This window comes from Oncorhynchus mykiss, chromosome 15 (assembly GCF_057628025.1).
Source record: "Oncorhynchus mykiss isolate SJ-2025 chromosome 15, ASM5762802v1, whole genome shotgun sequence".
Taxonomy (NCBI): Eukaryota; Metazoa; Chordata; class Actinopteri; order Salmoniformes; family Salmonidae; genus Oncorhynchus; species Oncorhynchus mykiss.
The window spans coordinates 20,792,300-20,864,388 of record NC_143036.1 but is presented as its reverse complement, the minus strand read 5'-3'; positions in this window follow the sequence as shown (position 1 = coordinate 20,864,388).

Genomic DNA, 72,089 nt, shown 5'->3' with positions numbered 1-72,089 from the left:
GCTTGCCTGCCCCTCTGTATCTGTGTGTGCTGAGGGAGCACAGACTGTGTCCACCTTGAGGCTGAATGGCAGCAGAGAGAATGGAAATTAGTCATTGGTTTTACGAGCAGGGCTGAAGGCTAGCTGACTTTGTGGCATGCTGGATGGGGTGTAACCAGGCAGGCAGGCATACAGCGTCCTGGAGATGTCAGCGATTGTGACTGCCGTTTGGATTTCTTGCCTTGCTAGTCCTCCTGTACACTTGCTGTAGCAATAGGTGTGTGTGTGGGTGTGTGTGTGTGTGTGTGTGTGTGTGTGTGTGCGTGCGTGCGTGTGTGTGTGCGTGCGTGCGTGAGTGAGTGTGCGAGTGTGAAGGTGCGAGCCTGCGTGTGTGTTTTTCATCTTGCTCTGCTTTTTATAAATGTGAGTGCTGTTCCACTCAAATTGCTGCCCCAGCATGTTTATCATCATGCAAATCTATTTGATTTACCATAGCTCGGAGCTAGAGAGGAGAGAGGGGAAAGGAGTGAAAAAGAGAGAGAGAAAAAGTGGGCCTGCCTGCAACAAGCAAAACCTGGCTTCCTCAGAGCTGGCCAATAACCTTCAGGTGAGGAAATATTTCCCCAAGCCATCAAGCCTAACTGACAACTGCCATTTACTGTTAGTTACTTCAGTGTAATTGATGTCAGTGTGTACAGCTTTCGCTTACTGAGACTCCCGCCCCACCAAACCCACCAGCTATGTTCAGTCCTATGGCTCAGGGGCTCGCAGTCACTTTCACTTTCTCACAGCCTCCATACCAGACACTTTTCTCTCTTGTTGTCTCACAGACACAGACATAAACATAAACACACATACAGATACACAAACAGAAACACACACACACACATCTCTCTTTCTCTCAGCTCAAAGGTACTGAACTCATATCCATTGGAACTTGGTGATGTTTTTTACTCTGAGCTACCGTACCTGAGCTTCTTCTTTTCATGCGGAGTTCAAACCAACTCATTGATCCATTTCTGAGCAGAGCTCCCGCGTCAACAACTCAGTCAATATAGCCCATCTGACAGCAAACATTATAACCCAGGTGAGAGTTTTCAACTTCTGCACATCACATCCAAATCAATACAATTATCTTTTTGTTCTTGAGCAGTATGCTATGTGTCTTTTTTGTTATAGAAACGCATTTTTATATTCCTAACACACCGCGGCAAATGTTCAATGACAAGACAATGTCTGGGGATTGGAAGAATTCGTCCCAGCAAACAAATACAGCGGATGCTATTTTTGCTCCTCCAAGATCAGATATTTGGGGCAAGGTGTTCGCGTAGTTTCCTAGTGCAGGGGGCCACTGGGGACTTGTGTTTTGTGCTTTGTCTTCCATTCAGGATAAATGAAAGCCTTTTGCCTTTCCCTCCAAGGAGACCTGTTCAGGCAGAGAGAGTTACTCCACTGTGAGCTATGCAACGGGGCCCTACGCCTCAAACACAGTAGTCAGAAACACCATTATGAAGAATATTTTAGAATACTATCTATTATTCTGTTATGTCTTTCTGTGTCACCTCTCATTGGGTGTGACTTCAGTTCTGTGAATTTCAGTGGATCAGATGTCAGATACAAGAGACATGTAGATAGATAGTGGATGAGCTATAGGTATAATGTGTGCTATCGCAAGTTAGAGGGAGAAAGCTTGGATAAAGTAGAGGCCTGTCACATATAGCTGAGGGCTATACCTGTCTATCTGTCTGTCTGTGGTCAGGGTAAAGCCAGTGATTGAATGTTTAAAGATGTGAATGAGGTTTGACCATTCTGACAAGGCGGTGTGATTGAGTGGGGGTGCCAGCCTGGCTCTGGGATGATGAATATGGCCCTCTCCTCACAGTCCCCGTGCTCTTGGCCCCTGAACAGAGGAATAAGTGTGTGTGTGTGTGTGTGTGTGTGTGTGTGTGTGTGTGTGTGTGTGTGTGTGTGTGTGTGTGTTTGTTTACAAGGTCCTCAATGTACATTGTTCAACTTCCATACCTGCATTCATTGAATATATTATTAAAGTAACTGTTCAGTTCAAATATTTTTTATTTGAACTCATATTCTTTTAACTCATAGCCAAAGAATGTTGTTGACTCATCCTATACTATTTGTGGCCAAAACAAACATTTGAGAAAATAAATGTTTTTGTAAATCCCAACTGCAAACTTATCTCAATCAGAACGTTTAAACAATGCTTGCTGTGACATTCTCTTTCATGGAATCATGGCTGTTTCGTGATATATTGCCCCCGTCCATACAGTAAAGTATGTGCAGACCAGCTGGTTGGAGTGTTTTACAGACATATTCAATCTCTGCCTGTTCCAGTCTGTTCTCCCCACTTGAGTCACAATGTCCACTATTGTTCCTGTACCCAAGAAAGTTGAAGGTAACTGAACTAAATGATTATAGCCCTGCAGCACTCACTTCTGTCATCATGAAGTGCTTTGAGAGGCTAGTTAAGGAACATATCACCTCCACCTTACCCGACACCCTAGACCCACTACAATTTGCATACCTCCCCAACAGATCCACGGATGATGCCATCGCACTGCACACTCCCCTATCCCATCTGTTCATCAACTAGATCTGAACCCCACCCAGTGCAACTGGCTCCTGGAATTCCTGACAGGCCGACCCCAGGTGGTGAAGGTAGGCAACAACACAACCACTATGCCCCACAATGATGTCTGCTCAGTCCCCTCCTGTACTCCCTGTTCACCAATGACTGCGTGGCCTGGCACGTCTACAACTTAATCATCAAGTTTGCAGACGACAACAGTGTAAGGCCTGATTAACAACAACGACTAGACAGCCTATAGGGAGAAGGTGAGGGCACTGATGGAGGCATCACCGGGGGCACACTGGCTGCCCTCCAGGACATCTACAGCTCCCGGTGTCACAGGAAGGCCTAGAAGATCATCAAGGACCTCAGCAAACTGAGCCACTGCCTTTTCACCCCACTAGCAACTACTACTGTGTACACCTTTTCTATTCATATACTGTCCATAATGTCTACACCTTCATATATGTATACATTTATAGTCCGGACTCTGACACTGCTCGTTCTAATATTTATATATTTCTTAATAATTGTATTTTAATTTTGGGGATTTGTGTGTTTTGTATTGTTAGGTATTACTGCACTGTTTAAGCAAGGAACAAAAGCATTTTTCTACACCCACGAAATGTGTTAAATGTGTACGCAACCAATATAATTTGATTTGATTTTCTATTTCCTCAGAGGATGAGCTGACCAATCAGTGGTCTACACGGATTAATATTTTTTTATGACCGATATACGCCCACACCATTCTGTTGTTCGTGTACGCCCACACCATTCCAACACAGAAAGCTAGTTTTTAACATTATCATTTGTTTATGGCCAACAGGAAGTGGTGCCACTGGTCTGGCAGTAGCAGAGCCGCTCTATGACTCAAGGTGAGGGGGGAAGCAGCTGTGGGAGCAGATGTGCCTCCAGACAGGAAAACACACTCTGTTTCTGTACTGCTGTAGTGGGCTTATGTCAGGCAGTATCAGGGGCAACCAGCACTCTCACACAGTAGACTTAGTACTCATACAAATCCACTGAGACAGACAGACAGACACAGTCCTATAGAGTATGTGTGTATTGACAGACAGACACAGTCATATACAGTATGCGTCTATACAGACAGACAGGCAGATGCCCACACAACTCAGCAGGATCCGTCCTTGCCTCTCTTGGATGACGCGATGTGGCCTATTACAGTGCGAGTTGAGTGGCGTGTGGGAACACAGAGAGGTGAAAACAGATCCCAGTGTAGCTGACGATCACTCAGGATATCTGTGGCTCCCAACCGATATTCAATCTCATGTGTTGCGCCAGAAGTTAACTTGGTAAGAAGAAAAAAGGTGTGGAAGATGTTTTTCTGCTTGTCATCACCTGCCAAGAACAAACTGGGGTTGGGTCTGCCCGTTAACCTGTCTGCTTCTCACCCTTGGAGTGGTAAATCAATGAGCAGGCCGACATTACTTTTAATCAAACCGGGCTTCCAAGGAATCTTCCCACACCAACGTGCACACCTGGGTATACCACTCTCTCTCGCGTTCTTTCATGATGCAGTGGAAAGCATGCGTCAGGCCCACCTGTGAGTCACCCCATATGGAGGAACAGTAGAGTAGACTCTGGTTGTGTCAGCACTCATCTAGACTTAGTAACCCTGTCTGGTCATACTGCTAGACTCTTTTCAGACAGACACTATGCATACACCTAAAGACAGTCTAAAACAGATTAATTTCCCTTTTTCCCCCTACCTGTGATTACTAGCCTGTTGTACTCTTAAGTCAGCGTCTGAAAAGGCACAGTGTTGGGGAATATTTAACTACATTTTGTTCAAATAGTAATTTATTTACATTTTGCAGTAGCTTGGTGGTAGTTTAACTTAATTTAAATCTTGGTAGGTAATTGCCTTTTTTACCATGTAGTGGTGTAGCTAACTACTGGAACTACACTTTTTTGGGATAAAATATGTGCCTAATTCTCAGTTTGTGCTTATTATGCTAATCACACATTCTCTTAATATCTGACTCCAGAGTGATCTGTTCTTGCAATTTGTAGTCTATGACATTTCAGATTTAGATGCGATCATTTTTCACAAAGTAACTTTAAGTAACTTTTTTCTAAGTAACTTTAAGTAAGCTATATTTTCTTAAGGGTTGCTTAAGTGTTGCTTAACTTCTTCCAGTGTGAAGTAATTGGTAGCTTGCTAAACTATATTTTTTACTATATAGGGAACACGGTCCCATTTTGGATATGGTTCCTTATGGTACTTTTACAATCTGGGCAAATTTGTTGGGAGGGACTGAACTCAAGCCACCGGTGTCGTCATCAAAGTACTGTTAACCATGTGTTGAAAAGCAGAGTAATCCTTTGAACTTCTTCAAGTGGAGGTGTACATTCAACTTAAAGAAGGAGAAATAGCATTAAAAAACCTCAACGTTTCAAAGTAATCAAATCCCATCACGCCAGTCCCTAAATCTTTGTCAAGGCAATGCAATTGTTATAATACATTTATTGAAACTTGGGCAAGGTTTTATTTAATCACACTAACTGTGGTGGGGAGATGAGAAAAACACACAATCTTTCATCACACAATCATCCTCGGAAATCCAATTTGGCCCTTGTTCTCTGCGGCTCTGTGTAGGCTACATGTGAGTGGTACATGGGGTGGGTGAAGGTGCAGATGGACTGTAGGTGTTTCAGTGTGTGTGTGTGTATTATACCCTTGTACATCTATGGATCTTTGGAAGTCAAATCAAATTGTATTTGTCATGTGCCGAATACAACAAGTGTAGACTTTTTGTGAAATGCTTACTACTTACAAGCCCTTAACCAATAATGCAGTTTTAAGAAATAATAAGTGTTAAGAAAGTATTTACTAAATAGACTGAAGAAAACAATAAATAAATACAAATGGAAAAAAAGAACAGTAACAATGCTATATACAAGGGGTACCGGTATAGAGTCAATGTGCGGGGGGACAGGTTAGTCGAGGTAATTGAGGTAATATTTACATTTAGGTAGAGGTAAAGTGACAATGCATAGATAATCAACGTTATATGTACGTTGTGTATTTGTAATTGTGTGTGTGTGATTGAAGGTCTTATCAATAGTATGAATAGTCTACAGGTATGCCTACAATCAACAGACCTATGTGTGCAGTGCATGTTTATAGCACAACCATATGAACCATATCAGCATGCCACCACAGTGGCCTTGCCTGCCTAATTTATTACAGCGTTGGAGCTGCTGACAGCTAGCACGTCTGGCTGCTGCCCTGGCAGTGGAAGGCTGTGTGATGATTGAAAAATGGTTGGGGCCGTGCTCTTGCCACTTCACCCTCAGATCTTTTTTGGGGTGCTGAGTGTTTTGCGTGGGGTTAATGGTGGCGCAGAGCAAATTAAACACAGGGATATGAACCCAGCGCCGGGCCCTCCCGCTGTGTGTGGGAGCTACTTAGTGTGTGGGTGTGTGTGTGTCCGTGCGCGTGGAAGAGAAAGAGAGAAATGTAATTTTAAATGTGTTACCACAGTGCCAGCGGGGGCACAGCCAAAAGTTCATAAATCAAGAGCACATGAAACTACAGTGACAGACTGCTTGACAGGGCTGCTTGGTCCGCTCAGGTGCCTGCCATTCAGTGGGCACCACCACACCCCTTGTTTGTGCACGTGTCTGTACAAGTGTGTGTGCACACGCTCACATACAGGCCTCGTACTCTTGACTTCACCTGCCAACCGAATAAAAAACTTGTCTGGACGTAAATCTAGTAAAAATGACCATATGTTTTGAATTAGCCAACATTTCAGTATGGCAGCAGTGGAAATCAAAACACTGTCACCCCAAAACACCCCAGGTAACAATGAAAGTACTGAGGTTTACCAAGTAGTTTGCAGATTGGGAACATGCCCTAAACTTCATTGTTTAAAGGTAACTAACTGGCTTCATTGGTTCCCTTCACTTTAGTTACAATTTGCCTGATGTTCCTATTCAGTATTCTCTGTATATTGACAGTCTATTGTGCATCCATTGATCCTCCTGGAATCACCCACAAATGATGCTAACAGTTACTTTATGCTTCCTTGTTGCAATTCAAAATACATGCGTGTTACTGCTAGTAGACTATTTCTTTAGCATATATAGGGACAATCAAAATAAACTGTTAGCAGAATCTCTTTCATTTCTCATAACCCATGTTAAGCTACCTGCTCACCCGTCCAACTCCTGCTCTCCGGACTTTCTACCCCTACCCCTCCCCCTTACCCTTGCTGCTCCCCCTATGGATATTCTACCACCCCTGCCCCCTCCCCCCCAATGGACATGTACAGTGGGGCAAAAAAGTATTTAGTCAGCCACCAATTGTGCAATGTCTCCCACTTAAAAAGATGAGAGAGGCCTGTAATTTTGGTTTGAAGAAATCAACTTTGGGAGCAATTATTAGGAAATTGAAAACATATCAGACCACTGATAATCTCCCTCGATCTGGGGCTCCATGCAAGATCTCACCCCGTGGGGTCAAAATGATCACAAGAACGGTGAGCAAAAATCCCAGAACCACACGGGGGGACCTAGTGAATGACCTGCAGAGAGCTGGGACCAAAGTAACAAAGCCTACCATCAGTAACACACTACGCCGCCAGGGACTCAAATCCTGCAGTGCCAGACGTGTCCCCCTGCTTGCCAGTACATGTCCATGCCAGTACATGTCCAGTCCCGTCTGAAGTTTGCTAGAGAGCATTTGGATGATCCAGAAGAAGATTGGGAGAATGTCATATGGTCAGATGAAACCAAAATATAACTTTTTGGTAAAAACTCAACTCGTCATGTTTGAAGGACAAAGAATGCTGAGTTGCATCCAAAGAACACCATACCTACTATGAAGCATGGGGGTGGAAACATCATGCTTTGGGGCTGTTTTTCTGCAAAGGGACCAGGACGACTGATCTGTGTAAAGGAAAGAATGAATGGGGCCATGTATCTTGAGATTTTGAGTGAAAACCTCCTTCCATCAGCAAGGGCATTGAAGATGAAACGTGGCTGGGTCTTTCAGCATGACAATGATCCCAAACACACCGCCCGGGCAACAAAGGAGTGGCTTCGTAAGAAGCATTTCAAGGTCCTGGAGTGGCCTAGCCAGTCTCTAGATCTCAACCCCATAGAAAATCTTTGGAGGGAGTTGAAAGTCCGTGTTGCCCAGCAACAGCCCCAAAACATCACTGCTCTAGAGGAGATCTGCATGGAGGAATGGGCCAAAATACCAGCAACAGTGTGTGAAAACCTTGTGAAGACTGTCATTGCCAACAAAGGGTATATAACAAAGTATTGAGATAAACTTTTGTTATTGACCAAATACTTATTCTCCACCATAATTTGCAAATAAATTCATTAAAAATCCTACAATGTGATTTTCTGGATTTTTTTTCTCAATTTGTCTGGCATAGTTGAAGTGTACCTTTGATGAAAATTACAGGCCTCTCTCATCTTTTTAAGTTGGAGAACTTGCACAATTGGTGGCTGACTAAATACTTTTTTGCCCCACTGTATCATTGCTACAGATGTAAATGTGTATGTATTATTGTTATTGTTATTATTATTGTCTCATTCACTTCTCTCTTTTTGACCTGCACTGTGGGAGCTCGGAGCTTAAGAATTTCAGAGTTCCCTGCGAATACATCTACGACCATGTGCATGTGTCTTATAAACGTTCAGTCTAATCAACCCCCAAAAAATCTAGGACACACTAGTGGCACCGGTACACCAGAGACTCAAAACCTCTCCCTCAATGGCAGTTGTCTGTCTGTGTGCCAAATGGCACCCTATTCCCAATGTAGTGCACTACCTTTGACCAATGCCAATGGGGTAGTGTCTATGGCACTATGTAGCGAATAGGGTGCCATTAGGGACAAAGATTCTGTCTTTATTCTAACCCCTCAGATAGAGACAGTCAGCTTGACCAATTGTCTCCCATATTTCTTTCTCTTTTTGAATTTGTATGTCTCTTTATCTCTGTTCTCCTCCCATGAGCATATTGGTTGTATCGTTGGGTTCCAAAGCTGTTGTGCTTTCGAACATCAACCTTCATCTGATCACCCTCTGAGGGATCTTCCGTTAGTTGTTCAGAGGGGAAGAGAACACCTCCGCCCACATGGGTCTCTGTTATTTGGTGCAAGTGTGTGTGTGTGTGTGCGTGCTTTGACTAATAAAAAATTATATTGTTTCTCACAGTATCAGGTTAGTCGGGAGACCATCTCATCTCATCTATATCGGTCTGGGTTTATCCCTGTTTGTTTGTAACTTTATTGACATATGTTAGCTAAAGTGTGTATCAACCAGCACCTTCATGGCAGGACTTACACCATTACTCACTCTCTTGCTGAATGCCAATGTAAAAACCTCCACCAATACTGACAACACAACAGTAGTAGGCCTGATAACCTACAACGATGAGGGAAGAGGTCAGAGACCTGGCAGTGTGGTGCCAGGACAACAACCTCTCCCTCATTGTGAGCAAGACAAAGGAGCTGATCATGGACTACAGGAAAAGGAGGGCCGAACAGGCCCCCATTAACATCGACGGGGCTGTAGTGGAGCGGGTCGGGAGTTTCAAGTTCCTTGGTATCCACATCACCAACGAACTATCATGGTTCAAACACACCAAGACAGTTGTGAAGGGGGCACGACAACACCTTTTCCCCCTCAGTAGACTGAAAAGATTTGGCATGGGTCCTCCGATCCTCAAAAAGTTATGCTGCTGCACCATCGAGAGCATCCTGACTGGTTGCATCACCACCTGGTATGGCAACTGCTCTGCATCCAACCAACCGTAAGGCGCTACAGAGGGTAGTGCGTATGGCCCAGTACATCAATGGGGCCAAGCTTCCTGCCATTCGGGACCTATATACCAGGCAGTGTCAGAGGAAAGCCCAAACAATTGTCAGAGACTCCAGTCACCCAAGTCATAGACTGTTCTCTCTGCTTCCGAACAGCAAGCGGTACCGGAGCGCCTAGGTCCAGGTCCAAAAGGCTCCTTAACAGCTTCTACCCCCAAGCCATAAGACTGCTGAACAATTAATCAAATGGCCACCTGGACTATTTACATTGACACCCCCCCCCCCCCCCCCCCCTTTACACTGCTGCTACTCACTGTTTATTATCTATGCATGGTCACTTTACCCCTACCTACATATAGAAATTACCTCGACTAACCTGTCCCCCCCGCACATTGACTCGGTACCGGTACCCCCCTGTATATGGCCTCGTTATTGTTATTTTAATGTGTTATTTATTACTTTAGCTTATTTAGTAAATATTTTCTTGACTCTATTTGTTGAACTACGTTGTTGGTTAAGGGCTTGTAAGTAAGCATTTCTGTTGTATTCTGCACATGTGACAAATAAAATTAGATTTGTATTGAAAGACCCTGATAGTGATATTAGAAGCTTAAACTGTAAAAAAAACATCCTATTGTTTTTACGGTAACTTACTGGCAACTGTAAATAAGTTACTGTAAAGAAACTTACTGGCAGCCAGTTACCTGTAAGTTAATATAAAAAAAAGTACAGTACGATACCGTAAATGCCAAAGAAACTTTGCTTTAGCAGTAAATTACTGTACGTTTACAGTAATGGACCGTTAAACCAAAGTTTCTTTGGCATTTACGGTATTGTACTGTACTTTTTTAAATATTAACTTACAGGTAACTGGCTGCCAGTAAATTACCGTAAAAACAACAGGATTCTTTTAGTGTACTGTATATGAAGGAGCATCAGGGTTATTTACACTGACACTTCAGATGGCCTTTCACACATAAAGGGCCCATACCATTGTCTTCTGTGGCCCATTCCGGCTGCATGATAGGTTGTATGGGTTGCATGTGAATGTAAATGCAGATATGTAAATATGGAAGGCACGCAAACCAGGGAGTACATGGTAGATTCTCACCTCCACCCTCAACCTCACACCCACCCCAACCCCACTCCCACGCCAAACATATTGACATTTTGTAGCGTTTGATGTCTCTGGCTCTTTGTTTTGGCTGCGTGCTGCTGGTGCAGGGAGGGGTATTGGGAAAAGGGGAGGAAGGGGGTGGAGTTGGGGTTATATTGCGGGTGGTGTTGGTTTTGGGGGGGTATGTTGGTAGATAGAAGAAGGTGTGTGTGTGTATGTGTGTAGGGTGGGGGTCCATCAATAAGGTGCTTCAGAATTTCAGACTTTGCTCCTCAGGCCCTCTGGCTCAAACCAGCTGGAGCTTTCCAAATTAGTCAAGTGCTTGATTATGCGCCTCTCGCGCCCCCACCCCCTATCCTCCCCTTTGCTTTATATATTTAGCTGCAGGTGAAACAGGGAGCCGGCCCTTCTGTTGCTCTGTCTGTGAAGCTTTTGTCCTCCTCCTCATAATTGCGCCGCGCCTCGCTGCCGAGTGGCCAGCTCGGATTGTGTATGTGTGTGTAAGAGCAGTGGCAGGCCTTTCTTTTCATCTGTTGCCCATGCTGAGACTAGGCAGAACCCCCCCCCCCACACACACACACACACACATACACCCCTCCAGTGGAGTTGTTAGCAGGCGTGTAGTTGACGTTAGCCTAGTCGTAGTTTTTCTTTCTCCATGTCTGCGAGTCCCACGGAGGGTTGGGATTTCTCTTCATTCTAGGCCTGGGGGAGGGCCAGTAACTGAGCCACTAGCCGAGGGAGCTGGACCAATTACATTGTTAGGATAAATGTAGCGCTATGCATGGATTGTGGTACTTAACAGCACTGTGCGATAGAAGGAAACCTTCACCAGGGTATTTTAAATGGAAGGGAATTTAAAAACAGATTTATGGGTCAGTTAAAAATAGTAAGGCAACTTGATTTTTTCCCCCACCAAGTTTTTGTCTTTTTTCTCCATCCCATTGGTCTTTCATAAAATGATATATTATCTCTTAAAAGGGTGCAATGTTTCCCCCATGGAACGCCGAAACACAAATTGACAATTCAGCCATCATTGTTTAATAGCCTCCTTGTATCGTTTTGTTCCCTCCTTCTCAATTCTCCTGACCAACAAGGACTTATTAAATTAAGCATTAACTAAATATGAGTTAATGAATTATTCTAACACCTGTGATGTGATTATTTTAATTAATGGGCCAACATACCTGCTTTCACTCCTGGTTCGCTAAATGAACATCTCGCCCAAGCCTAATGTCTTTTTTGACACAGATTTAGAGCTCTCTTTCTCTCCCTCCTTTGCATTATGGGAAATAAATATGGTTCTGATATCCAGTCGTCCCTCTTTAAATAGGAGTCTGTATTGGCCTTTTTTAAATCAACCCGCCCCCCCCCCCCATTGAGTGTTAAGCGAAATCCTGTGATTGTGAGAGGAGAAGTGACCACCTCGTTTTATTTGCTCTCTCTCCATTTTGACAACCCTGGCTTAATCCCCTCCGATCGTATCGAAGACTTGTTTGCGTTTGGATGACAAGCGTCATTTAGCAATCCCAACAGTGTTTGTTCAGGAGCATTGTGAGTCCCCCAGCAGTACTTTTGGATGTGCTTGCTACTTTCCCTTAACAAAAAAAGAAAAAGACATGTTTACTTGCATTGGGGCTATGTTGGAAATGCTGGTGGTTAGCGGTTTCTCAGCCGACGTGCGTGGAGGTGTGAATCTCCCCCTCCGCCACAAGCTAGCCTCCAGCGCTAACACACACACAGCAACACCACGGAACAGGCCACAAGTTAGGTGCCTTTTCCAAGTCACTCAATTTGCAGCCATTTGTGAGTTTTTGTAGTGTAACACGGTGCACTGTTATCAGACTCTGTTCAGCACAAAGGCAGATAATTCACAGAGACATTTCTGATGTTGATTCTAGTTCATGAAGCGGGCCAAACGTTTCATCCTCGAGCCAAAACCTAGGGCAAACATTCACCATGCTTTGATTCCTACTACTTAAGAAGATTCAGGGCTTGCTTAATCCAGTTTTGCTGCTGAATTTCCCGCAAGCTACTAATTATATACGAGTGAATCGTTGTCTTAGACCTTGCATGGGGTCTGTAACCTTTAGTAAGCCAAAGCCAATTCAATGGGTTATCAGCCTGACACGAGGCTGGCTGGGGGTGACATGGCCATTTAGTTCCACAGTTTAGCTCACCAGCTGCACCCAAAACTCTGGTTGTTCTCACTTCCTCCTCATTTGTAGATTATCTGACTATGACTTGGAAATGAGTTCAATCAGCTTGTTGCAGGTGAAGTGAGGTAAGTAGTAGTAGTAGGGAACTGAAGGAAAGCTGTCCACTGTTCAGTTTTATTATAGTGCATAGACAGCTTTCAAACCTCTTCTTACTAGATAACATGTTATGTGCATGTAATCTAATATTTTTTCAGGCATTATCTCCAGCAGTAATGAGCCTACAATATAATGTCAGTGTCATAGTGTTATACACATTAAATTAGTATTAGCGATATCAAGTAGCATTCACCATTGGTAGAACAGTGGCTGCTATAGCAGCCAGGCCATGAAATGATCTATCTGTATGCAGTACCACGGTCCACGTTTTTACGATATGCTGTAAAGTCGGTGCTGCATTTCTCCATCTATCTACTGTGCAAATCTCTCTCCTGCATCTCCCAGGTATGCTCATTGTGTTGAGATGTGAGAGTACAGTGTTGACCCAGGGACCCGTGGCTGGTTTGCCTGTTCTCCGCCTGCAGCAACGAGCAGCTCCAGCACTGATGAAAATCCCTATAATTGGCCAAGCCTCCACACATGGCCCCGAGCCCCTCCATTCTACATTTCCAATGAGACACCACAGAGAGAGAGAGAGCGAGAGAGAGAGAGAGAGAGAGCGAGAGAGAGAGAGAGAGAGAGAGAGAGAGAGAGAGAGAGAGAGAGAGAGAACTTGACTGAAGATGCATCTCCAATTCCCTCTGTGTAACATGTAGCCCTCAGTGTGTTTGTGTGTCAGTGTGTGTGTGTCTGCGTGCAGAATGCTGTTAACATTAGCATATTCTATGTGAACTGGTTGCGCATAATGCAACACAGCCTTGACCTCGATAGCAGAAGAAGTACACCGTACACCATGTCTAAATAATTAGCCCTGTATACCACGTATATACACTAAATCGAGATGTGAGTAGACGGCAACCTTGAGATCCCTCTCAGGAGGAATGAACATTACATCTCTGATCCTGCCCAGACTGTGGTTGCTCTCTCTCTCCCTAATTTTCTGTCTTTCTATCTCTCTAGTGAATGTCTCTCTTTCCCTCTCTCATCCCGCCTCTCCTTCCCCTTTCTCTCTCCCTCCTCCCCTCTTTTCCTCCTCCATCTCTCCCTCCATCCCTCCCTCGCACTGTGTGTAAAGTGTACCAGTGCACGTGGTGGGCCGTTATCTCCCAGCCACACTTCTGGCGTTGGCATGGGGACAGAACATCCTGAGGGCCTAAGTTTTGCAGGCTCTGCTTCCCCCTGTTTAGCAGCCAAGAATACGCCAGTCAGAGCCAGGGCTGTCCACACTGCTCTCCGGCCCTGGCACAGTGGGCACAGCAGGCGCAGAGAGGCACTGCATGAAGGCTGAAGTCTGAACCCAGCATCAGTCCATGTGTGGGCCCTCTGGACTCATTGGCTTCAATAATATACAGCTTCAATTGGACTGAATTAGACAAGGGGTAATGAATTGGCCCTAGTGATATGAAGAGGGGAGGGTGAGGAAGCTATGTACATTTGTTTAATATTCGTTAGGTCATGATTTTTGTATCGGGGTGCAAGTATTTTAAGTTGGATGTTATTTTGAGGTATTTCTTCAGAAACTGCAAAGAGAGATATACAGTACCAGACAAAAGTTTGGACACACCTACTCATTCAAGGGTTTTTCTTTATTTTCACTATTTTCTACATTGTAGAGTACTAGTGAAAACATCAACACTATGAAATAACACATATGGAATCATGTAGTAACCAAAGAAGTGTTAAACAAATCAAAATCAAAATATATTTTATATTTGAAATTCTTCAAAGTAGCCAACCTTTGCCTTGATGACGGCTTTGCACACTCTTGGCATTCTCTAAACCAGCTTCATGAGGTAGTCACCTGGAATGCATTTCAATTAACATGTGTGCCTTGTTAATTTGTGGAATTTCCACCCCTACCTTGTTGTGACAAGGTAGGGGTGGTATACAGAAGATAGCCCTATTTGGTAAAAGGCCAAGTCCATATAATTGCCGTGATTGGGAGTCCCATAGTGCGGCGCACAATTGGCCCAGTGCCGTCTGGGTTTGGTCGGGGTAGGCCGTTATTGTAAGTAAGAATTTGTTCTTAACTGATGTGATGGTGTGGGGGTGCTTTGCTGGTGACACTGTCTGTGATTTATTTAGAATTCAAGGCACACTTAACCAGCATGGCTACCACAGCATTCTGCAGCGATACGCCCTCCCATCTGGTTTGTGCTTAGTCCCACTATCATTTGTTTTTCAACAGGACAATAACATAACACACCTCCAGGCTGTGTAAGGGCTATTTGACCAAGAAGGAGACTGATGGAGTGCTGCATCAGATGACCTGGCCTCCACAATCACCGGAACTCAACCCAATTGAGATGGTTGAGTTGGAGTGAAGAAAAAGCAGCCAACAAGTGCTCAGCATATGTGGGAAGTCCTATAAGAATGTTGGAAAAGCATTCCATGTGAATCTGGTTGAGAGAATGCCAAGAGTGTGTAAAGCTGTCATCAAGGCAAAGTGTGGCTACTTTGAAAAATATTAAATATTAAACATATTTTAATTTGTTTAAGACTTTTTTGGTTACTTCATGATTCATATGTGTTATTTCATAGTTTTGACGTCTTCACTATTATTCTACAATGTAGAAAATAGTAAAAAAAATAAAGAAAAACCCTTGAATGAGTAGAATGTCTGGTACTGTATTGTTTATACTTTTGTGATCTTAATACAAATGGTAAATTATGTCATTTAGCAGTAACCTAATCTGTACAGCAATAAGACGTGATGTCATAAACCCCAAACCAGTTCTTAATGACAACCGCCCATGCAATGACCCAATGAATACTCACCTGTGAGTAATCCACCTGTGTTCTCCATTCATCACCTGGTAAACACCGCAACAGATAAAACAAGCCAACCAAATAGCGTCATCTAACGTTCCCCACATCATAATCATATCTCATAAGGCCAAGTTGCTAATAAAACATCTATACACAACAATCACTAAGTAGAAGAGAGTGTAAACAGAATGAACGCAGAAACCGCGGCGAAGTCGTACTTTTAGAGAGCAGACGGCAGTTATTGATAACATCCCAGACCACACTCTAAATTGCTATTTGCGCCGGGGACAGTAGATCTGCATGGTGACAAAGGAAGGAATAAGAGCAAATATGGCTCAGAATGCAGATCCCCCTGACTGGAGTGATTAATATGCCCTCCTCCAAGGAAGAATTGGTGGAGAGATGGAGGAGGAGAGGACGAGAGCCTGGCACCCAGCGCCCACTGCTATAGGGAGAGAGAGAGAGAGAGCGAGAGAAGGATAGGACCCAGGGGATTTGGACTCTTTAATCTTGCCCTGTGCCACTTTGATAAGGACACAAATCTCCCCTGCTCACAAGATAGAGCAGTTGTTTTTCTCTTTTGCTTCCTCAAAGTTTGATTCATATTTATTATGCATGAGCATATATTAGCTTTATTGATTGATTTGTTTTGTATATTTTTGTCAGATTCCTCCCCAAATATTCCTCAAAGGTCCTCTAAAAGAAAAACTGAGTTATGGTGTGGAGTTGAATGTGACATTGGCAAGATGGTGTGTGTGTGCGCTTCCACATGGGTGCTTGTGTGTGTGTGTGTGTGTGTGTGTCTGTCAGTCCTTACCTGGACAAGTGCATTGAAACCAGAGGTGCTGATTGCAAAGTGCACCCAGCGCAATCCACACAGTCTATTGACGCCTGTTTTCCAAGGATTTCTCATAACCCCACGCAAATCCCCCCTGAAGTAGGCTGGCAGTCAGGGCTGAGCGCTGTGTTGACGCTGCTGCCGGGCTCGCCTTTGAAGTCGCTGACCTTTTGGTCCCGCTTGTCACTGGCGAAAAACCAGACTGTCAAGTTTGGCCCGGCACTCTGGAATGAAAACAGGGCTTTCGGAGACACTTTTGTCACCACAGTCCTTTGAGTAATACACCATGTATACACTGTGCATAAGGGCCGCACAGAAGCGTAGGTCATCAAAGAAAGTCACATTAATGGTAGATCTCTCCGCTGATCTTCTGCCGTAACATATTCACAATGGAGCTGCAAAGTTCCTGTGAACATTATCCCTGTGGGATCCTATGCTACTAACATTAACACGCTCTTTGCTCATTTTTTTTTTTGTGGGCTGGGTTGGGTTCGAATCACAGTGTGAATGTGTGGGTGTGTGTGTCTTCACATCTCTCTATCTATTTGTAGTTTATGCCTCTGTCTGAAGTGTTTGTTCCAAAGACAGTTACTCACGTGTTTCATTTCCAACGCACCTGGAGTGGATGCGTGTCTTAAGACAGAGCTCACAGTGGAAAACGCTGGCTGTGGAATGTAACACCCAGTGACTCACCTTATGACTCTCAATGAGTCATCAAAGAAACTAGCTGCTCCCCATTGTGTTCCACTGAAGCAAACACACACATTATAAGAAACATATCTGGACAGTCTAATACGTGCAATGCAATAGAGTTTTGTTGTATAAATGTGATTATAGAATAATTATTATGACTTGTTACTTGATATTGATACTGGACTGCAAATGTTGACGGAGTTAGCCCGTAAGCATTCCACTGCAACTTTTATACCTGCTGTAAACTGTATTTGTCACAAATACAATTAATGTGATTTTTAATTGATAAGACATACTATACCCAACAATATCATATACATTTTTTCTCCGTATCACACATCGTCCTTGCAGAGAGTCAAGGTCAGAGCCCCTACTGTGCCACTGTGTTTTCCAGAAAAGCACCCTGCATGGCTGTTGCAGCAAGGCCAGTCCCAGGAGAAGTTAATTAGACTGAAGCAGTGTATTGTACCAGTAATGTGACATGAATATGACGAAGGCCTCTGCGTTGTACTCGGAAACCACCTCCCCTGAGCTACGCCCCAGAGCAACACACTCTGTCTGCTCTCCCTCCTGCGCACACACACACACACTTCTCCAGCCAGTTATTCCGTGAAACAACAGTTGCTGGAGTGACTTAGATTGACATAGAGAAAGAGTTGTTGGGGGTAATAGACAACAGTACTATATGACACTGCGTCATACCAAAGCCTATACTCAGGGACACAATCAATGACTAAGAGTTGAGTCCAACATATGCCCTTTCACAGTAAGTGACTGACAGGTTATGGAAACGAGCAGTGATGGTATTTAAAGTTCACATGGTGTAGATCGGCCGCCAGCCGGGCCTCGGGTGAACACTATAATTAGCATTTCTGTGTCCTTCACTCATATTTCTACTTTTGATTGAAGCATGAAGATGTAGAAACACTCCTGTTCTGTTCTGTAGACCAGGTCGTGAGCAGTATCTGAATGAAGACCTTCTCTAGCAGAAGTGTAAACACATGTATGATGCAAGCGAGTGCTTCCCAACAATACCTCTAATAATGGCCGCTACTTTACATAGGGAAAGTAGCGGCCATTATTGTAAAAGTATCCGGCCACCGAGAAAATGTAGCACTTTGCTATAGGGGAGTGCTTTTGTCCTCGTCCCTTAGCATCAGTAATGGGGCTATTTTAGGCAAGTCACTGTGTGTGTTATTTATGGAACTATTACGTGATTTTAGTCACTTGTTCATGATGTGTGTGTGTGTAACTGTAAAAGTAAGATACTAAAGTGGGACATTCATTTGGCTAGCTTCATATGTTTTAATCACATTGTAGAAGATTGTACAAGTGGATTGTAGAAATGGTAGAGTAGACTAAGCTATGGTGATCCAGGCTTAACTCCCTGCCTTTCCAATGCGGTCGGGTTCTATGGGGTGGAAACGCATTGCAGGTGATCCATTTTCAGCGGCTGGCCAACCCGAGCCATTTCCTGTCCATCCCGGAGAGCCGGAGAAACCGACTACTGACTCTCAATGCCAATTTCACAGCTGGCTGCTGATTGGTGAATGCACTCTGGCAGGAAGTCATTGTAGGGGGTTGGAGACAAATAGAAAAGGTAGAGCACTAGTAATCTCTGTTCAACTGAAATCCCAAATCACTCACAGGCCTCTGATTCAGACTGAGAAGGCTCTATTGGTGTAGGATTGATTCCCTAATGAGCCTCATACACTAAATATTTTGTGAGTTGATTTTGGATAACTAGCTGTGAAAGGACCAAATCGACTGTGTGATCACGCTCTCTGTAGCCAATGTGAGCAAGATCTTTAAACAGGTCAACATTCACGAACCCGCGGGGCCAGACGGATTACCAGGAAGTGTACTCAAAGCATGCGCGGACCAACTGGCAAGTGTCTTCACTGACATTTTCAACCTCTCCCTGACAGAGTCTGTAAAACCTACATGTTTCAAGCAGATCACCATAGTCCCTGTGCCCAAGGAAGCGAAGGTAACCTGCCTAAATGATTACCGCCCCGTAGCACTGACGTCGGTAGCCACGAAGTGCTTTGAAAGGCTGGTCATGACTCACATCAACACCATCATGCTGAAAACACTAGACCCACTCCAATTTGCATACCGCCCCAATAGAATCCCAGATGATGCAATCTCAATCACACTCCAAACTGCCCTTTCTCACCTGGACAAAAGGAACACCTATGTGAGAATGCTGTTAATTGACTACAGCTCAGAGTTCAACACCATAGTGCCCACGAAGCTCATCACTAAGCTAAGGACCCTGGGACTAAACACCTCCCTCTGCAACTGGATCCTGGATTTCCTGACAGGCCGCCCCCAGATGGTAAGGGTAGGCAACAACACATCTGCCACGCTGATCCTCAACACTGGGGCCCCTCAGGAGTGCGTGCTGATTCCCCTCCTGTCCTCCCTGTTCACCCACCACGTGTGGCCAAGCATGACTACAACACCATCATTAAGTTCAACTGACGACACAACAGTGGTAGGCCTGACCACCGACAAAGATGAGACAGCCTATAGGGAGGAGGTCAGAGACCTGGCAGTGTGGTGCCAGGACAACAACCTCCCCCTCAATGTGAGCAAGACAAAGGAGCTGATTGTCAAATCAAATCAAATTTTATTTGTCACATACACATGGTTAGCAGATGTTAATGCGAGTGTAGCGAAATGCTTGTGCTTCTAGTTCCGACAATGCAGTAATAACAAGTAATCTAACTAACAATTCCAAAACTACTGTCTTGTACACAGTGTAAGGGGATAAAGAATATGTACATAAGGATATATGAATGAGTGATGGTACAGAGCAGCATAGGCAAGATACAGTAGATGGTATCGGGTACAGTATGTACAAATGAGATGAGTATGTAAACAAAGTGGCATAGTATAGTATAAAGTGGCTAGTGATACATGTATTACATAAGGATACCGTCGATGCTATAGAGTACAGTATATCCGTATGCGTATGAGATGAATAATGTAGGGTAAGTAACATTTATATAAGGTAGCATTGTTTAAAGTGGCTAGTGATATATTTACATCATTTCCCATCAATTCCCATTATTAAAGTGGCTGGAGTTGAGTCAGTGTCAGTGTGTTGGCAGCAGCCACTCAGTGTTAGTGGTGGCTGTTTAACAGTCTGATGGCCTTGAGATAGAAGCTGTTTTTCAGTCTCTCGGTCCCAGCTTTGATGCACCTGTACTGACCTCGCCTTCTGGATGATAGCGGGGTGAACAGGCAGTGGCTCGGGTGGTTGATGTCCTTGATGATCTTTATGGCCTTCCTGTGACATCGGGTGGTGTAGGTGTCCTGGAGGGCAGGTAGTTTGCCCCCGGTGATGCGTTGTGCAGACCTCACTACCCTCTGGAGAGCCTTACGGTTGAGGGCGGTGCAGTTGCCATACCAGGCGGTGATACAGCCCGCCAGGATGCTCTCGATTGTGCATCTGTAGAAGTTTGTGAGTGCTTTTGGTGACAAGCCGAATTTCTTCAGCCTCCTGAGGTTGAAGAGGCGCTGCTGCGCCTTCTTCACGATGCTGTCTGTGTGAGTGGACCAATTCAGTTTGTCTGTGATGTGTATGCCGAGGAACTTAAAACTTGCTACCCTCTCCACTACTGTTCCATCGATGTGGATAGGGGGGTGTTCCCTCTGCTGTTTCCTGAAGTCCACAATCATCTCCTTAGTTTTGTTGACGTTGAGTGTGAGGTTGTTTTCCTGACACCACACTCCGAGGGCCCTCACCTCCTCCCTGTAGGCCGTCTCATCGTTGTTGGTAATCAAGCCTACCACTGTTGTGTCGTCCGCAAACTTGATGATTGAGTTGGAGGCGTGCGTGGCCACGCAGTCGTGGGTGAACAGGGAGTACAGGAGAGGGCTCAGAACGCAACCTTGTGGGGCCCCAGTGTTGAGGATCAGCGGGGAGGAGATGTTGTTGCCTACCCTCACCACCTGGGGGCGGCCCGTCAGGAAGTCCAGTACCCAGTTGCACAGGGCGGGGTCGAGACCCAGGGTCTCGAGCTTGATGACGAGCTTGGAGGGTACTATGGTGTTGAATGCCGAGCTGTAGTCGATGAACAGCATTCTCACATAGGTATTCCTCTTGTCCAGATGGGTTAGGGCAGTGTGCAGTGTGGTTGAGATTGCATCGTCTGTGGACCTATTTGGGCGGTAAGCAAATTGGAGTGGGTCTAGGGTGTCAGGTAGGGTGGAGGTGATATGGTCCTTGACTAGTCTCTCAAAGCACTTCATGATGACGGATGTGAGTGCTACGGGGCGGTAGTCATTTAGCTCAGTTACCTTAGCTTTCTTGGGAACAGGAACAATGGTGGCCCTCTTGAAGCATGTGGGAACAGCAGACTGGTATAGGGATTGATTGAATATGTCCGTAAACACACCGGCCAGCTGGTCTGCGCATGCTCTGAGGGCGCGGCTGGGGATGCCATCTGGGCCTGCAGCCTTGCGAGGGTTAACACGTTTAAATGTCTTACTCACCTCGGCTGCAGTGAAGGAGAGACCGCATGTTTTCGTTGCAGGCCGTGTCAGTGGCACTGTATTGTCCTCAAAGCGGGCAAAAAAGTTATTTAGTCTGCCTGGGAGCAAGACATCCTGGTCCGTGACTGGGCTGGGTTTCTTCCTGTAGTCCGTGATTGACTGTAGACCCTGCCACATGCCTCTTGTGTCTGAGCCGTTGAATTGAGATTCTACTTTGTCTCTGTACTGGCGCTTAGCTTGTTTGATAGCCTTGCGGAGGGAATAGCTGCACTGTTTGTATTCGGTCATGTTACCAGACACCTTGCCCTGATTAAAAGCAGTGGTTCGCGCTTTCAGTTTCACACACCGAATCAGCGTATTCGTCAATGTTGTTATCTGACGCAATACGAAACATCTCCCAGTCCACGTGATGGAAGCAGTCTTGGAGTGTGGAGTCAGCTTGGTCGGACCAGCGTTGGACAGACCTCAGCGTGGGAGCCTCTTGTTTTAGTTTCTGTCTGTAGGCAGGGATCAACAAAATGGAGTCGTGGTCAGCTTTAGTCCAGATTGTGGACTATAGAAAAAGGAGGGACGAACAGGCCCCCATTAACATCAACGGGTCTGAAGTGGAGCGGGTTGAGAGTTTCAAGTTCCTTGGTGTCCACATCACCATCGAACTATCATGGTCCAAACACACGTGATGGTTGTGAAGAGGGAACGACAACACCTTTTCCCCTCAGGAGATTGAAAAGATTTGTCATGGATCCCCAGATCCTCAAAAAGTTCTACAGCTGCACCATCGAGAGCATCCTGACGGGTTGCATCACCTCCTGGTATAGCAACTGCTCGGCATCTGACTGTAAGGTGCTACAGAGGGTAGTGCACACGGCCCAGTACATCACTGGGGCCAAGCTTCCTGACGTCCAGGACCTATATACTAGGCGGTTGTCACACCCTGACCATAGAGAGCCTTTTATTCCCTATGGTGGTTAGGTCGGGGTGTGACTAGGGTGGGTTATCTAGGTTATTGTAAGTCTATGTTGGCCTGGTATGGTTCCCAATCAGAGACAGCTGTTTATCGTTGTCTCGGATTGGGGATCATATTTAGGCAGCCATTTCCCCCACTGTGTTTTGTGGGATCTTGTTTTTGTGTAGTGGCCTGTGAGCACTACATGACTTCACATTTCGTTTGCTCTTTATTGTTTTTGTGAGTTTAATTTCTATTAAGCATGTGGAACTCTACGGACGCTGCGCCTTGGGATCGACATTCATTATAATGACCGTGACAGCGGTGTCAGAGGAAGGCCCAAAACATTGTCAAAGACACCTGTTGTATTCAGCGCATGTGACAACTAACATTTGATTTGAAATCAAAATTAATTCAAAGTTTATCGTCACATGCACAGGATGCAGCAGGTTTAAACGGTACAGTGATATGCTTACTTGGAAACTCTCCTCAACAGTGTAGTACAAATATCAATAATCAAAAGTTAAATATCAAAGTCAACGCGAAATCACAGTAACAGTAAGTAATAAAAAGTAATATACAATAGTAATAAAAAAAGGATACATCTCAGTGAAAAATAGGGACTTCATTAGGCCCTAAGACGGATCCCTGAGGAACCCCCATTGTACAGTTGCTAGAAAATGAGACTGATTGACTCTAACGCACATTCATGGATGGACTACATGAAAAGTCTGTTACAGGTTGTCTGCAGTCTGGGGCATGTGACATCTGTCTGCCTGCATGTCTTCCTGTTCCGAGCTGGCTGTGTAGAGATGATGCCATGTGTTTGTAATCAAGCTACAACACATGGAAGGAGTGTGCGAGCCTGGGAACGCTGGAACGGGAAGACTGAAACTTCCTGGACAACGGCATGCAGGATAGAGATGGAAAGACGGATCCCTTCTTTATTACGGGTGTTTGGCAGCGGGCTTAGATTCACTTTAAGGCCTAGGTCGGGAGATTTATTAAAGAAATATTTAATAGCTGGCGTCTCGGGTTTTGCTTCGCAGGCATGTACACCGTCTCACGAGGCGGCGGTAACATTCAAGTACCTGAAAGAGATCAACTTTAAAAAATGACTATCTAGCTCAATCAGGAGCGATGGAGGAGCTACTTTTCAGGCCTGCAGCCATGTGATACTGATATGATCTAGTTAAACAACAGCTGTTTGTGATTCCAAGGGAAATTATGAGGAAGATTCCCCATGAGATGCCAGCTCCATTTATCTAAATGAGGTGTCTTTTGTGTCGGGTGGGGGGAGAGCCCCTCCCTCTCATAAAAATGCAGTACCTGTTCTTCTCCTCTTCTGCAGATAACATTACAGTGTTGCCCAACCAGTTGTTCCCTCGTACACTGTTGCTCATCACACTATCTCAGTGTGAGAGTGGATGAGTACAGAGGTGCCTGGCTGGGCGGTGTATTGAAATGATTAGTAGGCTGTTTTTTTACGATGCCTGCCTGCTCGGGGCTTGTGAATGCTTGCCTTACACAGGGCTTGCTGTGGTACTCTCCCAGGCTCCACCCTTCAGCCATTCCAGGCCCCAGCATTGCTACAAATATAAATCCCAACCAAAGTGATGCAATAGAGGCAAATTAAAGAGGCTGAAGTTATCAGGAAGGCTGGCGTTAGATATTATAGTATCCCCAGTAAATTCCATTTGAAAACCACTTTTTCTAATACATTTCTGGGAGAAATTCCTGCTACCCTTGTGTCGTCTTTAATCCGTGTCAGATACTTTGCTTCAGGTTTTTGAGATTTAAGAAACTCAGAATTGGACATTGATTTCAACAATAATTTATACACTTTGAGTAAAGTGATGAATATGCAAACAGTTAGTAAATGTTGGATTTATCAAAGTGAACAGCTGCTTTATCACATTGATATTAGCTGGAGTATATAGAAGGTGATGACGTAGGCCAAAGCAGGCTGTTTATGTGTGGAATCCAAAGGTAAACTTTCTCTTTTCTCTCCCCTCAACTCTATTTTGTGGGGTTGTATTGCCGCTGTTCCGTGTTAAGAGCTTGTAGCAGGCAACACATGGGTGTGTTTAATTACGGTTATATGGCCACCATAAACAGAGTCCCTATTTTGGGTAAGGATTCTTTATGGGAACTTAAAAAATTAAGCACTTTCTTTGAAGTGTAAAACATACTGTGGTACAAATAGTACAAGCTGTGGAGTAAAATCCATTCAAATTATATTTACCTTTTTCCTATAAAACACCTGAGTTTGATGTCTAACTTTATTGTCCTAGTAGAAGTATTAATTGGTTATTTAAAAAATATTATATAGGCCTACATATGAGTTTTATATACTGAAATGCACATTGGCAACATATATATGTGTTCTTGATAGGTAGAAAGTTTTACGTTCCTCGGCGTACACATCACGGACAAACTAAATTGGTCAACCCACACATAAAGCGTGGTGAAGAAGGCGCAGCAGCGCCTCTTCAACCTCAGGAGAAATTTGGCTTGTCACCAAAAGCACTCACAAACTTTTACAGATGCATAACCGAGAGCATCCTGTCGGGCTGTATCACCGCCTGGTACGGCAACTGCTCCGCCCACAACCGTAAGGCTCTCCAGAGGGTAGTGAGGTCTGCACAATGCATCACCGGGGGCAAACTACCTGCCCTCCAGGACACCTACACCACCCGATGTCACAGGAAGGCCATTAATTATCAATAAGAACAACAACCACCCGAGCCACTGCCTGTTCACCCCGCTATCATCCAGAAGGCGAGGTCAATACAGGTGCATCAAAGCAGGGACCGAGAGACAGAAAAACAGCTTCTATCTCAAGGCCATCAGACTGTTAAACAGCCACCACTAACATTGAGTGGCTGCTGCCAACATACTGACTCAACTCCAGCCACTTTAATAATGGAAAAATTGATGTAAAAAATGTATCACTAGCCACTTTAAACAATGCCACTTAATATAATGTTTACATACCTTACATAACTCATCTCATATCTATATACTGTACTCGATACCATCTACTGCATCTTGCCTATGCCGTTCTGTATCATCACTCATTCATATATCTTTATGTACATATTCTTAATCTCTTTACACTTGTGTGTATAAGGTAGTTGTTGTGAAATTGTTAGGTTAGATTACTCGTTGGTTATTACTGCATTGTCGGAACTAGAAGCTCAAGCATTTCGCTACCCTCGCATTAACATCTGCTAAACATGTGTATGTGACAAATAAAATTTGATTTGATTTGATGTATAGGAATGAGACAAGGTGCAGACCATTTCCAGAAAGATAACCAGACTGAAGTACTTTGGCTCCAGTCACCCAAACTGAGGGGAAGATGACATAAATGCTCAACTATGGGCGAGGGGTCAGTCGCTGGGGTTTTGGTTGGAGGTATTTGAAACCTAATGCGGTGAGATGTGGTAAATTGTATCATTCAACCGCACTTACCATTACTGTCGAATATTACAAATATGAGGCGAGTAACCAACCATGTTGATGTAGACCTGAGTATACACAGTATATTAGCTATAGATTGAATGGCACTTTTTTAGGGGAACTTCTGAATGCTCTGAATAATAATATATAACTTAGTTCTATAGACTAAGAGGGAACTAGTCGCCTAGCTGAAACACCAGAATTAACTGGCCATTCGAAGCATGTGAAATAAACCTCATTCAGATGGAACTTGTAGTTTCTATTTGGACGCCGCTTCATGCATGAACACAATCGTCAGCTAACGAAGATAGAAAGTGTGATGTGGCGTGCCTCCATTTTGCTCTCAAGAGAGAACAGGAAAAAAAAACTCCTCGCTGGCCATTCATTAAGCTGTGACTTTTGCAGTCTGCATCCAATGCTAAAGGTTCTAGCAGCTGTTAAAGAACTTGCAAAAAAATTATTCCCTTACCAAATTGCACACTGGCCACCAGTACTCCCGCAAATATCCACTCATTCATCAAATCAATCATTCCTCTCCCATTCACAAAGATATCCCCCAGCCCAGCAGACATGTCTGTTGGAGACATCACAATGGTTCAGCAAGCAAACATACTTCCCTAGGCCCCTTGGGAGAAACACAGGCAGTCGCTTCACAGAGAGAGAGAATGAGTCGCCCTGCTACTCCAGCGGTTCTCTACAACCCCCCCCCCCTAGTCTTTCTGTTTTTTCACTGTGCACTTTCCACATTTAACGTTAGACTAGGACATCACTCACATTTCTCCAAACAGTCGTCATTCATTTGGATTTGTTATCAATGTGTTGTCGTTGACCTGTGTTGACTTGACTTTGATTGCAAAGAGTAATTGTTCAGCGATTACATAGTGGTACCCTCCTGTCAGAAAAACACATTACATTATTGCAATTTGTGTAATTATGTGATACACTGCAGTCACTGCACACTGAAGGAAATCATGTTTGAAAAAGACTGATGGTCCAGTACATGTCACTGGACATAGCATGGTTATTGTATAGAAGTCATATGCATAGCTAATTAATGAACTATAGCTTACCCATTGGCATGTCACTTTTACAGTACTGTACAAAAAGAACACATTTGAGACTAAGTTAACAGTCAGTTTAGGAGGTCTGAGCCATGGATGTGTGAGGTTATCTTCACCTACAGGATCACACTGGGGGAAGGCTGGCACTACCCTGATGGGCACACTCTGCCAGCCCTGTCGTGGTAACTCACTGATATGAGGTGGGCACCCATCATTCACCTGTGCGCCAGCCTTCCTGGCACCTTCTGGGGGTCGCTCGCCCTGTCCACCCTTCCTCCTCCCGGCTGAGGCTGAGATAAGAGGCTATCCGTCATCCACTGGGCCGCATTAAAATTTAACTCTGGTTACCGAGTGTGGTCATTCAAACTTTTATCTCAAACCTTCTTTATCTTCTTTTCATTAAGTTCTCAAGCACTAATAGCTTCTGAGCTCTCCGGGTAAGGATGATGTTCTGAATAATGAAAGCTCATTATTTCTCCACAGAATGCTTGTTAATTCAAATGATGATATTAAAACTATAGTAGCCTTTGGCAGTGGGGTGATTTCTAGCATACTTTATCATGTATCAATATATACTCTGTTTGTCAAAACTGCCCAGGGCTCGGGCTGACATTCTCTCTCCCGAGGAGTCAGGTGCTTCAGCAGGCCTCCAGACTACTCCAAGGTGACAACTCGCAGAGTTTGTGCCTTTAGGAAACAGAGGGATGGAGGGAGGACGAGAGGATGGAACTCAAAGTGCCATCTCCCCCGTCCTCCCTCGATGTCGATTCAACATCCCTCCATCACACGCTCGCTCACGTGAACACATTTGTCATCCTCATCTGCCTTGGCTGATGTGTGCACATGTGCACAGACACACACACACACACACTCAGGAACACTCATGACCATTAACCTTTAAATACACCATTCCAGTATTTTATCGTGGAGATGTGCCTAAGGTTCTCAGCATTATAATTTGGTAAGTAATTCAGATTTTTCTCCTCATCTCTTCATACTTCTCCACATCTTGGCTACCGTAAAGCCTCTGAAGCTTGGGTGGAGAAATAGGGATTTTATTTGGTAAATCTTCCTTGTTTGCATAACACGCAACATCCAAGTTCTTTGTGTTTGCTTATTAAGGCCACATTAGAGCTGTGTGCGCCGCTCTTTACGGCTCTCCAAACACGTCTCCTTGCAGGATGACAAGTGTGACTCTGACCTTTACTCCACTACAGAGAATGCTTTCGACTTGCTCTATTTTCCTGGAATGCCTGTCAATTCACACAGTGCTCTGTTCTCTTTGTAGATTCACTCGCCAACTGTGTTTAGGAGAAGACAAACCAAAACATTATGAGATAAAGAGCATCCCAATTTTTTTTGTTTTTTTTGTGAGAGTTCAATCATTTGAATATCTCTAAAGATCTATTATACGCTATAAAGACCTTGTTCTACACCAGTATCACCTGAAGCAAACGTTTAAGTTTTGGCGTCTCCCAAAATGCCTGTGGTTCTGCTCTTAAAAATGCATGTCTGGGGGATAAATGCGCTGACAACACTTTTATTTTGGAGGGTATATTTATGTAAAGAGAAAGACAATGAAAGAGTGGCATTTGAAAGGCCTTGGGTGTTGAAGATGACACAGTTTGATAGGTGCGCTCAGTTGCTCAGAACCTTGTGCCCTGTTGTTGACAGCGGGCCAGCTACAGTACGGCGGCAGGAGTAACGTCATGTCACGACTCCTGTGAGAGCCAGAGGGACCTGGAACTCAGACAACATGCCGTTCCAGCCCGACCGGTTCCCTCCTCCCCATACCTTACACCCCCGGGCTTAGCCTAGCCATAGGCAGCCATCGGTGGCTTCGGGCTTCAAAAGAAAAGCCATGCTGCCCCGTCAAGAAAGGTAAGTCAGACTGCAGGGAAACAGAGTCGCATCCTGAGGGCTACTCTGTTCCCATGCAGGGTGGGCTAGGTTGGGGTGAAGTGGGGCAACGGGGGAGGAGTGGTGTGTTGGAATATGCATAGGTCACACAAGTGGCTATTTAAGGTTAGTTGCGTTAAGAGGTCACCCAACAGCTCCTGCAGCCCCTACCTACCACTCTTTAGCCCTTCTCTACTCGCAGGACCCCCCCCCCCCCCTCTCTGGCCTTCTCATTTTCTTTAAAAGCTTTTAAAGAAATAGAGTGAATAATCTGAGGAATGGCAAGCAGCCAGGATTAATGGAACCTGGGGGTTAGGCACGCTGTGCTGCACACCGTACTGGGCTGGCGCAGGCTGGTACTCAGAAGCGGGCAGTGTGGTGGTTGTGGAAGCTACTCTCTTAGATAATAGGACTCCGAAGGGGTTCTTTGGCTGTCCCCATAGGAGAACCCTTTTTGTTATCATGTAGAACCCTCTGTGGAAAGATGGAACCATAAAGGGTTCTCCTATGGGGACAGCCGAAGAACCCTTTTAGGTTCCAGATAGCACCTTTTTTTTCTAAGAGTGTGCGTCGTTATGCCGCCACGCTGGTGAGGCTTTAGCCAGCAGAGGGACCAATGCAGCTAGCCAGGCTGTGGAGTTGCTATGAAGTCAGAGCTGCTCCATGCCTGACAGTCCTAACGGGGGCCACCACATGTGCGTGTATGCACGCCATGCACGGCAGAAATAGGGGCCACTCCCATGCAGATGTAGCTCGTCAGTCTGGGCGCCCGCCGTTTTAGTCAGAGAGAACAAACAGATGTTTCTGGGGATTAGCTCTGCCTCTCTCTCTCCGACTGCCTCCACACTTATTCAACCTGTCACTTTCAGCACACCTCAGGAGGCCGCTTGACTAGATAAGGGGGATCCGTTTTTTGTCATGCCTCTGTCAGCGTGCTGACGTGTGTTCTGGAGCACAGGTAAACACAGTCTCTTACTGAGCGTGCTCAGAGGGCCCCGGTGCAATCACACAAAAAGAAGCTAGCGCTAATTAGCGAGGTGTGGAGTGATTTCCCAGAGATCGCCAGCAGTACTCTTGGTACGCTCAGCTTTCACACCCAACACCCCTAACCACTCCTAACACACATTGGAAAACACAGGTGTTGGTTCTGTTAACCTAAATATAAAATATTGTATTTCCATAATATTCTACAGTATCATTATACATATTAAACATAACTTTGCCAATAACTTATGTTCCTTGATAGCATGACATTTTGACCTCTCACAAACCAAAACAAACTATGTCAATTAATTGTGATATTAGAATGCACCTCTGAGTGAGAGTACTGTTGTCCTGTTCCATTAATAGCCCTGATTATGTCCGTTGTTCACCATCTCAGGAGACAGGAGTAAGCGTAGGTAGCCAATGTGGCACATCTCTGACACACAATGGCAACTAGAACTTTCTTTCATTGTTCGCTGTGTTTTCGTGTCGCCTGTTTGTCTCCCTGGTTTCTTATAATCTTCTTCAAAAGGTACGGGCCAGCCCCCACTTTCCCCCCCGCTCTGAAATTCAGTCTGAGTAAAAACACTGTGGAGGTTGTTGTTCTAACTGATAATGGATTTGGTGGACCCCCTGCGGGCATGCACCATTGGCAGATACTGAATACCACTAAAGGATCAATGAAAGGAGGGAAGAAGGGGGGGGGGGGGGAGAAGGGAATGGGTGGATAAAACAGAAATCCTGTGGCATCTTCGCTATTTCACTAAAACCTGCAGAGTGTTAAAGCTCAACCCGGTAATCTGTTGTTAAGACACAAGGCCTCTCTAATGTTTCCCATCAGCAAGTGGATTATGAGGAGGGAATTGTAATTTACATCAGCTTCACTTTTATGTGTTACTCAGCTTAGAAGTTAATAGCATTTAGCCGAACAATAGCCAGTCACATCGTCTCAATCTGGGGCGTCCAAATCCACAAGTGAGGTTGCCATTGAAGTGCAGGCGTTCCGGGCGCCTAGACAATGGCGGGCTTCGCCGTATTCTCGCTGAGCTAATTACCGTCCCCGTCCCTATCTGCACGCCACACATGTCCGCCATTTCTGTTGTTAACACGCATCTGGGTCCCACTGTATCGACAAAGGCCGTTGTCTGCTGCGGTTTCTTCAATAATCACATGAAACGTCAGTGTTTGTTTGTCACAGGTTTGCTAGATCCCAATGCTGTAGTGACATGACCAGACAGAGGTTTAGTGTAAAGCACTCGGGATGATTTTTTATTTGTTCTCTTACCCCTATTGTCTCGCCCAGATTAAGACTAGAGAAGTAAACCCTAAAAAAATGTAATGTTCGCAACTTAAAAGTTCCTGGCAATGCGTCCTTGAAAAATATCTCACCTTTGAGGAAAATAAGGAATTATCATCTAAGAAGAGATGTTTTGGAGAATGTCTAGGTCTGGGATATTATTATTTTTAAGCAATAAACATCAGAATGTGTTTTAGGTACGATGGTTATAAGAAGGAAATATAATGGAAGACAAGATTATCTGTAATTTTAGAGGTTTTGTATTTTTCGTCAGATTCGGCCCGCAACTGTCACTGAGTCATGCTAGCTTCAATCAGGTAGTTTTCTTCGGGTTTTTGACACAGGCCCCATAGTTGGACGATGGAAACGATCCACCTCCATCAAACACTGAAAGAAGGACCTGCCTCGCTTCCATGTTGTCACAGGAAAACCAAAGAGAGTCGGCTCCCTATCTGCCCCACAGATATTTTCCCAAGCACCGTCGCCTTGGGGAAGGCAGGTGTGGGGCTCTGAAGTTCTACCTATGGGTTTTTTGGAAAAGTGGTTGGGAGGTGGGCAGGGGAAGAGGGAAAGGGGGAGATTCGTCAAGACATCCTGACATATACGGCCAATCCGATGACATGAGTTATACTCCTCTAAATGAGAAAAGACCACCTGCTTTTAAGACCTCGGCTCTGCTGCAACACGCTATGAACGACAAACCATATCTATTATAATGAAGGTAGGTCAGGGCCAGGAATGGGCCCGACTGTGCCCGAGCATCAGACTCCATACTGGACTTGTCTTTCACCAGTAAAGGTGGTAGGTGGACTGAATGAGGGGGAGCTGTCATTGGCCTAAGACCTCTATTAGCATGTCTCAGTCTTTTGCCACACACACACACACGTGTGAACCCTGTGCCTAATAATACTCTGAAAGGTATGCGGTAAAGTAAGCGCACAGTCCTGAATAAGTAAAACTCCATTCCACTGCCGTGCTCCATTATTAATACACAGCAGCCTCATCTTTGATTAAGTTACTCAAGTAGCTCTTCCTGTGTGGATTTTGATTAAGACTCGGCTGTGTCTCAGGAAGCCACCCGAATGGAGGCTCTCTCCTCTCCTTCTGTCTCTATGTATTTTTAAAAACTTTCTCAGTCCCATCTCTCATTCCTTTACCCTCTCTGCCTCTTTCCCTCTCTCCCCGTTTCTCTGTAGTATTCACAAGGTGAGGAAAGACACAGGACTATCCTTTCAGCATTATTTCTGCGGGAGTCATCATTACATTTTATACCACTCAAGTCTGAAAATGCCACAGTGTATTGTGGACACAGTAGCATGGGAGTTTCTCTCTGTTCATACCTGTCTGTCATTATACCATGAATTATCACAGTGTGTGACACATCAGAGACCTGCTTGGCAAGATACAATGGAATGTAATAGTTTCAAAAGTTTATTCGCCAAGTGCAGAGGTTACAACAGGTGTAAAATATAACAGTGAAAATCTTACCTTGAGAGTTCTTTCCCAACAATACAGTGATGATGATAATAATAATAATAATATACATAGAATAAACAATTTAAAACAAGAAGTAGGATATAGGTTGAAGAAACATGATAATGCCAGTATACACTGAGTGTACAATACATAAGGAACACCTTCCTAATATTGAGTTGCACCCCATTTTGCACTCAGAACAGCCTCAATTCGTCGGGGCATGGACTCTGCAAGGTGTCGAAAGCATTCCACAGGGATGCTGGCCCACGTTGACTCCAATGCTTCCCACAGTTGTGTTAAGTTGGCTGGATGTCCTTTTGGGTGGTGGATCATTCTTGATACACACGGGAAACTGTTGAGCATGAAAAACCCAGCAGCGTTGTAGTTCTTGACACAAACCGATGCGCCTGGCAGCTACTACCATACCCCGTTCAAAGGCACTTAAATATTTTGTCTTGTCCATTCACCCTCTGAATGGCATACACACACAATCCATGTTTCAATCGTCTCAAGGCTTAAAGATCCTTCCTTAACCTGACATAGCACCTGGGCCAGCCACTTTTAAATAGCATCTGGGCCAGCCACTTTTAAATAGCACCTGGGCCAGCCACTTTTAAATAGCACCTGGGCCAGCAACTTTTAAATAGCACCTGGGCCAGCCACTTTTAAATAGCACCTGGGCCAGCCACTTTTACATAGCACCTGGGCCAGCACAAGTGAAACACCTTCCCACTAACAAGATGGCAACCAGCACAGGTGTAACAAATACTGACTAACTAGGTCACACCAAGCCGGTGCGCCCTACATGCTAACAAGCTATACTGTACGTGCTAGTCCAACCTCCAAACATAAATGGAAAAACCAAAACCTGTAACAGATTTCACCTGGATTCACCTGGTCAGTTTATGTCATGGAAAGCAGGTGTTACTAATGGTTTTTACACACAGTATATATAGCTCTGTAATATACTAATGGTAATATATACATGGAAAAAGGAGTAATAGTGACCAGTAGCTGGATAAATAGAGAGATACTAATGGTAATCAATAATCAATGAACAGCACCGTAGTGGTAGTAATACATCTAATCAGTAATAATTTTATTAGTAGCGTAGGTGTGGGGGTGTGTGTGCGTGTGTGTGAGTAGGAGTGACAGTGAAGGTTTGTGTGTCTGAGTGGGTAGGGACCTGTGGATGGGCATAGAGTCCGTGTGGATAGTCTGTGGGAGAGCAGTATTTATTAGCCATTTAACAAAGTAAACATAGTAGTAGCCATTTGTCTTGTGGCAAGCGGATAGAAGCTGTTTGGGATTCTGCTGGTCAGAGCCTTGATGTGCCAGACGGGAGCATGGAGAACAATCCATGTCTCCGGTGGATGGAGTCTTTGGCAATTTTTCTGTCCGTTTTCAGACACAGCCTGGCAAGTATGTCCTGGATGGCTGGGAGCTCGCCCCCAGTGATGCGCTGGGCCATCCCCACCACCCTCTGTAGGGCCTTCCTGTCGAAGGCGGAGCAGTTGCCATACCAGACGGTGATACAACCAGTCAGGAAACGTTCAATGTTGCAGCTGTAAAAGTTCCCGAGGATCTGAGGGGCCATGCCAAATCGTTTCAGCCTCCTGAGGAAGAAGAGGCGCTGCCGTGCCTTCTTGACTGTGCTGGTGTAAGAGGACCATGTTATGTCCTCAGCAATGTGGACACAGAGGACCTTGAAGCTCTTGCCCTCTCCACTGTGGCCCCGCCGATATGGATGGGGATGTGCACCCCACTCTGTTTCCTGTAGTCCACGATCAACTCCTTGGTCCTGGCACCACGCTGCCAGGTCACTGACCTCCCTGTGGGCTGTCTCATCACCATTGGTGATCAGGCCTACCACTGTCGTGTAATCAGTAAACTTGATGGAGTTGGAGTTGTGCGTGGCCACACAGAAATGGATAAATAGGGAGTACAGAAGGGGGTTAAGCACAACCCCTGGGGGGGCCCTGTGTTGAGGGTCAGTGTGATGAAAGTGTCTCTCACCACCTGCATGAAGAATTTGCACCTGTTTTCAAGAGGTAATAAAACATGAAAGGAAGAACACTACATTTTAAGTAGATAAACACAGAATATATAGATTCAATGTACATTGTTTTTTCTTCTCTTCCCCACTGAAAATAATTAGTCTAAACTTTGCAGTAAAACCTTGTAATTCTTTGTAATTTTTTGTTTACTTTTGTAATGAAATGTAGTGTTGCGCTCCACTATTTCAGCCGCTATCACTTTGTGAGTTTGAATTTGACACTGCCAAATGATCATAAACTTCCTATAACTTCCTAAGCTATTATGTCATTTGTCATCTCTTATGCAGTCATCAAACCCCCTTGGAGCAGTTCTCCAGCATTCTTTGACAACAGGGTACATGTTTCCCATCCAACCTAGATCCTATCATATTACACATTTAAATGAGTGCAAAAGGCACTGTGATACAGATACAATAGTTTATTGTAACCTGGGTACAGCTTAGTGATGATTAATTTAGCTTAATTTGTCTGTCTTTGAGACAATGGGTTAGTGGTTGATGGGTATGTAAGAAAACTGGCCAAACTCAACTTCTGTCAGTCCCACTGAAAAGCAGCTCATACGAGTCGTTGGTTGCGAGTCGTTGGTTGCGTAAGGGGTCTGCATGTCAGGCATGGTACAGTATGGTAAAGAATCCCACCAATGCGATGTTATCTAAAACATGTAGCTAGCTCAGTGTAAATCCTATAAGTGCGCTTGGCAAACAAAAATGGCTAGTATGTCAGTCTTGTGAAGGAAACGCCTATTCAGGAGGCAAACACTTCAGTTGGAAGATTAAGATCAATCATTTAATAAGTCACTAAGTGCTAGTTAAACACACTGATTGTCCTCAGGTGTAACTCCTCATCCTCTCATGTCTGTGTATGTTATGGTAAACGTTAGAGAGCTGCCGTCAGTGTCCCTACCACCTGTTATTCTATAGCTACAGTAGTCGGACCCCTTCTTTTCCCCACATTTTGTTACGTTTACAGCCTTAATCTAAAATGGATTTTAAAAATCATAAATCTACACACAATACCCCATAATGAATAAGCGAAAACAGGTTTTTAAAAATCTGTGCAAATTTATTTAAAATAAAAAATATAAATATAAATAACTTATTGACATAAGTATTCAGACCCTTTGCTATGAGACTCGAAATTGAGCTCAGGTGCATCCTGTGTCCATTGATCATCCTTGAGATGTTTCTAAAACTTGATTGGAGTCCACCTGTGGTAAATTCAATTGATTGAACATGATTTGGAACAGCACACACCTGTCTATATAAGTTCACACAGTTGACAATGCATGTCAGAGCAAAAACTGTCATGAGGTCAAAGGAATTGTCCGTAGAGCTCTGAGACAGGATTGTGTCGAGGCACAGATCTGGGGAAGGGTACCAGAAACATTCTGCATCATGTAAGGTCCCCAAGAACACAGTGGCCTCCATCATTCTTAAATTTGGAATCACCAAGACTCTTCCTAGAGCTGGCCACCCGGCCAAACTGAGCAATCGGGGGAGAAGGTCCTTGGTCAGGAAGGTGACCAAGAACCCGATGGTCACTCTGACAGAGCTCCAGAGTTCCTCTGTGGAGATGGGAGAACTTTCCAGAAGGACAACCATCTCTGCAGCACTCCACAAATCAGGTGTTTATGGTAGAGAGGCCAAACGGAAGCCACTCCTCAGTAAAAGGCACATGACAACCCGCTTGGAGTTTGCCAAAGGGCACCTAAAGGACTCGCAGACCATGAGAATCAAGATTCTCTGGTCTGATGTAACCAAGATTGAACTCTTTGGCCCGAATGCCAAGCGTTACGTCTGGAGGAAACCTGGCACCATTCCTACAGTGAAGTATGGTGGTGGCAGCATCACGATGTGGGGATGTTTTTCAGCAGCAGGGACTGGGAGACTAGACAGGATCGAGGGAAAGATGAACGGAGCAAAGTACAGAGAAATCCTTGATGAAAACATGCTCCAGAGTGCTCAGACCTCAGACTGGGGAGAAGGTTCACCTTCCAACAGGACAATGACCCTAAGCACACAGCCAATACTACACAGGAGTGGCTGCGGGACAAGTATCTGAATGTCCTTTAGCGGCCCAGCCAGAGCCCAGACTTGAACCCGATCAAACATCTCTGGAGAGACCTGAAAATAGCTGTGCAGTGGCGTTCCCCATCCAACCTGACAGAGCTTGAGAGGATCTGCAGAGAAGAATGGGAGAAGTTCCCCAAATACAGGTGTGCCAAGCTTGTAGCGTCATACCCAAGAAGAATCAAGGCTGTAATCGCTGCCAAAAGCTGCTTCAAAGTTCTGAGTAAAGGGTCTGAATACTTATGTAAATGTAATATTTCAGTTTTTTATACATTTGCTAAGATTTATTAAAAAAAACAGTTTTTGCTTTGTCATTATTGGGTATTGTGTGTAGATTGATGAGGCAAAAAAAGCGATTTAATCAATTTTAGAAAAAGGCTCCAACGTAACAAAATGTGGAAAAAGTCAAGAGTTCTGAATACTTTCCAAATGCACTGTAAAATACATCTTACAGCCACTATATCAGAACTCTGAGTCTACTTGAAATATTGCTAAATGAATGGGGACATGGAGGACTTATCTTGATTATTTTGTTTCTGAAGTACATACTGTACTCGACTGATACTCCACTCTGTCTTCTGTTGCCACTCTTAACACAAGATTGACCTAAAATGACTAAATTCAAGATACAAGCCTCAAAATAATTTTTTTTGTGATCCTAGCCCGGGTCTCCCGTGCTGGTTTCATGTGTAGATGTGATCCTAGCCTGGATCTCCAGTGCTGGTCTCATGTGTAGATGTGATCCTAGCCTGGGTCTCCAGTGCTGGTCTCATGTGTAGATGTGATCCTAGCCTGGGTCTCCAGTGCTGGTCTCATGTGTCGATGTGATCCTAGCCTGGGTCTCCAGTGCGGGTCTCATGTGTAGATGTGTAGTGTAGAGCCTTAATAAACCCAGTAGAGTCCTGGTGGTTCACACAGTCCAGGCAGTTGTGTGTGAGTGAGCTCAGGCCACTGGAGCCCACTAGAGTGATGGAAAGGAGGGCACCAGCCCACAGCTCTCTGCTGAGAGGACCTGTGCACCTGAGCCCACACAGCTATACAGTCCAGGGGGCTAGGGCAGGGGCCAACTAAAATAAAACCCAAACAAACAAAAAACATAGAAGACACAGATGCGTATGCACATACACAAACACCCACATAAACATATATATTATATACATATATATATAATTGTGTGCTCTGGTCTTACTATTCTCTTTAGTGTCCCTACAATGAGTGACATACGTACTAATTATATTCCACATTCAGTCCTCATATGAAAGCATTTCACATCAATGATTCTTCTTATAGGTGACACATGTGAGCGTGCTGGTGTGGCGCTTCACCTAACCACAACATGACAAGTTGGCACGCCAAGTAAGGTGACATTGCGACAGAGGGGATCAGTGGTGGGGACATGTGTGTGGTGGTGGTGGGGACATGTGTGTGGTGGTGGTGGTGGGGACATGTGTGTGGTGGTGGTGGGGTGACATAGTGTCTGTCTCCCTGTTTCCATGCCTGTGCACAGTTTCCCGCGTGTCAACACAACAAAAGCCACTTGGGAGGCCATTGAGAGCCACGACAGCTGTGGAATATTTGAATGAAATTGTGTTGCGGAGCAGATTTAAGGAGCCATGATGGGATTTGCTCTGCTTGTAGAAGTAAACAGTGAGGACGAGGTGATGATGTGTCTCTGTGGGGAGATGTTGTTGATGATATGGAGGTACGGTTACCTCTGCATGTCTTCTGCTCTGTCGATCTAGACACATGCTGCTTTATTCAATCCTAAAGTATAGCAATATAGCCTAGTAGACAGATGAGCCCTGAGCTCCGTGACATATTCTAATGGTTGGAATGGGAGGAGAAACCCATATTTATAGATTTTTCTTGAGTAATGTAGCTATGAAGATCTATCAGAGTCCAAATAAGAAATACAGAAACTAAACAGAAAAGCAGCGGTTGACTCCTAATATGGTCAATGGCCTGGAACTGTGTGCACTAAACCAGAGCACCTGTTTTAAAGAGGGAATAAAACATGAAAGGAAGAACAATACATTTTAAGTGGATAAAGACAGGATATATAGATTACATGTAGATAGTTTTTTCTTCTCTTCCCCACTGAAAATAATTGGTCTAAACTTTGCAGTAAAGTAAAACCTTTGCAAATGTTGAGTTCCACTATTTCAGCCGCTATCACTTTGTAGGTTTGAATTTGACACTGCCAAGTGATCATACACTTCCTTATTATATAAGCTATTATGTCATTTGTCATCTCTTATGCAGTCATCAAACCCCCTTGGAGCAGTTCTCCAGCATTCTTTGACAACAGGGTACATGTTTCCCATCCAACCTAGATCCTATCATATTACACATTTAAATGAGTGCAAAAGGCACTGTGATACAGATACAATAGTTTATTGTAACATGGGCACAAATTAGTGATGACTCATTTAGCTTCATCTGTCTGCCTTTGAGACTATGGGTCAGTGGCCGGAGGGCATGTAAGAACATTGGTCAAGCACGACTTCTGTCAGTCAAACTGAAAAGCAGCTCCTACAAGTGTTTGGTTGATTAAGGGGTCTGCATGTCAGGCATGGTACAGTATGGTAAAGAATCCCGCCAATGCGATGTCATCTAAAACATGTAGCTAGCTCAGTGTAAATCCTACAGGTGCGCTTGGAAAACAAAAATGTGCACTAAACCAGAGCATGCAAATATAATTCCTGAGCAAGCACAATGATTATTTGAACCGGGACAGGTCAACTGCAATGCACTCCAATGGTGCAGTTTTGGGACTATAAAAAACTGAAGTCTAGCTAGACAATAACCATCCAATGTTTGCTTATCAGCAGACCACTGCTTGTCTTCAGTGTGTATATTCAGTTCTCTATGGTCCCAAAATTGCACCATTGGAGTAAACACAACATCCCTCCATTTCCAAAGAGGCAGGTGTGGAGTGCTGCTCACAACTCATTAGTCCTTGTGTTGTTTGTTACTTTCTTCAGTAGCTCTGCTATGTGTGTGTCTATAGGAGACATGCTGGGCCTGGGGGGCTACTCTCTACTCAGACCCAGCCATAGGTCCAGGGTGGTGGGGGGACTGCAGTGTCTCTTTAAGAGATCCCCTATTTCCTCCTCCTCCTCTTCTTCTTGCTCCTCAGTGCTGGAGTTGTGGCTGTGCATCTTTAGCTCTGTCTGTCTCTCCACAATGGTTCTGCTACCACACTGGTGTGTGTGTGTGTGTGTGTGTGTGTGTGTGTGTGTGTGTGTGTGTGTGTGTGTGTGTGTGTGTGTGTGTGTGTGTGTGTGTGTGTGTGTGTGTGTGTGTGTGTGTGTGTGTGTGTGTGTGTGTGTGTGTGTGTGTGTGTGTGTGTGTGTGTGTGTGTGTGTGTGTGTGTGTGTGTGTCTTGCTCCCTGGCCCTCTGTGCCTTTGCAGCGAGGAGCAGGCCAGAGCTCTGTGTGCCTGCCTTGGCCCCGGGGGGGCCACCATTGTTCCCCGTCCTGCACGGCCCAGTGGCCACAGATGTTCCCCGTTTGATACCGCTCCCCGCACCCTCTCCTGGATGTGTGGGTGGCCAAGTGGGGCGCCTGTTGCGCCTGCCGCTCGCCTAGCACTCTTTGCCATTTGCTGCGGCACCCAAGCACGTGACACGGCGAGGCGAGCTGTGTTGTCTAATGCTTTAATCCTGTGACCGTGAAGAATAGAACAGAAGTCCCCCGAAGTGGAGAAGAATCAGTGGCGAGGTGTTCATAAAGGGATCCGGGAGCAGAGAAGTGTGTTGCCTCAGAGCTCCTGGAGAAACCGTCTTGGCTTCCAACTGCATCTCAGTATTGACTTGACTAGAGGATGAAGCGATCTGGTGGGTTTATTGCAACAAATAGGGGTTTTAAAGGAACAACAGATCCATGTGTTGTCACAAGGAAAGAAAGATATTGAGCTTTACTTCAAAACAATTATCTTCGACTCACCTAAGTATGTTGCTGCCGTTTCCCACAATTACAACAATGACTTACCTCTCCCATGTTCCACAATTAGTCCTAAAACAATGAACACATGTTCATTGTTCACACGTTACCCTGTGTTATTAGCATGTATTATTATTATTATCAGTCATACTGCTAATAACCGGTTGATTGTTGGAAGCTGGAGAGCCAACAGTACTTGCAGTTATTTTTACCTCCTGTCAGTCTTCTATTTCAATATCCTTCTTTTTTCCAACTCCAAACCTTCTCAAATGCTCTCATTCACCAACATACTGTATGTTGCTCTGTGCATGCACATACTGGCCCCCTGGACAGGAATATGAGCAAGCCTGACGATCATCAAGGATCTCACATTGACACACCCTGACGGAGAAACACCTGGTTTATAACTGAGGAAAGACATGGATGGCTAAGACGTTGCTAGCTCTCTCAATGTTGTTTGGATTTTAATAATTTTCAATTCTGGTGAATGCAATGTGAGTTGGTGTACTTCAGTCATTTGTCATGTCACTCACACTTTTTCCAATTCCAATAGTTCAAATGTACAAAACACTTTATAGAATGTCATGTTTGCGCTACTGCTTTGACTTGTGATATTATGTATAGTACTACCTGAATAATGGCAGTTACATCTATACCAGGGACCGAACACGGAAATCCTGTAAAGGAAAGAAATATTTCTGTGGCCGTACGCCTGAAAGCTCAAGCTGTTCCTCGGAGGGACAGAGTAGTAAGTAGCTCTATGGCTGCCTGCAGTTTAGAAAAGGACCTCAGAACTGCTACTTGTAATCTAATAAAAGGTTACAGGCCCGGCATAGGAACACGTTATTATGGCCATTGAACAGGGGGAAAGTGTGTCATTTTGCCAGGTCAGGCTTTACTTTATCTTGACGGTACTGAACCTTAAATCCCCGTCAGCCAGGCTAGTCTACACCGTTCTCACATTTCCATTTTAGCTGGCGGGGCGGCTGTGGCGGAGGCCGATGTTTGCTGACTGACTGGTTGGCTGGCTGGCTGGCTGGCTGACCTGGAGAAAAGCTCTTCAGCCTTTCTCTAGATTGCATTAATGCGTCGAGCAGAGCAGAGCAGAGCGGGGCTGGGAGAAACACTCTCAACGTTCAGGGAGATTCCAATCTGTTTAACCGGGTTCCATGTTCTGTATAATAAACTGTCATAAGTGTCAGTGTTCCTCTCCCTTGGGGGGGATGGGCGCTACATTGGCGGCAGCACTGGGAGAGGCCTCAGAGGCAGTGGGATTTATCAAAAGGAGCGTAATACTCTTTCAGACAGGCACAATGCCGGGTGCATGGGCCACAGGCAGACAGTTGATTTCTGAGACAAGGGGATATGTTGATGGTTGAATGTTGAGGACTGGACCTGAGCTTCCAGACCACACACATGGTTTGAAAAACACAATCAGATTATGGTATTAGGCATACGTTTACCGGGAGCCTTCCTCGGTATTGTTCACTAAGCACCTAGTGGATTGGAAATAATCTCGCTGCCATAAATAATGGCATATAATAAGTATCCAATAATAAGTTCCATTCATATTGTTGGTGGAGTGCTGCCCAATGCATTGTTTTTGTTTGGGATTACAGTATGGCCAAAATGGGCAGAAATATTTAAATTGGCCTATTATGAGATTATGCTAAATGCATTGCAGCTTCATGCCTACAAATACCAAATACTGTATCTCGCCACAAATGGAAAAATATGGTTTGTTGCTAATCATAATAATTCCATGTACAGAGCCATAATTGAACGTGCATAAATGAGGTATAATTGTCTCTTGTGCATTCATCTCAGCAATGCACTAATCATTTGGATTCCCTTGGCTGCTGTACTATGCTGTTTTCCCTTTTCCCTATTTTGGTCAAGGCATGGCTGAAGCCTCAGATTTTCACTGTATTTATTTATGGATGCAAAATACATTCAAACTGTGCAAAATGTTGATCTTCAAAAAATGTATACAAAAAAATATAATTGAAGAAATGCATATATACAGTGCCTTGCAAAAGTATTCAGACCCCTTGGATTTCTGAAAGTGGGATTAAAATTGATTTAATTGTCTTTTTTTGTCAACAATTTGCACAAAATACTCTGTCAAAGTGGAAGAAAAATTAGATTAAAAAAAATAATAATTTATACAAATAATCAATGCATATGTATTCAGCCCCTTTGTTTAGGCAAACCTAAATTAGTTCCGAAGTAAATTTGTCTTAACAAATCACATAAAAAGTTGCATGGACTCACTCTGTGTGGGATAATAGAGGTTGGCATGATTTTTAAATGACTAACCCATCTGTAATATCCCTCAGTCAGGTATTGAATTTGAAGCACAGATTCAACTACCAGGGCTGGCTCTAGCCTTTTGGGGGCTCTAAGCAAAATTGAGTTTCCTGCCATACTACACATTATGACATCGGTCTGAGAGACATTTTTGCAGTTTGGAAGCAAATTTCCTGCAATTCTACACATTTTGCCATGACTTATACAATGTCAATATGAAATCTGAGTAATAGTGACTTACAAAATCAGTGGGGGCTCCCTTGAGGTCAGGGCCCCGGTCGGTAAGTTTGGATAGCTGACAAGACTAATTTACCAATCCCCCAAAAATTGCTGACATGGCAATGTTAATTTTCTCAACAATAATTTTGAGGAAACATATTGGTCAATAACCTGTTATTCCTGACTAAAGCGAGAACGAGACAATGCACACTGGGAAAAAATGATAACTATTACAAATTACTTTTCAATTTAGTTGACGAAAATGTGACGAGACAAGAATTCCACATGAGACTAATGGACATTCAATTTGACATGAAGCTCCTTTTCATCTGTTTTGTCCAATCAGAAGCAGGCAGCATAGTTCATGCAATCCCCAATTGACATCTTTCAGTTGCACAGTCTGATTTGGGGCGGCAGGGTAGCCTAGTGGTTAGAGCATTGGACTAGTAACCGAGCTGACAAGGTACAAATCTGTCGTTCTGCCCCAGAACAAGGCAGTTAACCCACTGTTCCTAGGCCGTCATTGAAAATAAGAATATGTTCTTAACTGACTTGCCTCGTTAAATAAAGGTTAAAAAAAAAATTGAGCTGATCTGCCCAGCTCTCCCACACAGCTCCCATGTGGTCACTTCAGTCACTCACCAGGTGACTTCACTTGTAACTAACCTCAACTATATGAAACCATGTTTACTCTCTCTCTTACTTTCATGTAGGCTATTTTTGCTTTGATCACATCAGAAGCTCTATTAAACCATGTGTGCTGTTATTCATTCAGCTGTGTTGCTACTCTCGCGCCGCAGTCTGCAAATGCAAGTTGCTTTTGCTTTTCTTGTGTGCTATTTGTGCTATTAGGAGTACAGTAATACTGCCATTTTTGTCAAATTCTCTCCTTTTCAGGGAAACTTTGACCATAGAGAACCTTTTTATTCTTTATTTTTGTTAGGTCGGGGTGTGACTAGGATGGGTAATCTAGGTTGTTTTATTTATATGTTGGCCTGGTATGGTTCCCAATCAGAGGCAGCTGTTTAGCGTTGTCTCTGATTGGGGATCATATTTAGGCAGCCATTTCCCCACTGTTTTTTTGTGGGATCTTCTTTATGTGTAGTTGCCTGTGAGCACTCCATAGCTTCACGTGTCGTTTGCTCTTTATTGTTTCTGTGTGTTTCACAAAGAAAAAGATGTGGAACCCATATCACGCTGCGCCTTGGTCCGAATGTTATTTTGACGATCGTGACAGAAGATCCCACCACACCAGGACCAAGCAACGTGCCCAGGAGGAGATGGAATCCTGGATTTGGGAGGAGATCTTTGATGGGAAGGGATCCTGGACTTGGGAAGAAATCCTGGCAGGACAAGATTGCCTTCCTTGGCGGAGCCGAGGAGGGAACCAGAGCCCATCTGGGAGAAGATGGAGAAATTGGAGGAGAGTGAACGGAGAGAGCCAGAGACCACCTGGGAGGAGATAGAGAGGTGGTCGGTCGACCCAAGGAGAGTACCAGAGCCCGCCTGGGATTCGTTGGAACAGTGTGAGGAAGGATAGCGGAGAATGGAATTGGCTAGGAGTATGCGGCAACGCAGGCGTTTGGAGGAACGTGTCATCAGTCCGGTGAAACCTGGGCCGGCTCCACGTATCTGGCCGCAAGTGCGCCTCCCCAGTCCGGTACGTCCTGTGTCTCCTCCTCGCATTCTCCCTGAAGTGTGTGTCCCCAGTCCGGTGACACCTGTGCCGGCTCCACGCCATTGTCTTCCAGTGCACCTCCCCAGTCTGGTACGTCCTGTGCCTGCTCCTCGCAATTGCCCTGAAGTGTGTGTCACCAGTCCAGAGCTTCCGGCGACGGTCCCCAGTCCGGAGCTTCCGGCGACGGTCCCCAGTCCGGAGCTTCCGGCGACGGTCCCCAGTCCGGAGCTTCCGGCGACGGTCCCCAGTCCGGAGCTTCCGGCGACGGTCCCCAGTCCAGAGCTTCCGGCGACGGTCCCCAGTCCAGAGCTTCCGGCGACGGTCCCCAGTCCAGAACTTCTGGCGAAGATCCCCAGTCCAGAGCTTCCGGCGACGGTCCCCAGTCCAGAACTTCCGGCGACGGTCCCCAGTCCAGAACTTCTGGCGAAGGTCCCCAGTCCAGTGCTTCCGGAGACGGTCCCCAGTCCAGAACTTCCGGAGACGGTCCCCAGTCCAGAACTTCTGGCGAAGGTCCCCAGTCCAGAGCTTCCGGCGACGGTCCCCAGTCCAGAATTTCCGGAGACGGACCCCAGTCCAGAACTTCCGGAGACGGTCCCCAGTCCAGAACTTCCGGTGACGGTCCACGTCCCGGAACCTCCTTCGACGGTCCACCTTCCGGAACCTCCTGCGACGGTCCATGGTCCAGAACCTCATGCGACGGTTCACGGTCCGGAACCTCCTGCGACGGTCCACGGTCCGGAACCTCCAGCGACGGTCCACGGTCCGGAACCTCCAGCGAGGGTCAATGGTCCGGAGCGTCCAGGCACGGCGTACAGTCCCGCTCCATGGCAGGAGCCTTCCTCTGCGCCGATGTCCTGTCCTGGCACGGCGTCCAGTCCCGCTCCAAGGCCGGAGCCTTCCTCTGCGCCGTTGCCCAGTCCAGGCACGGTGTCCAGTCCAGCTCCAAGGCCGGAGCCTTCCTCTGCGTCGGGGCCCAGTCCGGGTGCGGCATTCAACCCAGCTCCATGGCCGGGGCCCTCCTCTGCGCCGAGGCCCAGTCTGGGCATGGCGTTCTACCCGGCTCCATGGCCGGACCCGTGGTCTGGGCGGGGGAAAAGTGCTACACCAGAGCCGCCACCGATGCTGGATCCGAGGGGTGAGCGGGTACTTCGCCCCGCACCGGAGCCGCTACCGACGCTAGATGCCCACCCGGACCCTTCTCTATAGAGTCAGGTTTTGTGGCCGGAGTCCGCACCTTTGGGGGGGGTACTATCACGCCCTGACCTTAGAGAGCCTTGTTGTTTAGCGTTGTCTCTGATTGGGGATCATATTTAGGCAGCCATTTCCCCACTGTTTTTTTTGTGGGATGTTGTTTATGTGTAGTTGCCTGTGAGCACTCCATAGCTTCACGTGTCGTTTGCTCTTTATTGTTTCTGTGCGTTTCACAAATAAAAATATGTGGAACCCATATCACGCTGCGCCTTGGTCCGAATGTTATTTCGACGATCGTGACAAAACCACTTATTTACCCCCTTGACAGTTATGATGGGGAGAAAATCTGAGCTGTAAATTGTTTAACCTGTAGCCAAGGCTTTATAGTCTATATGGTTACTTTATGGTTAGCATTGGTTACAATCTGCCATAATATCAATGTTGCCAGCCAAGGCAAACGAGGAGATAGTAGGCCTAGTTGTACAAGGCTATCTGAATGTGCACATGATGGAAGTTGGAGGTAGCCTGAATATGAATTGTTTAATAGACAAAAATGCACGGACTATTATGTGACTAAAATGTCTGTGACTAAAACTAGACAAAAATGTAAGTTGAGATCCTGACTGAGTTCCCCAAAAATGTGCTACATTTAAAAAGTAAATACTTTGGGGGTCCGGGGCCCCCTAGCACCCTCGGGGCCCTAAGTGTTCGCTTATGTTGCTTATGCCTGGAACCGGCCCCGAGAACTACAAAGACCCGGGAGCTTTTTGAAAGCCTCATAAAGGGACAGTGATTGGTAGATGGGTAACAATAACAAATCAGACATTGAATATCTCTGTAAGCATGGTTTAGTTAATTATGCAGTGCATTATGTATTAATCCACCCAGACACAGCAAAGATACAGTCGCCCTTCTGAACTGAGCTGCAGGACAGGGATGAAACTGCTCAGGGATGTTACCATGAGGCCATTGGTACAGAGTTCAATATCTGTGATGGTAGAAAACTGAGGATGGATCAACAACATTGTAGTGTCCACAATAATGATCTAATTGACAGAGTGAAAATTTACACTGGAAAATTTACACTGGAGTTGTTAACCAAGATGACATTGAATGTTCCCGAATGGCCTAATTCCAGTTTTGACTTAAATCTGCTTGAAAATCTATGGCAAGACATGAAAATGGCTTTCTAGCAATGATCAACAATCAACTTGACAGAACTTGTTGAATTTTTTTTATAATTTGCCAAAGGTGAAATAATGTGCCAAATGTATTGACTCAGGGGGTTGAATACTTATATAATCAAGATATTAATAAATATTTTACAAATGTTAGAATTGTTCTTCCACTTCGACATTGGAGTATTTTGTGTAGATCGTTTCTGTTTTTGAATTTTTTTTAATATTAAATTCATTTTAATCTTACTTTGTAAAACAACAAAATGTGGAAAAAAGTCAAGGGGTGTGAATACTTTCAGAAGGCACTGTATATGACCTTGCAATGGAAGCACACAGACCTTCTCCGAACATTAAGTTTTATATTCATATCAGTATCACATTCTCCGTCCGCCGCCATAGTGTCTTCTATTCCCTCCTAGATCTGTATACACTGGCCCTGCTCCCCTGTGTTGGTGTTGTAGCAGCCGTGTTTGGATAGCTAATGAATAGAATAGGAGGGAGATGAAAACAGCGGCATGCCCTGGCGTGATGGAGGAACCGAGTGTCAGTGGCTTTGTCCTATCAAAAAGAAATCAGCTTCGGCAACACTCCGGGTGCAGAAATGCGCATCTCGTCGGGTTTCACGGCAGAGATTGCTTTCACCTGCAACCCCTGAGGCATCACACAACACACAGAAAGTCTCTCTCTCTCTCTCTCCCTCTTTCTCTCCCCTATCTCACTTTTTCTGACTACAATGGAATCATATTAGCTCCGACCATGCATTCTCAAACACGTATTACGTGGGAACACCGGACAGCGCAGAAAATCACAATTATAATCGCATACATTTAGGAGGCCTTTGTTCCTCTGTGTTTCTGCGTGTGTGCGTGTGTGCTCACGTGCATGTGAAAGGGAGAACGAGAGAGAAGCTGGAATTTTGTTGTCAAAAAGGCACATCTGTATTTAGTGCTAGACAGATATCCTTGACTTGACAGGTATACAGTCATTATCTGCTTGTCATATGTCGCCCGGGGCCTCCGTGGAGCTCCAAACCCCAGGTTCCCATGTATCAGAGAGAGCCTATTAGCTTACCTGCTTCCAATTCAAAGGCTATCCCCAACCAAAAGACGCCAAGAGGACAAAACAAGGTGTCATATTTATGAATGTGTCAGCAGGCCCAGAAATGTAGCGTTTTGAGGAATGGGCCTGACAAGCTGCATTCTGGGCTTTTACAGTGAAGAGAAATGATATCTTCGCCACGGCAGGTGAAACCAGAAGCCTGGTGCAGGAAAATGATTGTAAATCGCCCAGGCATTATGGAGGACCCCAATTAGACAGGAAACTTGAACTTCTATGTAAAGAGGAGAGGAGTATCCAGTGTTCCTTCATCACTTAACTTTCTCTGGGTTGAGTGGAGTTAAGGGTGAAGGAGCTGTGTGTCTGTGTGTGTACATGTGGAGTGTGTGTGTGTTGGGAAAGGGGGGTACAGTTTCCTCTTCTACTGTATTGTCAGTAAATGAGGGTAATCTTAACCAATGTCCAGTTGTAGTTGGAGACCCCAACAGAGGTCTGCCTCAAAAAGGAGTCCTAACTTTGCATGCTCTTCTACAGAGCCATTTCACTCCATATTCCCATGCTATGCTAATTCAAGATGGCAAGTCTCCAAATATTGACATGTACAAGAACGGCAGGTTCAGCATGGGGGTAAAAAAGTGATTTGACACCTGGTGGGTGGGGGGGGGGGGGTTCTATGTGCTACTTTGAAACAGGCGAATAGGGAAAGCAGTCCAAGCAGTTCCATCAGTCTGGTCTGGTGGGTCTGTTCCTTACAGCCATGTGGCACCTGGGAGGGACATTTAGCAGCATAACTAATGGCAGCCCCCCGCCCGCCCACACATTTTGGTTTTTGTCCTACTTATTGAACTTTGACCCTTGGTGCAGACTATATCTGAGCGCCCAGCGGTGGGGAGGTCGGCCTCACACCACTAGGGAGGGGCCAGGTGGCCGAGGCAAACAGAGGAACATGTGTCTCTGTCATATTGACGTGCCAGGCGCCAGATCTACATTAGCACCTTTGCCTGTACCGCTCCCGCACTTGAAGCTAGGGCCAGAGTGGTGAGAGAGTTTGGCTTTCAGAGAAATTGTGTGCATGGGTGAACGTGCCTGTGTCTGTTCCTGCCTGTTTGTGTTTGCATACATTTGTATACCGTTTGGAATGGCATGAATGCTTGATCCCATAGCCTAAAAGCCATATACATGTTATTATGACTGTTTGAGGTGACTCTAGTTGACACATTTTACATTTACATTATCCAGAGCGACTGACAGTTAATGCATTCATCTGAAGATAGCTAGGTGAAGCAATCACTTATCACAGTCAGTCATAGTAAGTATGTTTTAAATAAAGTAGCAAAAAGTCAGAGCTAGACACCATTCAATGACTTTCCCGAACTTCAAGGCAAGTTATGAAATTAAAAAAGAAGGTAAACTTGCCGATATTTTCTATTTGCATATAACAAGTGAACAACACAATGAAAATACATTATCACTCTGATTTTCTCACAAGAAATCAAGCTGGCAGTAGCTACAAGTGAAACCACAGACTGTTTAACAACAGGCTAGCTAGGGAGGTACAGTATAAATCTTTTTTACATCAGTATTTTGCCAGAATTTTTTTTCAAGTCTGCCTCATGATGCCATCCTGAAGCCAAAGGCATTAGAGGTTGGATCAATACAATCTTGGAGCTCAGAATTTATATCACGAGCAAGGCTATTGATCTTTATCAACAGTTGAAAGTTTCTGGGGGGTGGGGGGGGCTGTATATTTTCACAAAACATCCACACACACAGACCTACTAAGTACATACTGGCTGAACTTTATATTGGGATTGCTCTACTTTTCAAAGGAAAATAGGATAGCAGAAGGAAAAGGCCTAATGCTTTTTTTAAACTAGTTTACAAATTAATTTAGAATTAATAATAATAATGAAGTAATAGTTGTATGTGTAACTTGTTTAGCATCATTGGTCTCCATGATTGGTACTGTACATAAGCAGCCTAGCCGACCATCACCGTCCCCTCTCCCCACTCCCCTCCTCTCCCCACTCCCCTTCCTCCCCGCCAGGGTCAGCCCACTGTCTCTATCCGGGTCAACCACGGCAGCCTGGCTGAAACCCGTGCCTTTTCCTCCCTTCTTCCCCAGTGTCCTGTCTACACACAGACACACACACCACATATCGCTAGGGTCGTGGGAGATGGACCGGTGTCCTGCTCTGTAGCTGTGGCCTCTCCAGGGGTCATACAGAAAAGCATGCAGCTGGTCAGGCATCCCACTCCAGGTCCCCCACTCTCAGCTGCAGCCAGACAAGGCCAGCACCCACTGTGGGTGGTAGGGTGGGAGAGAGAGGGGGGGGGGGGGAGTGAGGGATGAGGGGACAGAGAGAGAGAGGGAGGGGAGAAGGAGGGAGGGATGATCTATGGAGGCTGGGGCTGAGGCCTGTCAGAGAGACAGGGACAGTGGTCTGGGCAGTGACAGCTAGGCTGATGTTGATGCAGCTTCCCTCCCTCTCACATGTCTGTAGGCTGCTGTTCTCAGCTAGATACAATGAGTGATTACAGGGCCTCGTCTCAGGTAGAATACTGTCTTTGGAGGTGGTCCAACAGTGCTCCGGGAAAGGTGTTGCCTATAATATTCTAGGAATCTGTGTGTCACCATGGTAAACTTTATCAAGTCACCCAAATCGGGATTAAACTGAGCAGGCGTTGGGCTTTTGTTTGAATCTAATCAGTTTAACATATCATTTTAATTATCTTCATCATTCCTTAGTATTAGTAGATGATTATGAACGTGTTATTTCACATGCTTCGTTGCTGAACATGAACATCTCCCTGAAGGAGGGGGTTTTGCCTCCTGGTGCAATGGATCATCATACACTTCAATGACTAACTGTGGAATCACTCACTGATCATCAAGGTTGGACCTCGGGGCTGTGTAATTCATAGATACAAATGTCATTATTAAAATCATGTCTGTCCTTCCGTCTGTCTCCCCATCTGCCCTTCTGTTTGTCTGTCTGTCCGTCTGTCTCCCAATCTGCCCTTCTGTCTGTATGTATGTATGTCTGTCTGTCTCTCCCCATCTGCCCTTCTGTCTCTCCCCATCTGCCCTTCTGCCCTTCTGCCCTTCTGTCTGTCTGTCTGTCTGTCTGTCTGTCTGTCTGTCTGTCTGTCTGTCTGTCTGTCTGTCTGTCTGTCTGTCTGTCTGTCTGTCTGTCTGTTATAGAGGGTGTGGTTGGGCCTGTCTGTTATAGAGGGTTTGCTTAGGCCTGTCTGTTATAGAGGGTGTGGTTGCGCCTGTCTGTTAAAGAGGGTATGGTTAGGCCTGTCTGTTATAGAGGGTGTGGTTAGGCCTGTCTGTTATAGAGGGTGTGTTGGGCCTGTCTGTTATAGAGGGTGTGTTAGGCCTGTCTGTTATAGAGGGTGTGGTTGGGCCTGTCTGTTATAGAGGGTGTGTTGGGCCTGTCTGTTATAGAGGGTGTGGTTGGGCCTGTCTGTTATAGAGGGTTTGGTTGGGCCTGTCTGTTATAGAGGGTTTGGTTGGGCCTGTCTGTTATAGAGGGTGTGGTTGGGCCTGTCTGTTATAGAGGGTTTGGTTGGGCCTGTCTGTTATAGAGGAAGTGGTAAGGCCTGTCTGTTATAGAGGAAGTGGTTAGGCCTGTCTGTGATAAAGGGTGTGGTAAGGCCTGTCTGTTATAGAGGAAGTGGTTGGGCCTGTCTGTTATAGAGGGTTTGGTTGGGCCTGTCTGTTATAGAGGGTGTAGTTGGGCCTGTCTGTTATAGAGGGTTTGGTTGGGCCTGTCTGTTATAGAGGGTGTGGTTGGGCCTGTCTGTTATAGAGGGTTTGGTTGGGCCTGTCTGTTATAGAGGGTGTAGTTAGGCCTGTCTGTTATAGAGGAAGTGGTAAGGCCTGTCTGTTATAGAGGAAGTTGTTAGGCCTGTCTGTAATAGAGGGTGTGGTAAGGCCTGTCTGTTATAGAGGAAGTGGTTAGGCCTGTCTGTTATAGAGGGTGTGGTAAGGCCTGTCAGTTATAGAGGAAGTGGTTAGGCCTGTCTGTTATAGAGGGTGTGTGGTAAGGCCTGTCTGTTATAGTGGGTGTGGTAGGGCCTGTCTGTTATAGAGGGTGTGGTAAGGCCTGTCTGTTATAGAGGAAGTGGTAAGGCCTGTCTGTTATAGAGGAAGTGGTAAGGCCTGTCTGTTATAGAGGAAGTGGTAAGGCCTGTCTGTTATAGAGGAAGTGGTAAGGCCTGTCTGTTATAGAGGAAGTGGTAAGGCCTGTCTGTTATAGAGGGTGTGGTAAGGCCTGTCTGTTATAGAGGGTGTAGTTGGGCCTGTCTGTTATAGAGGAAGTGGTAAGGCCTGTCTGTTATAGAGGGTGTAGTTGGGCCTGTCTGTTATAGAGGGTGTTATAGCTCTACTTTGTGTTTGTTGTCAGATCTGAAAATGAGTGCAGTGCATTTATAATGGACTACAACACTGCAATTTAATTAATATGGTTCAAATGTATCCTCAGTTTCAATAACAGCCTATATGCTTAAAGTCAGTCAGCAAGTTGGATACTTTGTATCAGTGTCTGGTCCCAGTAGACCTGAGCAGTAGTAGCAGTGCAGCTACCATGCAGAGAGCAGGGAGACAAGCCTGCCACTTTGACAACATGCAGTTTTGTACAAGCTCTGCTCATGTAACAGATGCAGATTTTCCCAGGCACCGCAGAGCAGCGCACCGTGCTCGTCAACAGGGACAGCCGCTCAACTGTGCTGGAACAGAATAAATCACTGAGAAACTCGCTTGTCATTTCACCGCCATCCCAACGGTGGCTCGCCGGCGCCTGATCGACTTGATGGCATCATTTTAAAATGAGGGGAAGAGAAAGGCTGGTTCAGCGGGGAAATGGTTTGAGTTAGAGCAGGCTGTTCGGGGGCCGCTGTCTAATTTTGAACAAAAGCCTTGGTGGGTTACTGCTGTAGGAATCTGGACAACGGGCTCTTATGCTAGGAGAATTTAAAATGGGTTGCCGGCCACTCTTTTTCTGGTGCGGATAGATGGGGACTACAGAGACTTGTTAGGGGATTGGCTAACCAAATAAAAGGGTGTGAGTGGGACTGTGGGAATGTTCAGGGCTGGGCTGTCACCTGTTAACATGGCCAAGTAATGAATGTAATGTGCTCCTGTTGAAATGTAATCACCTGCAAGTGCATAACAAGTGCAATGCAATCATGCTGTAAGTAGTGCCCTAATTAATACCTTCTCCTTTTCTGGAGCTTACAGATTCACACAGTGTGTTTGAGGCGTTCACGTGTCATTAGCGTTTAGCCTTTGATTGAATAACGTGATTCTAGTTTATTTGGAAACATGTTTTTTTGGGGCTTTGTTGTTGATTTTCAGAAACAAACAGCTTTTGACTTTGACTGTCATTCATAGCATCACAAAACATGTATTCATGTTACTATGGAAACCTATAATAAAGATGGCAAAATATTTGAACAATGCACTACTGTACTAGATTTGAATTAGGCCTACTGTGTCCACAAACATATCCTATCCCTCTCTACCCCTCCAAAAATAAAATCACTTGAGGAAACAGGAACATTTGTTACTATACATGTATGCAAACAATAACTTATGAATAATTAGGTTATGATTGGCACATGTGACAATTGATTAATGACCCAGGAAACAATTGATTCTAATATTATGACACCCTGGTGGCTTTGTCATAAAAATGAATGCTTAGCAGAGGCATAGATGGACAGGGCTACACAGGAACACACACACACACACACCCTTCCTCTCTCTCATGCACAAACACACACACATACACACCCTTCCTCTCTCTCATGCACAAACACACACACAGAAGGGAGGTTTCACTCCCAACACACTTCACTCAATCCGTGTATCCCAGCTTTGGGTACAGTGATGGCCAAGTGGAATAGGTCACTGATGACTAGCCAGCCAGGCAGATCGGTTTGTCACTCAGTGAAACGGGATAGATTTGTGTGTCACTGTCTGTCTCACTGTATGGCTTCCTGGAAGGGGGGGGGGGGATCAGGAGGGGGGCAGCGGCAGTGCCTCTCACAGGGTTATTCATTACAATCTGTCCAGGAAACCGATAAGGAAGCTCAGCCTGAGACATATTAACCTCCTTTTGAACATCTAATTATAGTCGGTATTTGGACTTTTCCCCCTCTGTTAAAGCTATAAAACTTTGAATTGTAACTGTCAAGTAAACAGCATGTTGACTGGTGATCTCTTGAATGTTACTTTGAGCTATCAACAGTTGATATTTGATATTCTCTCTGGTGTGGTACATGTTTGGACAAATGTATGTGAAGGGTCTTCTGTTTTGTGTTGAACTTGATTATAATTTATGCTAATTCTATGCCAGCTTGCGTCTCTATTTAAGAATGTTTTTATTCTTTTTTATCAGTTAGTATAAAGTGCCTTCGGAAAGTATTCAGACCCCTTGACTTTTTCAAATCAAATACAACAGGTATTTCACCTTACAGTGAAATGCTTACTTACGAGCCCCTAACCAACAATGCTGTTTTCAATTTTTAGGACCTTCCTTTGACACCGCCTGGAATAGAGGTCCTGATGGCAGGAAGTTTGGCCCCAGTGGTGTACTGGGCCGTTGACACTACCCTCTGTAGTGCCTTGCCATCTGAGACTGAGCAATTGCCACACCAGACTAGAAGCTTCAAAAGGAGGGTGGTGCTTGGAATCATTGTTCTTCCTCTGTCAACCATAGTTACCTGCAAGGAAACAAGTGCCGTCATCATTGCTTTGCACAAAAAGGGCTTCACAGGCAAGGATATTGCTGCCAGTAAGATTGCACCTAAATCAACCATTTATCGGATCATCAAGAACTTCAAGGAGAGCGGTTCAATTGTTGTGAAGAAGGCTTCAGGGCGCCCAAGAAAGTCCAGCAAGTGCCAGGCCCGTCTCCTAAAGTTGATTCAGCTGCGGGATCGGGGCACCACCAGTATAGAGCTTGCTCAGGAATGGCAGCAGGCAGGTGTGAGTGCATCTGCACGCACAGTGAGGTGAAGACTTTTGGAGGATGGCCTGGTGTCAAGAAGGGCAGCAAAGAAGCCACTTCTCTCCAGGAAAAACATCAGGGACAGACTGATATTCTGCAAAAGGTACAGGGATTGGACTGCTGAGGAATCCTGATGAATCCCCTTTCCGATTGTTTGGGGCATCCGGGAGAAAGCTTGTCCAGAGAAGACAAGGAGAGCCTTACCGTCAGTCCTGTGTCATGCCAACAGTAAAGCATCCTGAGACCATTCATGTGTGGGGTTGCTTCTCAGCCAAGGGAGTGGGCTCACTCACAATTTTGCCTAAGAACACAGCCATGAATAAAGAATGGTACCAACACATTCTCCGAGAGCAACTTCTCCCAACCATCCAGGAACAGTTTGGTGATGAACAATGCCTTTTCCAGCATGATTGAGCACCTTGCCATAAGGCAAAAGTGATAACTAAGTGGCGGAGAACAAAACATCAGTATTTTGGGTCCATGGCCAGGACACTACCCAGACCTTAATCCCATTGAGAACTTGTGGTCAATCCACAAGAGACGGGTGGACAAACAAAAACCCACAAATTCTGACACGCCGAGTATTGATTATGCAAGAATGGGCTGCCATCGGTCAGGATGTGGCCCAGAAGTTAATTGGCAGCATGCCAGGGCGGATTGCAGAGGTCTTGAAAAAGAAGGGTCAACACTGCAAATATTGACTCTTTGCATCAACTTCATGTAATTGTCAATTAAAGCCTTTGACAATTATGAAATGCTTGTAATTATACTTCAGTATTCCGTAGTAACACCTGACAAAAATTTCTAAAGACACTGAAGCAGCAAACTTTTAGGAAATTAAAATTTGTGTCATTCTCAAAACTTTTGGCCACGACTGTATGTTGATAGTGTCGTTGTTCAGCCAGGTCTCCGTGAAGCATAAGATATTGCAGTTTTGAATGTCCCGTTGGTAGTTTAATCTTCTGTGTAGGTCATCTATTTTTTTTGTCCAAAGATTGCATGTTTGCTAGCAGAATGGAAGGAAGTTGGGGTTTATTCAATTGGCTACGAATTCTCAGAAGGCAGCCCGCCCTCCGGCCCCTTCAAGACAAGTCTCTGTGTGTCCTTGAGTGGCCCAGCCAGAGCCCGGACTTGAACCCGGTCAAACATCTCTGGAGAGACCTGGAAATAGCTGTGCAGCAACTCTACCTATCCAACCTGACAGAGCTTAAGAGGATCTGCAGAGAAGAATAGAAGAAACCCCTAAGACAGGTGTCCTGAGCTTGTAGCGTCATACCCATGAAGACTCCCATGTAAAGCCAAAGGTGGTTCAACAAAGTACTGAGTAAAGGGTCTGAATACTTATGTAAATGTGATATCTGTTTTTATTTTTAATAAATTAGCAAACAATCTAAAAACCGGTTTCTGCTTTGTCATTATGGGGTATTGTGTGCAGATGAGGGATGATGAATTAAAAAAATATATATTTTAGAATAATGCTGTAACGTAAACAAAATGTGGAAAAAGTCAAGGGGTCTGAATACTTTCCGAAGGCACTGTATGTAGAAACCACACTCTCAAACTGGTGCAAAGCATCGTCTTTATTCCATCCTTACTAAAGCGGCATCCTAAGCTTCAGGGCATGCATACTTTATTACAGAGCCACTTGGTGACAGCTTGGATAGTCACAAGAAGATGTGGAGGCCTACGTTGTCACTCCACCGCGCTGCATTCATCCCAGACCCCCTACTCTTGACTTTCTCTGTTAGCTAGCCTTGTTACCGCTCCCTTTATCCTTACAGTTGGCCACTCTTCAGTCAATGGCGTCTGGCGACCACGTCTTTGGTGGTATTTGGGGGGATTTTGGGATAATTGAATGTGCCAGGGCGCCTTGGATATAATTCGATTTGGTCCGATACAGTTTTAGACGGAGCGATGACACCACTTCCTTTCAAAAGCACATACTTGGGGGCCTGTGTAATCGTCACATTTCAGCCACTCAACAGATGACTTATTGTGGATGGAGAATGGCTGGGTATGGAAAGAAGAAATACACAGTGGGTCAGTGAGGATTTTTGGCTAATGTGTTCGGGGAGGTTATGTTGAGTTTTTAGCTGTCGAGAGACTCCTGGTTTGCCTTTGAATGTGACCCTTTTGAATTGTCCCTCAGGGTCTCTAGTTTGTCATTATTACCTGAAGTGATGAATGTGTGCTGCACTTAGTCTCCTCTACATCCTGAACATGGAGCCTCCCGACTCGAATTACAAAAAAACACACGCATCTATCTACCCTCAATCCATTACACCTCCAATACATAACCAGAGAGAGATGGAATTACACAGGTTTGAACCTGCCAGCGACAGAAAGAGAGAGAGAGAGAGAGAGAGGTGGCCTGAAAACCAAGCATGCTTCAATGTTTACTACATGAGCCATTGGATCTGATTCCATTATGTAAGAACCATGCTTATTTTTGACAGGGGGGGATATTTTTTATTTTTTAAATTTTATTTCACATCTATTTAACCAGGTAGGCCAGTTGAGAACAAGTTCTCATTTACAACTGCGACCTGGCCAAGATAAAGCAAAGCAGTGTGACAAAAACAACACAGAGTTACACATGGGATAAACAAAAGTACAGTCAATAACACAATAGAAACATCTATATACAGTGTGTGCAAATGTAGTAAGATCAAATCAAATGTATTTGTCACATACACATGGTTAGCAGATGTTAATGCGAGTGTAGCGAAATGCTTGTGCTTCTAGTTCCGACAATGCAGTAATAACCAACGAGTAATCTAACAATTCCAAAACTACTACCTTATACACACAAGTGTAAAGGGATAAAGAACATGTACATAAAGATATATGAATGAGTGATGGTACGGAACGGCATAGGCAAGATGCAGTAGATGGTATCGAGTACAGTATATACATATACATATGAGATGAGTAATGTAGGGTATGTAAACATTATATTAAGTAGCATTGTTTAAAGTGGCTAGTGATATATTTTCCATCAATTTCCATCAATTCCCATTATTAAAGTGGCTGGAGTTGAGTCAGTGTGTTGGCAGCAGCCACTCAATATTAGTGGTGACTGTTTAACAGTCTTGAGATAGAAGCTGTTTTTCAGTCTCTCGGTCCCTGCTTTGATGCACCTGTACTGACCTCGCCTTCTGGATGATAGCGGGGTGAACAGGCAGTGGCTCGGGTGGTTGTTGTCCTTGATGATCTTTATGGCCTTCCTGTGACATCAGGTGGTGTAGGTGTCCTGGAGGGCAGGTAGTTTGCCCCCAGACCTCACTACCCTCTGGAGAGCCTTACGGTTGTGGGCGGAGCAGTTGCCGTACCAGGCGGTGATACAGCCCGACAGGATGCTCTCGATTGTGCATCTGTAGAGGTTTGTGAGTGCGCCTTCTTCACGACGCTGTCTGTGTGGGTGGACCAATTCAGTTTGTCCGTGATGTGTACGCCGAGGAACTTAAAACTTACTACCCTCTCCACTACTGTCCCATCGATGTGGACAGGGGGGTGCTCCCTCTGCTGTTTCCTGAAGTCCACAATCATCTCCTTTGTTTTGTTGAGTGTGAGGTTATTTTCCTGACACCACATTCCGAGGGCCCTCACCTCCTCCCTGTAGGCCGTCTCGTCGTTGTTGGTAATCAAGCCTACCACTGTAGTGTTGTCCGCAAACTTGATGATTGAGTTGGAGGCGTGCATGGCCACGCAGTCGTGGGTGAACAGGGAGTACAGGAGAGGGCTCAGAACGCACCCTTGTGGGGCCCCAGTGTTGAGGATCAGCGGGGTGGAGATGTTGTTACCTACCCTCACCACCTGGGGGCGGCCCGTCAGGAAGTCCAGTACCCAGTTGCACAGGGCGGGGTCGAGACCCAGGGTTTCGAGCTTGATGATGAGTTTGGAGGGTACTGTGGTGTTAAATGCTGAGCTGTAGTCGATGAACAGCATTCTCACATAGGTATTCCTCTTGTCCAGATGGGTTAGGGCAGTTTGCAGTGTGGTTGAGATTGCGTCGTCTGTGGACCTATTTGGGCGGTAAGCAAATTGGAGTGGGTCTAGGGTGTCAGGTAGGGTGGAGGTGATATGGTCCTTGACTAGTCTCTCAAAGCACTTCATGATGACGGAAGTGAGTGCTAGTAGGTAGTTGTTTAGCTCAGTTACCTTCGCTTTCTTGGGAACAGGGACGATGATGGCCCCCTTTAAGCATGTGGGAACAGCAGACTGGGATAAGGATTGATTGAATATGTCCGTAAACACACCAGCCAGCTGGTCTGCGCATGCTCTGAGGACGCGGCTGGGAATGCCGCAGGTTTTGGTTGTGGGCCGTGTCAGTGGCACTGTATTGTCCTCAAAGCGGGCAAAAAAGTTATTTAGTCTGTCTGGGAGCAAGACATCCTGGTCCGTGACGGGGCTGGTTTTCTTTTTGTAATCCGTGATTGACTGTAGACCCTGCCACATACCTCTTGTGTCTGAGCCGTTGAATTGTGATTCTACTTTGTCTCTATACTGACGCTTAGCTTGTTTGATTGCCTTGCGGAGGGAATAGCTACACTGTTTGTATTCGGTCATGTTTCCGGTCACGTTGCCCTGGTTAAAAGCAGTGGTTCGCGCTTTCAGTTTCACGCGAATGCTGCCATCAATCCACAGTTTCTTGTTTGGGAATGTTTTAATCGTTGCTATGGGAACGACATTGTCGATGCACTTTCTAATGAACACGCTCACCGAATCAGCGTATTCGGCAATGTTGTTGTTGGAAGCAGTGCGGAACATATCCCAGTCCACGTGATCGAAGCAGTCTTGAAGCGTGGAATCAGATTGGTCGGACCAGCGTTGAACAGACCTGAGCGCGGGAGCTTCTTGTTTTAGTTTCTGTCTGTAGGCAGGGAGCAACAAAATGGAGTCGTGGTCAGCTTTTCCGAAAGGAGGGCGGGGGAGGGCCTTATATGCGTCGCGGAAGTTAGAATAGCAATGATCCAAGGTTTTACCAGCCCTGGTTGCGCAATCGATATGCTGATACAATTTAGTGAGTTTTGTTTTCAGATTAGCCTTGTTAAAATCCCCAGCTACAATGAATGCAGCCTCAGAATATGTGGTTTCCAGTTTGCAAAGAGTCAAATAAAGTTAGTTCAGGGCCATCAATGTGTCTGCTTGGGGGGGAATATATACGGCTGTGATTATAATCAAAGAGAATTCCCTTGGTAGATAATGCGGTCGACATTTGATTGTGAGGAATTCTAAGTCAGGTGAACAGAAGGACTTGAGTTCCTGTATGTTGTTGTGATCACACCACGTCTCGTTAATCAAAAGGCATACGCCCCCGCCCCTCTTCTTACCAGAAAGATGTTTGTTTCTGTCTGCGCGATGCGTGAAGAAACCAGCTGGCTGCACCGATTCCGTTAGCGTCTCTCGAGTGAGCCATGTTTCCGTGAAGCAAAGAACGTTACAGTCTCTGATGTCTCTCTGGAATGCTACCCGTGCTCGGATTTCATCAACCTTGTTGTCAAGAGACTGGACATTGGCGAGTAGTATGCTAGGGAGTGGTGCGCGATGTGCCCGTCTCCGGAGCCTGACCAGAAGACCGCTTCGTTTGCCTCTTTTACGACGTCGTTGTTTTGGGTCGCAGGCTGGGAGCCATTCCATTGTCCTGAGTGGAAGGCAGAACACAGGATCCGCTTCGCGAAAGTCATATTCCTGGTCGTACTGATGGTGAGTTGACGTTGCTCTTATACTCAGTAGTTCCTCCCGACTGTATGTAATGAAACCTAAGATTACCTGGGGTACCAATGTAAGAAATAACACGCAAAAAAACTAAATACTGCATAGTTTCCTAGGAACGCGAAGCGAGGCGGCTATATCTGTCGGCGCTGGACAGTTACATTTTTTCTGGGGATACAGACAACCTTTGACAGTCAGTGATGCTGTCAGTGATGCAGTGATGCTGTCAGTGATGCAGTGATGCTGTCAGTGATTAAGGCAATAAATAGGCCATAGTGGCGAAGTAATTACAATTTAGCATTAACAGTGGAGTGATAGATGTGCAAGTAGGAATACTGGGATGCAAAAGAGCAATAATAAGGTAGTTGGGTGGGCTATTTACAGATGGGCTGTGTACAGGTGCAGTGATCGGTAAGCTGCTCTGACAGCTGATGCTTAAAGTTAGTGAGGGAGATATCAGTCTCCAGCTTCAGTGATTTTCCCAATTTGTTCCAGTCATTGGCAGCGGAGAACTGGAAGAAAAGGCGGCCAAAGGAGGTGTTGGCTTTGGGGATGACCAGTGAAATATACCTGCAGGAGCACATGCTACAGGTGGGTGTTGCTATGGTGACCATTGAGCTGAGATAAGGCGGGGCTTTACCAAGCAAAGACTTATAGATGACCTGGAGCCAGTGGGCTTGGCGACGAATATGAAGCGAGGGCCAGCCAACGAGAGCATACAGGTCACAGTGGTGGGTAGTATATGGTGACAAAATGGATGGCAATGTGATAGACTGCATCCAATAGCTGAGTAGAGTGTTGGAGGCTATTTTGTAAATTACATCGCTGAAGTCAAGGATTGGTAGGATAGAGAAGGTGCGTGGCATCTTTTTGGGGAGCAGTGTTTCCAGACATAGTAGGAAGCAGTGTGAGTGTGACTCCTCGTGCCCAGGCTCAAGAGTGGGGGAAGCGTCCTCTTTGATTAGATTACATGCTTGGCTGTGATGAGAGAGGAATGAAAACACATCTCAGGGTATTTTACATCTCAATGCATCATTGAATCCCCCCAGCTGGTTATGATAGCGGTAGCTCTAGCTCTAGCCCACAGAAGGTGTGTGAGGAAGAGGGCGGGGAAACCACGAATGTGTCTAGGGGAGCCGCATGTGTTCGAACGCCGAGCGGCCTATTGTCGGTGCGTTGAGGAAGCCTGTCTCTCTAGGCCAAGGTCACAGCATTTTACACGTGGGAGGGTTAAGAGGTGCTGTTTTGTTTCCCCTGTTTCTGTGAGGTGATGTGTGTGCAGCAGGGCCTTTTGTGTTTGTTGTGTTTCTCCATGCGGTAAAATTGAGCCGAGATGTTAGTAGGTTTTTTGGCTACAGCAGAGGTGGTTGAACAGAGTCAACATCAAATCGTCCTATTTGTCAAAAGGGTGTGTGCGTGTGTGCTTTTTTCTGTTTTTGCCTGAATGCTTGTGTGCATGTTTTGGTGCTTGCTTGTGTGTTTGTGTGTGTGTGTGTGTGTGTGTGTGTGTGTGTGTGTGTGTGTGTGTGTGTGTGTGTGTGTGTGTGTGTGTGTGTGTGTGTGTGTGTGTGTACAGAGAATCTGGGTCATCAGCATTAACAAACACGTCTCTGGCAGTTTCCTGGTTTCTCTTCATCTAAAACCATTCCTGCTACTTGTCGCGGTGCCAGAGTAAATGTCTCTGAAGTGGCTAGCTAACATCTTTATAATACAGACCTCTCTATCCTTCCTTCCCCATGTCTTGCATTCACCCCGTTCGTCACATCCCCATTCAGGCAGCTGGGACCGAGGCCTAATTTGTTTAGCCTCTTGGAGTAAACAGGGCTGTCAAAGGGAAAGAACATCTCCCTTTTATAACCATGCAGTGAGGAAACCACATTGGCTAGGCTAACTCGAAACAGATCATCTTTAAGACAAACATTTGCATTACGAGGACCTTGGGTGCTTTATGGGGACCTGTCTGATCTGCAGACAGTCAATCCGTTTTAATGACAAAGTCCTTTGGCTTGTTATATCAGATTTAGAAACGATTTCACCAGGGACTCGGTTTTTTATTTTAATTTGGAGCAAATTTGCACTGGGGAAATTACACTTCTTCTTTATCTCGTTCTCACCAGAGACACGGCTGTCCGCTATGGAGTTTACTACGTTCTGTATGTACTAACATCCCAGACTAACTGGGCCTTAGGAACTCATGTGTCTGGTGAAAGAGAGATGCTGCAATGCTGGAAATGAATGGATTTGTATCAAACAGGTCTCATTTCCCAAATACATTGTGGTGTATGTGTAGCTAGCTAGAGGTAGAGGTACTCTAACTCAAAGCCTGGGTTTGGGCGATAAAGATAGGTATCCACTCGCGAAAGTCTAGTTTAGCCTCTTTAGATGATACTTTTATTATGGGAGTGAATTTAACCGATGACAGTACAGGTTCCACTTTTATATTGATTACGTTCACTTTTAACATCCCTTCTTTTTCTAATGCACAGTCTCTACGGAGTCAAATTATTAGTTAATAAAGTCAAATCATTAGTTAAAGCCAACAGTGTTCCACTATTTTTTACTTTACCTACCATTTCTCAGGCCTACCTCAAGTAATGCTGCTTCAGCGATTATCAAAGGTTGATGAATTTGGATTTAAAAATTAGTATTTTGCCCAGAGACAAATTTATCCTGTGAGGGAAAACAAGCTGGCAGAGGAACTTGTTTAACGATGATCTTGGTGCCAGTGCAGTCGGCCATTTCCAGGCACACTGTCCTCATTAACATATTCATAATTTACAGACACACAGAGTACACAAAACATTAAGAACACCTGCTCTTTCCATGACAGACTGACCATTGCTTATTGATGTCACTTGTTAAATCCACGTAAATCAGTGTAGATGAAGGGGATGAAGGGGAAGTGTCAGGTTAAAGAAGGAATTCTAAGCCTTGAGACAATTGAGTCATGGATTGTGTATGTGTGCCATTCAGAGGGTGAATGGGCAAGACACAATATTTACTGTAAGTGCCTTTGAACAGGGTATGGTAGTAGGTGCCAGGCCCACCGGTTTGTGTCAAGAACTGCAACGCTGCTGAGGTTTTCACACTCAACAGTTTCCCGTGTATCAAGAATGGTCCAGCACCCAAAGGACATCCAGCCAACTTGACATAACTGTGGCAAGCATTGGAGTCAACATGGGTCAGCATCCCTGTGGAACGCTTGAGACCTTGTAGAGTCCATACTCTACAAGGGAGGGGGGGGGGGGGGGGGTGTTCCTAATGTTCCTAATGTTTGGTATACTCCGTGTTTATCAACAAGTCATATATTACCATATTTGTCTCTCACAACACTAACTTATCAATCACCCCCACTTCCTTTTATGTCAATGCAAAGACTTGTCACTTACAGTACAGTTCACAATCATTACCCTCCAATGATTGGTTCAAACGGCTCCTTTAACTCCCCCCTCTCAATCATCTGTCAATCCAGTAGTGTCTGAGAAAAAATAAGAGGCCAGGAAGGGAGTGTGTCATGTTTATTTATATGCAGATCTTTCTTTCTTTCCCTCGTTCTATCTCTGAGGCTGGATAATTAGGGGTCCATAATCTTTTGCTGAGGGAGCACCTTGTCCTCTCCCCTGTTTATAACATCATCAAAGTTGTGCCTCTGGGGGCCCCCGGCTTCGTTAATAATTTAGGTGTGCGCTGCCTGGTTATAGCAGGAAGCCCTTATTGAGTTTGTAAACCATGTGATGATTTACGAGAACACCTTGCGTGCGTCATGCTCATTAAATAAAATACTCCCGGTTTAATCAGAAACACTGAGGTAAACTGGACTCACTCTTCCCTCATTTATTTTGTCTTTCCCTCCTTCTCTGTCTCCCCTTATTTTTCTCCCTCTCTCCCTCTCTTTACAGGGTGACCAAGCTGAGTGAGTTGGAGTTGTGAAGAGTTATTGTCTGAGGCAATGACACAGAGAGCTAGGCCTAGTCGGTCCTTCTGCCTGTCTGTCTGTTTGCCTGTCGCTAGCTGCTTCCGAGGGGCAGAGGGTAAGTGCTTCACGCTCAGAAGGAAGTCAAAGCCCCGCCACCCTGACCTTCAGCACGCCACTTTACACCCCAATTTAGCTTATGGAATTGATTGTGATATGCCTTGGTTTTTTGGCTGGTCGGGTGGGGAGAAGCAGAGGGCTGGAGAAATTTAATACATTCTACACCTAGAGAATTTATGGCTTTGAGAAAGTTGAACATTGTGTGTGGGATTGGTGTGTGTGGCGGCGGGGTAGTGTGTGTGGTCGGGAAGGGAGAGTTAGTGTGTGTGTGCGTCTGTGCGTCTGTGCGTGCGTGCGGGCTCATTTCTGCATGTGTGCCTGTGTGTGTTTGCTGTGAGAAAGTATTTGAAACTTTATGTCGGTGGAGTGCCCCATAGTCATTAGAGAATCTCTTGCAGAAGACAGGTCAGTATGTGGTCCACACATAATCATTGCTCTGGTCTATTGCACTGGCTGACAGAAACGTCACAAACATCACTTCACTCCCAGATTTTCACAGACACCTCTCACCAGGGGTCAGCAGGCCAAACTAAAGAGGGTCACTGAAGAACAAGAGTCAATCCTCTAATGAACTTTGGGGGGGGGTCTCTCTCTCTCTCTCTCTCTCTCTCTCTCTCTCTCTCTCTCTCTCTCTCTCTCTCTCTCTCTCTCTCTCTCTCTCTCTCTCTCTCTGTCTCGTAAGCATTACACTCACAAAAGTTCCAAAAGAATAAAGACATTTCAAATGTCATATTATGTCTATATACAGTGTTGTAATGATGTGCAAATAGTTCAAGTACAAAAGGGGTCTCGCTCTCTCTCTCTCCACCATGTGCAAATGTCTGACCTCTGTGGCCCTTAATCTGCCTATGACCCGAGGCCAGTTGGATAGCAGAAATGTAAATGGGACTGCATGGTGTAAAAACCCCATGAATCTGGTTCCCCAGGCAATGTTATGGAAACCACAGGAGCTACTCACCCATGTCATCCCTGGTATTGAGGTAACATGTTGAACTACTGTGTGAGAGCAAATACTTGGAGAAATACTTAGGCAGTACTTCTTAGCTCTATTGTAAGCTGTTCATCAGTTGAGAGTTTAAATTGTGTTATTGTTCATTGTTGAGTTCACAGATGTGTTTGTTTGTGCTGATTCATCCATGTTTAGTAGTTATTTGTGTTATACAATTTAGTAGTTTAAATAAAAGGGCCTTTTAGAATCAATGACTATGCCCCTTGCTAAATAAATCACAGAAATGCAAACACATTAGCTACATATTATCCCCTTACTGCAAAACACACAGCCTTTTATCTGAAGAGGTCACCAAACCCCCCCCCCCATCTCTCTCTCCCTCCCCCTCCCTGTGGATTTAGGGTGTCAGCCTAATGTGGTTTACAGTTTAAAATAGATTATGCTTTGGGATTACTACCTGAGCAGAGCGGGCCTCGGAAAGGTTAAAAAGTGCCTTTGATGTCCCCAAGCCTAAACAACACCTGGGGCCAACCTGAGTTGGAAGGGCCTTTTTTTGTTATTCAGAGCCACGGCCCTTAATTGTGGGCCCCGGCACAAATGGAGAGAGGGAGAACATTTAACATTTAAAAGGGAGGGGGTAACTCCGTGAGGGCCTCCTGCTTTACATACATAAATATCTGCGAGATTCATTCACCGATTCCAACCTGCTAAATCACTGACTAACCAGGTTCATCACCAGTGCACTTTAACCCTTCTTCTACTTGTGAAGGTCCACTACTTGATAAGTATTTATCGTTATAGCTCCAGTATTTAGCACTAACAGCCTCTACATATTTAAACTGCCAGCTCCATTGAGTCTAAGGCTTAGCGCTCCTCAGCAGCTCCTGTCTGTGTTATCACCATGCAAATGGGTCTTAATGTGTCCACCAGGCCCTCTAAAGGTGGCTACCGTACAGGCCCTCTGTCTCAGAGATGGGCCTCCTGGTGTAGGAGAAATAGCTATAGCTCTGCAGCTGCTTGATGAGGCTCTGCCTGACTGACACCAGATCTTCATGCCATTGGTGATGGGAAGCTATTAGCAATGAATTAGATAAATAGGCCTTTAAAGACCAGAGCACCTGGTAGCTGGCTATCTTTTACCATTTAGGCTAAGGCGGGTATTGACTGAGGATGGTGTTGTAGATTTTGTATGTCAGGTGTGGCTCGGCTCTATTTAGCCAATGGAAATGCGGTATTAGACCCATGAGGATCACTCTTACTGACACCTGTCTGTCCCCACTCTCATCTCAGCCAATTCTTCCTCTTCTCCACACATTCCCACAGCATTACCCTATGGTGCGTCTCTGCTCCTCTGTCACACCTGAGAGAGACAGAGAGAGAGAGAGGAATACAGAATCCATCTAACTATGTGTTGTGACAGTTCTTGTCCACTACCTTCCACCCAGGCCATATTATGTCCAGAGAAAAAGTCAATCAATATTGTCATTCACAACTTCAGATTAAACTTAACTTCTTCTTACTGCACAGTGCTCGTTTTTTGTGAGCGTTCGATCCACCTCGTCGCAGAAACAGAAATAACGCCTTATCGATCGATGTCAGCGAATTAACAAGTGGAATGTTCTTCGAAAATAGACAAGAAGTGAAGCAATGGAGCAAAGCAAGTAAACGACGGCACTTGTCAACAAACACTATAAAACCCAATCTGGAAACAAGTTTGGTGAGTGAGGCGCATTGCCGTGCAAATGTTTTGCAATTTGGAGTCGGTTGCCACAAACCACTAAATGCCTTTAAATAGTACCATGCACTTAACATTTTCAACAGCACAGCCGTTCCATGGCTTTATGTGCGCAAACAGGACACGCATTAAAACTACGAAGGACAAACAGTGGTAAGTATTGAAAATATCCCCAAATTCACTACAAATATTTGAATATATTGACGCACGCTTTCTGCCCAGCCACTATTGTTATGAAAAGTATAGTCGACCATGTCTGACTGTGACCACAAATATTCACGTGCTTTAAAACAAGACTGTTTAAAACAAGACTGTCGCTGTACTTTTGGACACAGACAAACAGCTATGTTTTATTATATAAACAACAGAGTGGATCACCACTTGCGGTTAGGACTTCCTCATACAGTGAAGATCCAGATTGCTGCTGCAGTGTTGAAAGCCATGATGTCTTGGTTTAGAAGCCAGGATGTCTTGGTTTGGCATGCACGCATCAGCCTCCATTGTCTAAGGCAGGGGCAAGTAGATTATAGTATACTTAGTGTGTAATGCGCTGTGGGACTGGCTTCCCGGTTTCTGCAGTGGGTGTGAGAGGGCCATCCAAAGGTCACTGGCTCACATTCCCATATGGATCAGTGTCATTTTACACGCGAACTAGAGTATCTCACCTGGACCTCTCAGGCAGGACTCAATGTTCTCTAAACCCTTCCTTCAACATTTCTTTAATGTTTCCAAAACCCTCACATGTTCAAGATGTTTGTCCAGAGGAAGAATAGAAGCATTCCCTCAGGTTTGGCTCCTGTTGAGTCATGGATTTTAGTGTGTGTGTGTGTGTGTGTGTGTGTTGGGGGAGTGGGCGCAGCCCCTTTGCCTCATTTGGACCTTCATTTTGTCCCCCCCCCCCCCCCCCCCCCCACACACACACACACACACAAGGACAGGGGTCACACTTCAAAGCACCTCAATGATGATTGAATGAGAGGGGCTTCTTAAAGAGCCTGCCACAGCCTGCTTCTCTGGCTTTAGCCTCTCAGCATTAAGACTGGGGAAGATCAGTGTACTGGATCTACCTTCACACACACTCGCCACCTCCTCTTAGACTCCTAAAACTCATATCGGCTTCTCAGCTGCTGACCATCCCCCATAGGGGTTGACAACGTAGTCTTATGAATGTTAAAGTACACACTGCACACAAGGCCTTAAGGCAGAGTGAAACTCATTCCGTGTACCAAAGACTGAGTAACTGTACCACTCTGTAGTCTATTGTTGTCTTTTCCTCATTTTAACCAGTGCACTAAGGACCTCTCTCTCTCTCTGTCTCTCTCTCTCTCTCTCTCTCTCTCTCCCGCAGGAACAATGCATGGTGGCTGAATGAGAAGAGGTGACTGTCAGTTGATTTGTGACCGCACAATGCCTGCAGAATGTGAGGCCCGGTCTCCAAGAGAGGAGCCGGAGTGGTACAGGCCAGGATGAAATCACACACACACACACACACACACACACACACACACACACACACACACACACACACACACACACACACACACACACATACATACATACATACACACACACCTTGACCCAGCCCCCCTCCTCCTCCCAAGATGCGTCCTGAATGATGTTAAAGAAACCAGGTATTTACGCTCTACCTGGCTCATCAGATGTCAGCCTGCCCTCCGGGGCATCATGACATAAAACAGATAGCAATCTATTCAAGAGCTCATAGAGATCACCAGCCCCCAACACAAGTCTGCACCAGCTCTCGTATGTGTGTGTGTGTGTTTTTCCCGTATTTATATCCATCCGGTAAATGGACGATTTGACTTCCGATCCGCCGTATCCTAATGTGACCTTAAACAGCCGAGCGCCACACGACGAGCCTATCCCCTTTTGTTGCCTGTATCTGTATTCTCATATCTCTGCATATCTCCTTAGCCGCCTAGCGTGAGAAAAATAGTGCTCCCCCCGAAGATTGATCGTTTTAAATGATGATAATCCACAGCCATATTGTTTGTGTTGATAAGCCCCTACTAGATCAGATCCCGTCAGACTGATAGCGGAGGGAGGTTAGATCCTGCCGATGACATTCAGGCAGTTTCAGGTTTGTTTTCTCTAAAGTCTTATCAGCGAGTTAGCTGCTTCTGAGAGAATTGAACCTCGCACCACTTTTCTGGAGCGAGCGTCCCATGGAGATAAATGGATGTAAATCCCTGATAATTGAGCAGAGCCCAGAGATTCTTCTTCTTATTGTCATGTGGGCCTGGCTCACCTGGCAGATAGCATCTGATTTCATCAGCCTTGCGCCTCTTGGCCCCGGGCCAGCTCTGTTTATTTCACTTTAAATGGTTTTAAGGTATCTTTTTTGTTGCTGGATACTTTTATTTATTTATTTATTTATTTTTGATGCAGATCTCGGGAGGGCTGGGGAGTGAAAGGGGAGGGGACCAGTTCACATCCTCAAACAATCATATTCTTGGCCCCACACTTCCTATCTTCTACCCTCTCTGGAAGCATCTTTTTTATTTTTGGGTCCCAGGAACATACTTTTTATTTGTATTAATCTCACCTCTGCACAGTGCACCCAGGACTATAGTTTAATAGACTTAAATGGATGAAAAAAGATTAGCATAGCTGTAACCATTTTTCGGATGCAGAGATTGGGTAATATGATGTGTGGTCACAGCAACTGATTGGCTGATTGTTAGAGGTTAAAGGTCAAGCATTGGAGGTGACAGCCTGGCGCTTTGATGTCTCACCGTTTCCCACTGCGGTAAGCTGGCACCCTCAGGCTCTGCTCCTTCTTTTTCTCCTCTCTTTCTCTCTCCCCCTCCCTCTCCCTCTCTCGCTCTCTCTGCTCATCCCGCATGAGTGACTGGCATGAACTGTGTTTTCTTAACAGTTTAGATAAGATAATATATTCAGTTGCTCTGGAGCATAGAGATAGATGTGATAGAAGGTATACATGCATACAGTACATGTTGAAATCACCAGTCGTGTTCTTTGGATTGGGGCTGATTCAAATACATTCTAAGAATACAACCCAGATCAAGCTTATTCCTGAACTATGTTCATTGGAAGTGCTTTGTAGACCAGCAGGCTTAATTTGGGACCATGAAACCACCCTTTAGTGTAATGAGCCTTGTGTGTATGTTCAGAGTTTAATTTGAGATAAAAACCTATTGCAAATTAGGCTATCTAGTCCTTTCTAGATTGGACAACAGAATAACTTCTTGCCTAGGGGATGAAAGTGAGAAGTGTGCAAGCCCCCCCCCCCCCCCCCCCCCCCCCCCCCCCCCCACACACACACAGTATGTCATAATGACAGGCTTCTGACTCTTTTACACCCCAAACGTTTAGAATTCAGATAGCACCAGCAGATCTGGAGTGTTCTGTTTGGGCACGGCGCAACCTTTTTAAATGTCCCCAGAGTGTCTGCTCCGGTATCTAATCTGTCATGTCATGCTCAAAGCAGCAAAGCTTTCCCTCTTATTCCACTAGTCTATTTAAGAGCAGCCAACGCTATGTTTTACTTTCAGATGGAGGGAGACGGCTGGTTCTCCTTAGACTCGCTCCCTCTGGAATACAGTATGTCTCTCTCAGACAGAATCAGCATGCGGCACATCTTGCTCCAGATTCAGAATTCCTCCAGCACGCACCCAGCATGCACTTGTGCATTCTTTACCAGGGAGACAAACACATGAGTGGCTCTGCAGAGAGAGAGAGACAGAGAGAGAGAGAGAGAGAGAGAGAGAGAGAGAGAGAGAGAGAGAGGGAGAGAAAAGAGATGGAGAGAGAGGAGGCAGAAAGAGACAGAGGGGTAGAGGGCAGCAGAGGAAAGCAGGCCTAGTTGAACCCTAGCACACAGAGAGCCCTCTCCTCCTCTTGTGCTTCTCTCTCCCCTCCACCCACTCATACTGTGCTTCCTAATAGACAGATGGCAGTCTATTGTTTACTGAGCCAAGGTACAATGCCTTATCTGGCATTGCAGCGGAAACTGGGCTAGCGTTTCTGCTTGACCCAGCTTACAACTGCCACCACCAAAACAAAGAAGGGAGGGAGCGATGGCAAGAGGGAGCAATGGAGAGAGGGAAGGGCAGCTCAGGATAATAAACATTAACATGGGAAAAAAATCACCCAAATTTGATTTCTTTCCTCTTTTTTTCTTTCCCTGGTTGACTTCTTGTCTGCTGTGTCACGA